Consider the following 72,089-nt stretch of genomic DNA (forward strand, 5'->3'; position numbering starts at 1 on the left):
GGGTTACAGAATTCGCCTAGAATATAGAAACAGGATACATGATATGACTGTGGCAATGTTGTTATAGTTCGTTCAGCTCTGCATCGCGAATGATATTCAAGAACGTAGCTCAGTTAATTTTTATGTGTGCCTCTCAAAATGTTGCTAAAGATAACCGAATTCGTTTCGGGCACAAACGATTTCAGCACCATTTTGTTCGATATATCAAGAGAAAGGGTGGTCTGTATATATGTCAGCCATGTTGACCCTGAAATTATATAAGAGTTTATTTGTGATAAGGGACGAAGTAGTTATGGGCGCCGTTGCATGATATAAGGGTAGACAAACATGTTCTACCCATTATACAAATAATATTACAGACGTATATTAAGTAACATTATAATTAGTTTTAAAGAAATCGTAATGGCGCAGACGAGGCTTGAATAAGGTAATTTGATTTACATTTCAAGACGTTGATATAAACATTCACTCAACTACGGACTCGGATATCATTCATGATGCTTCACTGAACGAAAACTAATACAATTTGCATTTGACCAATATTTTGACTATTTCGATATTTTCAAAGTAATCAGTCTTCAGACACCAATAATTCTAAGGCCTATACCGTTTCAGATGCAAAGTGTTCTCTGCATTTCACTTGTATCTGTACAACGTAATATGTCCTCAAAGCTTCTGGGACAGATTCTGAGTGTACTCCTATCATTTGTCAATTTACAGGAATGTCTTCCGACCATTTGAACATTTTCAAACTAATGAGCATTTTATTGCATTCAGATACCAATGTTTAAAATAAACTTGTCGTAAAGGATGCAATATTTCTTTAAGTAAAAAGTAAATTCGAATACCTTACAAACTTGAAACATTTTTGCTATTAATACGAAATTGTTACACACAAGTTCTAGTGAATGCATATCCTACTTTCAAACGGTTTTCAAAATAGTGAAATAAATTTATGAAAATCAAAGTGCTGCGTCTCACTTATAATAAAATGTTTATTACTGGTAAAAAAATATATCAGTTCTAAACATTAAACTAGATATAATGGCAACACTGCTAGAGCCCAAAGCTTAGAGTGGTTTTAAGTAGCGAAAGATACAAGTTTGAACATGCAAAAAATCTAGTCAGCGGAAACTGATTTACAAAAATCCTAATTCCAGTATAAAAAAAACTCATTTTGGACCAATAATTAATTTAATAGATGAGAATTTATCATTGAGGTTATAATTTTTGGTTTAGGGCCTCTGATCTCTAACACGAAATTTAATGTTAAAATGTCTATATGTTTAACAGCTGAGCTCTCTATGCTCTCTAGCTGAAAATTTTATTTCTGCACTTATTAACCAATACGACGTTTCAAGTGACCAACACTTAGTTGTCTACTGTCCATCACACTGTTACCTATTATCAAAGATTCCATGACATAAAAATCAACAATCCGTTCTGAGTGACCGACCTACACCTCATTATTTGCCATCCAGTATCCAAAAACCCACTACTCAATACGCCGCTGGAGCAGCCAATACCATACACTACCTATTTAATGCATTGTTCAAGCTATAAAACAAGTAGTATATACCATCTCTCAAGAGGCTAAAATGCACAAAAAGAACGAAGTCACACACACACACACACACACACACACACACATATATATATATATATATATATATATATATATATATATATATATATATATATATATATATATATATATATATATATATATAATATGCCCCACCAACAAGGTGGGAGTGGTTTGGGTTTGTTCGATTTCCATTTAAATTTTATATCCAAACTATGTGTTTCAAATTTCATTTTCTTTGCATTTTCATTTCAATCTTTCAATTTTAAATAGCATTTTTCGAATTTCATTTGTTACAATTTCCCTTCTCAAATTTAATGTGTAAATTTAGTTTTTAAATATTTGTTTTTCATATTTCATTTTTCATTTTCGTTTTCAAATTTCGTTTTCAAATTTTATTTTTCAAATCTTCATTTTTAATTTGTATGCATCATTTTGTGCGATTTCATCTCCTTCATTTAAACAATACAACTATCTTTATAGTTGGTTTGTGATTTCAGACATTACATAGGTCATCTTTGGCTGTGCGTATTCCCCATATTTGATGGTATAGATGGTTCTAAAAAGTTGTGACTTTGAGCACCCATTTAACGTGTATGAAAAGTATAAATTGCCTTGTGTTGTCGATCCAAGTTCAAGACAGAGTAGGTGTGTTACGTGATTTATCCAAACAACAGTTGTTACAACCCTATCTTTACCTCTTTTTGTGATAATGACTTGCAACACTTAACATTTTCCAAAGTCGAAATGTCTACAAGCAATAGACAACTATGTGACTTTAGTTTTGAAACTTGCACAGACTCTCCATATGATATGTGTCAGGAGAAAAATGTCAATCTGATAGTTGGCACTATCCAATGCACGCATACTTGCAACTTTACCAGAAATATTAAGATTTTCTTACAAACTCCCAAATTTACTGGTTTGAAAACAACAAACTGGTATAACATTTGACTCTCTCTATCTATGAAAGCGTGTGCATGTCAAAATACCTAAGTGAGAAACATTTTGCCAGTTTCAAAACGTGTAACAATAATATTACAGTTTAGTATTTATTGGAGCAAGAGGAAATGTTTCAGTACACAACACAAGATTGCAAATTCACACTCTATCCTGTCTGTCCTGCATGGCAAAACGTTAAAGCATAGGCATTATCTTGCACATTGCCTTAGAACAAAACTATGCGTCACTCAATGTAAACGAATTTTTTCTTCTACCGCCATAGCCTCGAATCGGTTTCAGTTGATATTCACCAAGTGAAATGTTCAGACGTGTTTTTCTGCACCTTACCACTATTCGCTTTACAAAAAATAAAACTAACGCAAAAACAATCACACAGTTTGTGATCTATGGAACTTGTGTCATATTGTTGCAAAATACATCACGGAATGTTTGATTGTAATATTTTGTGAGAACTTTACATCAACATTTTCGAAACAAAGACTGCAAAGAGTATCATAAGCTTGCAAGCGGAAATGGCTGCAGTCAAAGAAGACGTTGAAGAATCGCTTATGCATCTTCCACAAGAAAAACCACATGAATATGAATCAAAGTTAAAGGAACCAAAAGGTAAACAAAAATTTAAACAACCAGCACGGTATGAAATCTATAATCTATGATGATCCAATACAATTTACCCCTTTTCGTACGTAATGAAAGATAACTAACTTCCTACACGATTTACCCAAATTTGTACCTAATCAGAGATAACTGTGTACATGTTGGAAAATAAACTAGCAGCGAGTAAAGGTTGTAGATACATTGAATAGCACTGTCCTGGATGGGTAAACAAACAGTGGACCGAACAAAGCAGATTAGCAGTAGAGATCTTATATGGCCGGACTTTGAAAAACTTGTTAACATCTATCGATTGATAGGTGCAGCAAAAGACTACCTCATATGTAGATATTTTAAGCAAACTTTTATAGAGGCTATATATCAAATATATATTCAAACACCTAAACAGGTATCTGCGCCTGTTATGGAACCACCAAAAGACACGCCTTTACCCAATTAAAAGACATAATGAAATGGTAAGAAGACGATTTCTCAAGGTATGAAAATTTCAAAAGACGTTAACAACAAGAAAAAGAAGGAAAGGGCCTTGGTATACTGTATGACACTAACGACCTTGCTGATTGATTAGAAATACTTGTGCGATCAATTCGTGCGGGCAACAACGCAGCTGAAGTCATCAGTGAAACTACTTCTATTTGTCAGCGGTTGCTCGATAACTATCTTACGGACATAAATACATAGCGTGCGGTTTGATACATGGACATTGTGAATATACTCATGATATATACAACACGTATGATGAATTCTCACAATATGAATGAATACTTACAACTGGACTATATATTCCTCTTTTTGTCAGTACAAAATCTTGCAACAGAAACTATACCGCACTGTGTAGTATTGCTGTGGGAAAATATTAATACAGAGCCTTTTTGATATAGTTTATATAGAATCAGTACATTCATTATTTGATTCACTAAGCACACAGTGTTGGTACTGATCGCTACAATGCTTACCTGCATAACTACACTCATCTGCTTGATATTTATTTCTACAATCATATCACAATGGTGTGAAAGGCTGATGTTTTGTCCCCACTCATGCATTTGGGGCACTTTCAGACGGACGAGACTCCACCCCCGATGACTGGATCCCTCATGGTACGTGTGTATTGGATGCTTGCATACCCATGGAAAAAATTGAACGTGATCAACATGCAACTGTCAATAATATCTAAATTGTCATGGGGGAGGGTAGATGTGAGAACGGAGTGAAGATCCACAAAGAAGGCCAGTAGGACAAAACACCCACTCCATCACCACTCCTACATCACGATACAATATAACATACTTAGGTAACATTTAGTACCTTATATAAAAATGATCTTTCAACGTTATAATAACCAATGTATCTTACCCTTGGGTGGATACGTCATACACTCGTGTACGATATTATGACACCTGTGCAGTTAGTGGAGCATCAAATGGGCAACATCTGTACTCATTTCATCATTAACAGAAATTGTATTCAGAGATCTAAAGACGCCAAGATAGCGCACAATATACGGGTAGAGCTATTTTAATTTTGTGTCTTAAGCATGGTCCTCGTATATTTAATCGATTTTTACTTTTTACCCAATTTCATCTTTTCAACCATAAATAAATAACGGGTTGCATAGACACCACGTTTGGGCACTTTGTTAATACCTTATCTGTGATATATAATAATAACAAACCAGTTTTTATGACAGTTATTTGCAGATTATGACAATTGTATAGGGTCAATGACACTTGTTATCTGTTTGTCAACATAGAATTTTATGACCAATTTTGTTACCTCTCATAATGTTCACAAAACTGCACGTGACAAGACACATTTAATTTAATTTTTGGGTATGCTTTTATAAATAACATAATTTGAAGCTGCTAAAATAAAAGAAATTAATGAGATGATGCATACCACAATATTGCCTGTCTTCAATAAACCCTGAAAGTATAAGACATGCCATATATTGAGTTCAAATACATAGAATGTTCAATCGTTTAAAAGGTAAGTTCTGGTTCATCACTACCATAAATTCAACGTGAAAACAAACATCTCTTAAAAAGTTCCTTTTGGTAGTTAAATGATAGATACGTTTGCTATATCAAAAGCCTCCAATAATTTGTGTCTTTTAATGAATTGCTACATAGAATACCCATGGCAATCTACACATGTTTAAAAGTGAAGTTTTACATGTTGTCGAGATAATTTCCCCTCGGTTCACTATTGTGTGCCAGTATAACGCCAGTCGAAATTGATTATCACTTCAAGAAGACAAAATGGCCGAACAAGACGAATCGTTAAGCGTGAAGGAGAAACTAAATTTTTTATCTGTTCATCAGTCCTTTGGAGCTGTTGCAAAACACCTTCATCAGTATGTGGATAAAAAAACTTAGGGAGTTTCACCATAAAATCAGTTCCCTGTGTATCACATTTGAGACATGCCAACAACAATGCAGTAAACCTGGAAATGGGACTGTCAGGTGAGACTTGTATAACAATTTACGTTCGTTATTTTTGTTAAACCCTAGATTAACAACATATGACCCACCACAAGTTTTAAAATATTTCATAGGACAATCGTGTGGGGATATGAATACTATAACAGTAATATTTTTAAGTGAGAGGCAAAAAAAGAATATTCTTTCTACAGATATATGATTATTGCATGGCATGCATATTAAAACTGTCAAGACTCGTGAAACTTATATCTAGCACCCTGAATATCAGCGTTATCTGTTATCTCCAGGTTGGTGGTTGAACAGAATAAAAGTTAATATCACCATGAAACACTGTGTCTAGAAAACTACAACCCTACTTTTCTTTCAGACTGATATATATATATATATATATATATATATATATATATATATATATATAAACCAATCCAGTAGAAACCAATTGAAATCATATCTCAGACTATTCATTACAATGATATATAGTTTCTCACGATTAAAATTCACATAATAGAAAGTCATGAACGGAAACCACAAACTAGTTGCAATGCAAGAACCCACACTTATGCTAGACTCCAACTAAACTGAACCATCAATAAACGGAAAGCAATATGAAATTGCACACATTCGTTTTAATTATGCCAATATCCATTTGCAAATAGGAACAATAGACTATAATTTCATAACAAAGTACAAAGTAAACCATTTATTAAAAAGATTGTAAGTTTGACAGAAATAAATATCATAAGCAGTAATATGTGCCTCTTGGGACCCATGTTCAATAAAGTCAGAAAAGTATATGCCCAAACAAGAATTTAACATGGGAAAGACACTATATACCCAAATGAAAATATAACTTTGATGGTAAAATGAAACCTTGATAGATGTGGTTGACCTACGTTGAGTAAAAGTGTATTGGTCCAAAACGGGAATTTAACATGGGGATGACGCTATATACCAAAACGTGAATTTAGCATCGAGGGTAAATGGTAACATTATTTGAAGTGGATGATCTACACACGGTAAAAGTGTACAGACCCACACATGAACTTAACATGACAATGGCACTATATACCCAAACAAGAATTTGGCATGGTATTGACACCCTGAACCAAATTACACCGCATGTTGTGCTAAGCACTCAGTTGTCTACTGTATTAAACCCCACATCATGCCATCAACACACCGTGTGACCAATACCCTACATATACTATCTAACACCAATACCTATTATTCATATTTAATGGATGTGTCACCAACTTTGCATTTGCATAAATGATGTTATTAATAACTCTAATCAATAGAACCAACACAAAATAGCACCAAAATGATCGTGACTAACAATAGTATTAAAATTTATAATCGTCAGGACTTTAGTGGAGACTACAAAAGATCCAGAACATTAGATTAAAACGGTCGAGAATAAAAGTAATCATAATATAACTAAAAATGAAGTGTTGGATAGTATATGTCTGGTTTTGTCCGTACACACATTGTGTTGATGGCATGATATGTGGTGTTGATAGTAGATGACTGATAGTTGGTTACTAAACACGGCTAGTTGGATAGTTGTCTTGTGTTTAACGCCATGTTCAGCGCATGAGAGTCTATACATGGCGCCAGTATAACTGGTGGAGTTAGAACCCAGTGTAACCTCGGTAAAAAAAACACACCGACTCAGAGGATGCTTCTAGTAAGCTTTCTCATATATCCACATTGGCCAAAACTGAGACTCGAACCCAAGCAGGCAGTGATAAGATGGCAGTGATCGGCAAATGGAGTCTTGGAGATCACTTGGTAACCCGTGGCACCTGGAGAGTTGGATGGTATATGTGGTGTACTGGTCAGCACACGCTTGGTGTTGATAGTTTAATGTGGAGTGTTGGACAGTAGATGACTGAGAAATGGTCATTACACATGGAGTGTTGGAGTATATGTGGAATATTGGTCACTGAACAAGGAGTGTTGATGGTACAGTGTGGAGTGCTGGAAAGTAGATGACCTGGTGATGGTCACTTCACGTACTGTGTTTGATATTATATGAGCGTAATGGATAGTAGGTGACATAGCTTTGTCTAAACAGACTGTCACTTGGGTCTCGTTTAGGCCTATAGGGCTATTCCTGCATCAATGTAAAATTCACGTTTAAGTATATAGCATCATTTCTATTGAGGTTTAACCGGTCTTTTAATATGTTATATACCATATGACTTGATGATTGTTATCGTCACGCATGAGAGTATATCTCAATAAATAGTAACAAAATAATCGTCAGACAATTGAAGCAATTCAAATAATTGTAAAGGCGTATGCATAAGAAAATATGAACAATGGGGCAGAACTTGTCATTATGAATACCATAAATCAAATTTATTGGTGTTACATATTGGTGCAGGCCCTCGACCATGTCTCAATGCGGCAATGGAGTCAAATCACATAATCAACTTTGCCGACCATGTGATTTTGTTCGTGAGTATTATGGTGCACGCCTTCAAAACTGGAACATGGTGTTGTATAATTACATAATGATGTTTACACCGTTCCAAAACCATTTGCAGTTTTTAATCCCGGTAGGAAAATAGTATTAATGAAATTATCAATTATAGAAATATTTTTCCCCTGACGTAGAGAAACACGCTGAACGTAATTCAACTCACACAACTTGCGGAACAGCGTGGACTACAAATACTAAGACGTATGCAAAAAGCCTATATACTTGTGTCATTGGATCCATAATTCCATATTTAGAGAACAATTCCAAGCCATATGCGAAAAGACCACATACTTAAATTATTGAGATTTGAAAATGAACTTCGCCAATTGTGCTTCGTCTATTCCCTGATCAACTACAAACGTCTGTAAATGTGACGTGCACTCATTCAACACGTGAGTGTAATCCACGAATACCAATCGGTGCACGAAAAGCTGACATACTTGCATTAATAGGTATTACAGCTGTGGATGAGAAAAATTGTATGGATCTGAGAACAAAGTCCACAAGCGAATTTGAGAAAAAGATTTCTTTCAACTCATTACTAATTCTTTATTTGGAAATACAAAAGAGAATTTACCAACGCGAATTCGAGTTGCCCTTGTTTGTGATAATGAACAAGGTAAGCTTCCAATGCTTATTGCTGATGTTGGACTTATTGCCGTTCATAGTATAAAAAACAAACATCAGGTTGACAAGAACTATGTTCATCAATAATTGAATGTCAAAGATGCTCATGTATGAGTTTTATTACAAAATCAAACCGTTTTACCATCGTGTCTAAATGGTTTATACAGACACCGACTCGCTGCTGATACATATAACCGCCGATGATGTTTATTCAGATATCGCATCAGCTCACTCACGAGCGAATTTGATAACATAGATTATTGAAAAGAACAACCGTTTTTAGCAGAGCTAACAAAAATGTTATTGGCAAATTCAAAGACGACTGCTTGGGAAAACCGATCAAAGGATATGTGGAACCTCGACCTAAACTATACTCGGGATCGTGGAGAAAGGTGTTTTACAGGTTATTGTACAAAACGATCCTAGGCATGCAATGCATGTGGAATGTATTGCAGAGTGTATACTGATATACCAAAGTGAGTTTGTCACCACATGATACCAAGCGATGAATATTTTCTGAAGGCATTACCACTTTACCAATTTGGTCATCATGCGATTGTGTGATCAATGCACGTTATGGTAACAAAATATGTCTTGGTCATAATTCAGTATTTGCTGGAGCGACTTTCATTTCCTCGGCTTGATGGATTTACCGCTCTTTCATTGATGGGCGGCAAATCATCGCATCAATTATGTTTGAAGCTGTAAATGAATCAATGAATCAAACATGGTCAGTAGCGCAACGTTGACCGCCTTCTAACTCTTCTGGTGCATACAAATAACGGACAGCATTATTTCGAAGTGGTTCTAACGATGGTGCTTTTAAAATCATTTTCTGGGTAATAGTGACAGTCTTTTGTCGAATCGCATTAGTTGGTTTACATCCAATTATACGCGTGATTTCATTATTTATTGCATGTATAATTGATGGAAATCAAGTTACCCATGCACAAAAGCGCTGTGATGTGCTAGCCCACCGAGTCCGAGATCGCTGTGATATCTGAGGTCGTATTAATAATTTTTGTGCGTATTGATGTGAGAAACACATTTCTGTTAGTACGCGATTAAATCGTTCCGCACTAGTTTGTTCACAATATATGTGTTGACATGCCAACATGAACTTTCAATTGATATTTTACCAATATTGACGCAACAGATCCGAGACGTCCTTCACCTGGACCGACATTTAACAATCTTGGTCATGTTAATAGTCCTGGTAAATAAATACGTTTAAGAGCATCGACGACATTTGCAGAATCTTTAGATGTTAACGTTCAGGTTCTTTACATCTGCTTATCACACCAACAATGATTAACGCGTATTTGTATAGTCTTCCAAGCACACGATGAGGTGGAAGAAGTAAGAGATAGACTTGGTGAACCTCATTAGGTTTTCGAATATGAAAAAAACCACGTGAAATATTTCTTGCGCAGATTGATAAATTTTCTTTAACGATTGTTTGGCCAACCATCCACGAGCGGTAACACGCGTGATCTATCCCTTTGCTAATTTTTTCAACAGCAGCTTCACCACTTCCAATAGCCGCGATAACTGTACTATACCTTGGATAAAATTAGCTACGAAATCATTTTATCACTATATTTTACCTTTAGTGGCCACCAAGTGAAATATTTGCTTTCATGCCACCTTTGATATCGTTTGATGTATTATAAGCAAGGTCATACAAGTAACATGTAGCATCAACAAAATTAGTTGGTGCTTTGCCATACTTTGGTTGGTTGTTAGAGCTAAGTTGTCCTGTTTCAGGGCCAAACTAATTGTATGCAGATATATGTTTATTTTAACTATCTTTACTCCATGGTATTCCTGGTAATTTTCTTAATACAGCAGCGACATCAATGCTTACGTTTTGTTTTCAAACCGGAACTTTCAGAGATACCGGTGGACCCGGAATTGGGAAAGCATTGCCGTCAGCTTGCAAACGTAAACGTCCTTACTCCACAACGAACATAAATTCCAGTGATTGCTTTTGAACCATTACGTGTTTCAATGCAACATCGCACATAATACGAAACCATTATTGTATTATGCAACAATTGTACTATTCAGTGGAGGCACGAAAAAGCAAATTCAACGTGACTGATTTGTTTGAAAGTAGCACCTGCGCCACCTGAACATAGTTCTGATGAATCCCATTCCGTGTTCACAAACTCGGTTTACACATTCGTCATTTATCCTGCTGGATAAAAACAACTGAATTGCTATTAAATATGATGTTAAGATGGTTAATATGGGATCTGATGATCCACCGTGTTATGCTGCTCTCAAATATTTAAAGAAAGTGCTGACTGGCAAATATTCCACAAGAAGCCTTTGTCGTACCCTATTTATTGCTTTTCCACAATCGGTGAAGCACTTACCACTGATAATTTAGATGCAACCGAAAATAATCTGTACATATACGCAGAGCTGATGTTTTAAAATAAATCTAATCCGCAAGAATATTTTCAGGAGGTCGATGCAAAAACACCGATGTTATCTATTTAACTCAACGATATGCATATTTGCCTGAAGTGATTCGTATCATTGACACTCATGGTCTTGCAAACATTTATAGCACTTGGTGTGCCGCCGATTACTCTTGGGTTGAAATTCTTGATTTCGTTTTTACACTATTGATTTATTGACCAAAACAAAACATATCTTGCGGGTTTAGACACTAACAAGATTCACACAAACGTTTCTCACACAAAACGGATTTATTTCCAGTATCCCTAATCGATAACTACATTGATAAAATTGGAAATGCGAAATATGTCTCTTAGTTCTACCTTTTAAAATGATTCGGGCAAATTTCACCCATGGAAAGAGGAAAAGAAATTTCGACATTAGGAACTCAAGATGGACTTTATCAATATAAACTGATGCCATTCGGAATGGAAACGTCTCCATCAACGTTCCAGTGTTTAATAAACATATTACCATGAGGTCTAGATAACTGTGTCACGTATATCGATGACGTCATCATCTACAACGATACCATGAAAGATCGCTTGGAAATTATTAGTAAATTTTTGATGAATCAGTGATGCAGAACTGACGCTTAATATAGGTACAAGTGAGTTTTGGCACTTGTATCAAATTGTGAGACAAGGTCAAGTTAAACCTGCAGAAGTCAAGATCAATGCTATTTCTGAATTGCCAATGGCGATTTGTAAAAAGTATTTGATGCGATATTTGGGTACGGATGGACACTGTGGGAAATTCTGTTCCAATTTTTCACAATAACAGAACCTCTGTCCAATTTGTTTAGCAATAAATCCAGGTTTAATGGTATGGGAAGTGTCCGGAATCTTTAGACAAATTAAAGGCTGTACATAAAAGCGCATTAATTCTTTAAGCATAAAGTTTCAACCAATTATTTAAAATGCCTGTTGATGTATGTGATGTAGTGGTCGCTGGAATATTGATTCAAGAATCTTCTATTTTCCTAAGGAACGAAACAAACACATGAGAAATAATTACACAATCAAGAAGGAATTTCTGGTTTAGATATTGGCTTTGCAACATTTTGAAGTGTATCTTAGTTCAGCCTCTTCTCCTATTGTAGGATTTAATGATCACAATCCCAGTACTTTCAGTAACAAAATGAAAAACAACAATCAGAGAGTGTTGAGCCGGAGCTTAATTCTGCAAGAATACAACATTGACATTAAACACGTGAAAAGAAAAGATAATGTGATTGCAGTTGCACTCACTCTCACGTGCATAAATTACTTTATCACTATTTACGTGTATTTTGTGCTGTGTGACACAAAGCTGAGTGACATGAACAACGCTGATTTCAATGTAAATTTAATCATGATAGTATCATCTGCATATTTGGTAAATGGGTAAAAGAAGGTTTTCCTGTATAAATCTTTCTGTTTCTTTATGAGGGGATGTGTGTTGTATATCTATTTTGTATGCTTATAGTTTGTCCGTGATTATAGCGTTTACTTTAAGATATAGGTCATTAATAAATAGCACGTTTACATAGTTACCCATGTCCATCATTGTAAGTTGTAACTAAGATGTTTGCATAGCACATGAGCATGGAACTCTCAAGGCTCAGTCTTATTTACAATTAGACTGGAATATTCTACTGAAATCACGCACGCATAGATAAGTTGTGATGTGTATAAATAGCGATTCGATAAGCAAATAACTCGTTCCTATTTGAAGTCAGTATGTGGGAATCCATTATCAGAATTTATGGTTGTGTTATTTCAAAATATTGATTGGAATTACTAATGTGCTCACTGACTATGGATTAACACATTACTTTGGAACTATTGTGAAGTGATTCAAATACATTCTTGATTGCATCATTGTGTTAAGCAGGGCATTCAAGACTATTGGAATTTATTTGGAACGTTCTATATTTTCGGAACCTTCTATATTTGTGGAATTGTGATAGAACATTTAGGATTATTTGGGATTTAATTCACAATACTGTACTTGTATTTATAATTTCATTTTGTGTACTGTAGGGAAATAAATAATCTGTTGATTTAATGTAATTGTTGGTTTCACTTCTTTCTTTTACATATTTTAAGACCCAGTGTCGTAACAATTTGATTTGGGGTGATTTGTCAACATACAAACGGGTCATATAATTTCAATCCTTAATAGAGGAGAAAAGGCATCTGGTTGTGTGGAGACATGACTAACAACATGTATTTAGCAGTTGAGGTTATTCATTATAATCATGTTAGCATATTAACACTTACTCAAACTATGCCTAAGTATTAGTTGATGAATTATTTAAGTGTTTAAACGAGTGGATGAAGATAGTCTGAAACATAGGTTCCTTGTGATTTATGTGGAAAAATTAAAAAAAGAAATTGTGAAATTTCAATTCACTTTGTTTTGCAATTCTTAAGGTTCCTAATATTTTAATTTCACATATTTGAGAAATCGAAATCGAAACCAGAAAGCTTTCAAAATGGCATCTAAAGTGGAGAACTGATTTTAAATCCTACCCTAGAAAGGTTTAGAGTCCTTGAAAAAGGATGAACTGCTCAGCTTGAGCGACATTATCATATTTCGAAGGTGAAGGTTTCTTTAACAAAGCAAGAAATAAAACTATTTTGGTCAAACTTTTGGTGGAAAGATATTTTTGTACAAAAGTACTTTGGGTCTGATTAGCAAGTCTCAATCTAGTTGTAATATGAAAGTAATAAAATTTAAATTAAAACAAAAGATAAAAATATAGTAAAACAAAAGCTTAGGCTTCGGAACTAGAAAGAATAGGGACAAATGCAACTACAGAAATAAAAAAATTTCATTTGCAGAAAGAGGTACTAATTACTGTGATCCTTCTTTGACTATTTATTCTCTTTATTCTAATCAGGATGACAAACGACAATCACTCATTTTCAAACAGAATAAGATCCCGAGATCTCCTGTTAATTTCAGCTAGCTATTAGTGAAACTGAAGCCACAAAATTACCTGTGTGCTATTTTGTTAAACATGGGGATCATATGTGGAAATAGAGACCAACTGAGGTACGTGATGGTGACGAGTCGTCAGTGAGATATCAAATTGTTGTTCCTAAGTCGCATTGACAGGAGATTCATAGTCTAGCCCATGAAACTTCTTTAGCTGGACATTTAAGGGTCAGTAAGACCGGTAAGACCTCAGAAGATCATGAATAACTTCTATTGGCCAAAATTTAAAATAGATGTTTGTAAATGCTGTAGATCTTATCACACTTGTCAAATGGTAGGAAAACCCAGTCAGAAGATGCCAAAAGCTCATCTGTAAACCTAATACCGCATTTGATGAACCATTTGGCAGAATAAAGGTCGACAGAAACGGTCCCTTACATAAAACTAACCCAAAAATTAAATTAATTTATGAGAGAAATACATGAGAAATGTGTCTTCAGCCTTATAAAGTTAGAAAGAAAGTAAGAGACTTAAATTACATCATTAATACTCCATGGTGTTAATGTTAAAGGAGTATGTTCATAGAGATAGCCCTGTTAATAACGCAGTCAGTTTAGTTGTACCTGTGACTAATCTTCGGAATTCAGAATATTGAGTAATTGGACCAGAAACGTCACATCTACAGCCACAAGAAAGTATGAATTAAACAGCTATTATTTGAATATGAACACTTGTTTCCAGATGTTCTAACACGAACAAATCAAATATACCGTGACGATGAAATTGTAGATTCCATACCTGTGAAATAGCATCCGTGCAGGATGAACCCTTCCAAACAGGAATGTTTGAAGAGAGAAAATAAGTATTTGCCGGAGAATGATTTCAAAAAACCAAGTAAAAGTTAGTGGAGTTCTTGTTTCGAAACCATATACTTTCTGCATTCGCACCGCCTTCAGAAAAGTGAACAGGATGATCAAAAGTGATTATTTTCCATTGGAAAAAATCGATGACTGAATTGACAAAATTTGAAATTCAAAATGTGTCACTAAGTTTGAAAGGACTCTGCCAAATTCCACTCAGGGAAAGGACAAAGAAAGTTTCGGCATTCGTAAGTCAAGATAGACTTTATCAATATAAAGTGATTTCGTTTGGGATGAAAGGTTCTCCTTGCACTTTCCAATGTTTAATGGACATGATTACATCTGGTCTAAGTAATTGATACGCTTACATCGATGATGTCATCATCTACAACAACACTTGGAAACCATCCAGAAATTCATTGATAGACTCAATGATGCAAATTTGAGAATTAATTTATGCAATAGTGAGTTTTGCCGTGCTTGTCTTGCATTTCTATGACATATTGTGGGACAGTGTCAAGTTAAACCTGCAGATGTTAAGATTAAGGCTATCTCTAAATTCCCTGGGTCTATGAGTCGAAAGCAGCTGATATTTTTGGGTATGGCTTAACATTGCCAGAAATTGTGCTCCAATTGTTTCATAACTGCTGAACCCCTGACTAATTTGTTGCGTAAGAAAATCAAGTTAATGCCATACTTAAGAGCGCGCCAGTTCTTTCAGCTATAAATCTCAATCAATTAAAATGTTTGTAAATGTATGTGATTATGAGGCTGGTAGCTATTGATTCATGAAGACAAAATGTTTTTGATCATCCAGTGTTATTTTTCGAAAAAAATTAATAAGCTCCAGAGAAATTATTCTACAATCGAGAAGGTATGTTTGGCTTTGATAATGACTTTACAACATTTTGAGGTGTATATTAGTTCGGCTCCTTCTCCGATTATTGTATTGAGTAACTGCATTCTCCTTATTTTCATTGACAAGATGGAAAACAAAAATCAGAGATCATTAAAGTGGAGTTTGATGTTGCAGAAATACAATATAGACATCAGACACGAGGAAAATGTAATCTAATTACAGATGCACTATCATGAAGTATTATATTGCTTCATGTATATTTTGTGTCATCAATAAGACTTCATCTTATGTTTTTTAAACACATGCATACTTGACTAATAGTTAAAATAAAGCTTTAGTGTATAAATGTTTCTTTTTCTTTATGTGTAATGGATATTTAATTTGCATTATTTGTTGTCTTTTCTTTATTATGTGTTATATACATTTGCCTTTAATACTTTAGTTCATGTTGTATCTGACCGGCAACATTTATTTTGTAAACAACATTATACATAGCTAATATTTCTCTACTAGTGTGGATTAAATATTAACGTAAACATGGTTACCTGAATTTGAGTTAAAAGCTGCAGTCTTGATTCTTATCTCAGACTGTTCTAGAATGGAAAATTCCCTTAAGTGACAGAGTATTTTCAGAAAATGGTAATTGTGACCTAGGTCAAGTAGAGGGATATATAGTCTAGTTTACCTAAGTATTATTCATTCATGCCTTAACATCTGAATCAGAATCAATCTTATAGTTGTCTACCGTTTTTCATTTGGATGGGTTTATTTGTTCAAAGTATTGTACATATACAAATAATAGTCCTCGACTGGAACGTTAATTTGGAACTATCGTGAATTAGGACCAGAACATTTTGGATTATGTTATTGTGATACATCGAAATACTCTAGCACATCGCCACATTCCAGGTCACTGGCATATTAGAACTTATCTGAATAACCCTGGAACTCATTATGAACTTTATACATCTGGACTTGTAATTGAACTTTTAGAACTATTTGGGATTAGTTCACAATATGTTAAGTTTTTTTTTCTCTTTTTAAAATTTTTATTTTGTATTCTAGAGACAAAAGTATTGTTTCAATTTACAAAACTCGTTCGGTTGTGCTCCTTTCGTTTGCTTGGTTTAAGGTCATTTCTTCGTAACAATATTTTTTAAAATCTTGACCTTCCAACTCTCCTTAACATAGCTATGTGCTAGTTGGTATTCACATACATTATTAATTAATCAGATCCTGCTTTAATTTATTTACAGCTGGTGTGACACGTGCAAGGAATAGAGAAAACATCTTACCAAAATCTTAACACATAGAGAAATGAAAATCCTTTGGGATAAAATGCATTCATGGGAATGGCCAGATAACTACCTTGAGATTGGAAAAGTTTATTGTCCATGGAATATCTGCGAAAACTGGAAGACAAACGATGTGAATGATCTGCCTATGTATGTGGGAATCATCGAAAGATGCCAAATATTTCCTACGTCAAAGTCTTTTTCAGAAAAGATTAAGAAAATTAAGGATTCTAGAAATAAAATAGCACACAGGCAGTCACAGCGATTATCCGATATTGAAAGAGACAGAATTTTCAAAATGTTGGAAGAGTTTATATCTGCAGATGAAATTGCCACGTAAGTGAATAGTCAATCCTTATTAAAAGAATTACAAGATATCAAGGACAACAAAGAATTTGCAATAACGACAAATATGTTACCAATGATTCGAAATATTGAACAAACACAATCCTGGATTCGAAATATTGAATCACGGGTTCAGAATATTGAAAAACAAACCGTATTACTCAACCAAACTAAAGAATCACTAAGTCAAGATACCGAAAATGTGACAGAAGAACATGTGAAAGATTTCCAAAATCCAGATATGAGACCGGAAGTAGAAATCGCAAATTCCATCAATCCTAATAGAAAATATAAATGGTCCAGTATGCTTATACTGTTCATTGTCCTAACGTTATTTTGGAAAGAAATCGGTATAGAATCTGATTTGGGTGAGTATAAATATTCTAGCAGATTGAAAGTTTCCGGGATGATTCAAGCACATCTATGTCTATATATCTCTCGATCTGTCTGGACTAATGGCAAGTTTTCTATTAAACCTTCTCTGCATCTACTGTCTAGCTATTTTATTTGGTCGAGGTTTATTGGTTCAACGTCAAAAGTATTTAGCTTTTCTAAATAAGATAATAGCTGAAAAGACAACATATTTCTCACTAACTATTGTTTCAGTTTTACACCAATATTAGGTTGTTCGTTTGAAATCTAAGCTGGATACATTTTAACCTTTGGAATTTACAAGCGGTATTTCATTTTAAAACATGCTAGGCAACATATTTTCTTAAGGAATACCTCTTGGATAGATCATATATATGATAGAAGCGTGTTTTGCTGATCTTACCACAAATGTTGTCTGTGCCATACAGTAACAAATATACACAGTGCAAAAGGACCTGTAGAAAATTTTTCCGAACACTTTCATTCCAGTACATAGGCTAATAAGGGTAAATTGTTAGTAGTGTAGTGGGGCACGTAGGCCTCAATGGAAAATCCAGTCAAACAGGTGTCCCGGCACTATACCCTCAAGTTTTAAAGCCTCACGTAGATTTCTATGTTAGGAAAAAGAATCCCAACACTATAGCCTCAAACTGAAATTGAACATGGGCCTGTTTAGACTCAAATGGAATTGACCTCAGTTTGCGGAACACTGGCAACAGTGTTGCAAGTGGCTGAACTCAAGTGAGCGGAACACTGGCAACAATGATGCAAGTGGCTGACCTAAATAAAAGCTACCCTAGGTAGAACAAAATACAGTAGAGACATAGGCCTATATAACACATAGAATTAGATTGATTAACGTCAATCTATTATACCAACAACTATACAGCCATATAAAAACATTTTAGGCAAGAAAGCAAATCTTTTCGAGGCACATGAGTGTTTCTTAAAAATGGTCTTTGAGATTCTTGTATTTTCATAAAACCCCCAAAGATACTATCCACGCAAACGTACGCGAACGCATACAAACACAACATCTTCTACCCAAACAAACGTACGTGAATGCATACAAACCTCAAATCTGCTGTCCACACAAACGTACGCGAATGCATACGATCCCCAAATATACTATCCACACACGGGAATAGGAAAAAACAAGCCCAAAATATACTATCCATATAGAGGGAAGAGGGAAAAAAATATACTATCCACTCAATCGTACGCGAACGCATACAACCCCTAATATTCATCCACACACGGGAAAAACAATATACTATCCACACAAAGGGAAGAAGAAAAAACCAAATATACTATCCACACAAACGTATGCGAACGCATACAAACACAGACTTTGCAATACACACAAACTTTCGCGAACCCATACACACAAACACACACGCACAGAGTGAAGAAGAAAAAACAAACCCCAAATATACTATCCACACAAATGTACGCGAACGCATACAAACCCCAAATATACTATCCACACACGGGAATTTAAAAAAACAAACACAATATCTATTATCCACGCAAACGTACGCGAACGCATACAAACACAATATCTGCTATCCACATAAGCGTACGCGCGCGCGCATACAAACCACAAAATCTGCTATCCACACAAACGTACGCGATCTCATACAAACACAAATATACACACACACACACACAAGCACATCCCAGAGGGAAGAAGAAAAACAAACTCAAAATATACTATCCACACACGGGAAGAAGAAAACAACAAATACATATATACTATCCACACAATTTACGCACACGCATACAAATCACAAATGTACTATCTACACACGGGAAGAAGAAAAAAAAACAAACCCAAATATACTATCCACACAAACGTACGTGAACGCTTACAAACACAATATCTACTATCCACGCAAACGTGCCCAAAAGCATACAAACACAATGTCTACTATCCACATAAACATACGCGCACACATACAAACCCCAAAATCTACTATCCACACAAACGTACACGATCGCATACAAACACAAATACACACACATACACATCACAGACAGAAGAAGAAAAATAAACCCAAAATATACTATCCACACAGAGGGAACAGGAAAAATACCAAAATATAGTATCCACACAGAGGAAAGACAAAAAAAATATAATATCCACACAAACGTACGCGAATGTTTACGAACTCTAAATATACTATCCACACAAATGTACGCGAACGCATACAAACACAATTTCTGCTGCCCACACAAACGTACACGAACGCATTCAAACACACAAATACACACACACCACAGAGGGAAGAAGAAAAAGCAACGCTCAAATTTACTATCTACACAAACATAACGCGAACACATACAAACACAAAAATACACACACGCCACAGAGGGAAGAAGAAAAACCAAACACCAAATATAGTATCCACACACGGGAAGAAGAAAACTAAACAATTATACTTTCCACACAAACGTATGCGAACGCAGACAAACACACTCTACCATCCACACAGAAGTGAAGGGTAAAAAAAAATATCTACTATCAAAAATACCTCAATATTTACTATAAATAAATCACTATCTACTATCCACACAAACGTACGCGCACGCATATAAACTCACACTCTACTATCCAGACAAAAGTCCAAGAACGCATACAAATCCCTAATATACTATCCACATAAACGTACGCGAACGCATACAAACACACAAATATACACACACCCACCACAGAGGGAAGAAGAAAAAACAATGGCCTAAATATCTGGGAGGACCTAGCCCCGAAGAATTAGCCAGAGCCGGATTTTTATACTTGGGTGAAGGGGATAAAGTCAGTTGCGTCAGTCACAGTGTCACTTCATGAGTAGGGGTAGAAAGATTCGGCTTACCTGGAACATGGTCGATGGTCTCCGCATTGTCACTACCCACTTTTAGTGGGACGACCTCAGTAATCTCTGGATGGATACTTTACAAGAGAACATTTATGGTTTACCTGTGTAGTTGAGAGAACGCATTTGCCGAGAGTTGATCAAAATACAAGTGAAATGCAAACTCAAAATTATTTCTCCATTTTTGAACTATGCTCTTTTCCAAAGTAAACGAAGTTTGATTATGGGAGGACACTAAGAGGCTGTAAGAATATTGCACACTCTCCCTAGGACCCTTTGTTACCAAAAACTTGTTGCACACTGACTTGTTTATTTTCCACTTTGATCGTTTTGATGTGTATTTTATCGCTGCACTCAACCATTTGTCCTTCAGGTATTTTTGTCTTTCGTGTTGTTTCATTTTAAACACGTGTCCTGAAAAAGGTATACAAACTCTTGTCGTGTTTGTCTTCGTGTCAAAAGTGACATACCCTGCAATATGGCTACATATGCTCTCTCTGTTACCTCTTCCTCCACTTTCAAAGTCATTGACGAACACTTAGATCGTGCAAGTTGGGAGGCCTTTTATCTTCGCCATCCCTTTAACTTGTTAATTGCCTGACTTAGCGATTCAGGCAAAACCGAATTTGTCAAACGTTTGATCGAACATAAAAATCATTTGATCTATCGTCCACCTAAACGGATCGTGTATTGTTATAAAGAGTGGCAATCGGCGTAAAGTCTCTTCCGATAAAATCTAGGCGATTGTATCGTGTTTGTGGAAGGCATTTCTGGCGAAGACGACGGGATCGTGTCTGACTCCAGTCAAACCCGTCTGGTCGTCTTCGACGACATGTTAGGAGAATTCGAAGAAGAAATTAAACTCTGGTTTACGCGCAAAGGAAATAATCTTAATGCCAAAGTCATTTACATCACCCAAAATTTGTTTCAACAAAGTAAACCCATCGCACTGTCAGTCTCAATGGTCTTGTGTAAAAAAAACTTAGAGATAAATCGCAAGTGCAGGTCTTAGCCAAACAGTTAGGAACGACTTGGCTGACTCATGCGTATGACGAGGCCACTCAAACCCCGTACGCTTATTTAATCGTGGATTTAAAACCTACTACCCCCGATAATTTGCGATTTCGTACCCATTTGTTTCACCACTGGTGCGAAGACGGAGGGCCTGTCGTGTACACATCCTCTTATTCGACTTAACAATAAAAAAAAGAAAATCTATTAAAACCTCTGACATTTTGGGTCTGTTTCATGCAGCGTCAACATGACGTACCTTCAGTCTCATCTTCACGTCAAACTGATTCGTGCCTTGTACGGCATCAGTCGCGATAAAAGTCCAAACATACGTGCTCCTGTCTTATAATTCAGTCTCAAAGAAGTCTTACGATGGTTTAAGGTGACAACACGTCAAATGCTGCAATCATTCACATTTCACGTAAAACCAAAATGCTTTTTTAAGAGAAACAAAGTAGCCTTGACGCAACCGGCCGATCCACGCATCAACACTCAAACCAAAAAGTAAATCATTTTGAGACCTGGAGGTAGCGGTTTTCTAGCATGTGTCATCATTCTTTCCCTCTTAAAATGGGATCTCAATGTCCCCAAAGTCCTCCTCAAGAAAAATCCACTCACATGAAAGCCAAACGGACACAGAAGAAGAAAAAGAGCAGTGTCACAGCAACAGAAAAAGAAAAGCCTACAGAAGATAAAAAACCACAGAAAAGACCCAGAAAACAACTTCTTTCCGTTAGAAGCCACGACCTACAGCGACGGTGACAGTGTCTCTAGTAGCCTCATGTTCTTCCACTTCTCGGTTGCTAGTGATGCCGGCCAAGCCCAATTTTGAAACCCGTTCTTCCTCATTGGATGAAACAATGGAAACCCGAATCTCCAAGAAATTCTCCTCCAGCGGTGACACCGTCCTCCTCTTTATCTGCAGTAGCAGCTGCTCACAAAGTACCTGCTTCTAGAATCAAAGTCCAAGAGTGGTCGGACATCTTAAAGGGCTTATTGGATTTGTCCAAGCAAGATTGTCCCGATTTAGTCCGTTTTGAACCCCTCCACGACATGAGATGCCTGTCATCAAGTTGATACAGCGTAGCGACAATCAATGGCGACGCATTCAAGTATAAAAAGGACCAGCGGTAAAGGCTGGAGATAAGCGATTTTGTCATCCTGAACGCCCAAAGATGTCCCCTAATAGAAGTTCACACCACTCTCTGGCTAGAAAAGGAAAGAAAACGAAAGGACCATCTCCTCGTTTAGCCAAAAATTGGGACATGTTTTCTGTCCTGTACAAAGCTCCTTCAACCATGCGTAAACAACTCATTCAAACAGCCTCCAAAGCCGTCTTCTATACCGTGTGTGAATGTTGCCTGAACGTCTTGAAATACACGATAGCTTAGTCTCCACATCAGAAAGAATGCTTAGCCAAGCATCGACACGTTCTTCGCCAAAAGGTCCAAAAGAAAATATCCATCCGTTAGAAGAAGAAGATGGAGGAATTTTACCCATGTTGTTAGGACCCTTGCTGAAAGGAATATTGGGAACAATGCTGGGAGGGATCATGGGAGCAAGATAAAAAAAAAGGACCAAGAAGATGAAAGGGACCTCTGGAGTCCAAAGATCTCAGACGTGACCATTGACATCCGATGTAAGGACGAAAACTGGATCTAGTGCCTTACAAATAATGGATGGAATACCATCGTTTGCAATACGAACTGACCCCGCATTTGCCTCCCAATCCTAGTATGACCGAGATGTCCCAGTTACAACACGAATTGCAGTCGTTAATAGATCGCAACGATTTGTCCGAAACAGATAAATCGCAAAGGTACGGTCAACTGTTGACCCCTTACCCCACTCGCCAACGAGAAAAACTTAAATCTTGGGTTTAAAGGATGATGTCTACTCTTCCTTCGACAGAAGTGAAAAAGAAAGAAGAGAAACCAGAAGGGAAAAAGAAAGTAAGACCAAATCCATCCCACTACCACCTCCACCACTGCCACCACTACTCTCGACTTTTACTCCCGTTGCACATCGGAAACGTAGAGCCGTTTCCAAACCTCCATTTCGCCCATCCAAAATAGCATCAGCGAAGAGTGGGTGCCTTATTACAAAATGGAGAAAGTGTTAGCCAGCATTTGCTACGATACAGCCCATCTTTCGGGTTACAGAGGATTTCAGAAATTGTATCGTGCTGCCAAAACTCTTCTGAAAAGTCTCCGTTTACCTCAAGTGCAACGATGGTTACAACAAGAAACAACGTACACTTTACACAAACCCACTCGACGAAACTTTTCCTGAAGTCTCACCTGAGTGGAGGGCATCAATCATCACTGGCAAGCCGATTTAGCCGATGTCTCCCATTTGGCCACCTACAATCACGGCTACAAATATTTGTTTTGTGTTATCGACGTCTTTCCAAATTTGCATGGGTCGTGCCATTGACTTCCAAATCTAGCAGTTAGTGCGAGCCCTTAAACTGGTGTTGAATCAAAGTGGTCGTCATCCTGTTCGATAGCAAACCGGCAAAGGCACAGAATTTCTGAACAAACTTTCCAAAAAGAATTAAAAAGACGAGACATTCATTTTTTCACCACCGAGAATCCCAAAACTAAAGCCAGCATCGTGGAACGTTTTCAACGTACTTGAAAGAACGCATGTGGAAAGGTTTTACGCATTAACACACTCTCAAGTACATCGACGTCTTACCGCACCTAGTATTAGCGTACAACCAATCTTATCATCGAAGCATCGGATGTGTCCCCCAAGAAGTGAATCCCGACAACGAACTGTCCCCAAGAAAGGTGTAGTGTTCGACAAAGGTTACTTACCCAACTGGACCACCGAATTGTTACATGTCACTGGATGAGTGCGTGGCCGTCATCCTGACCTCTATAAATTCGAGGACATGAACAGGGAAGTTTTAAAAGGAACGTTTTACTTGCTTGAGTTACAACGCGTAACGAAAAAGGGAAGACAAAGTGTATGACATCGAAAGCATTCTCGAACGAAGAACCCGTAAAGTGGGGAAACGACGTGTTAAAGAAGTCATTTTACTGAGCAATTACATCAGTTACCTTCTCCCCAATCCTTCCCTGAAATACTCATCAAACAGGAACAACGGGAGTCTTGTGTCCAATGTAAGTCACCACTCCAACAATAACCACAACAGCAATTTTCTTTTAGACACTCCTCTGAGTTCGAGTGACCACTTAGACAGAGCAGAACTCTGGAATTATGAACAACAACCAATTTTACTTCACGTTACCCAGTGACAGTTCCATGGAGGTGTTTCGCAACAATACCTTGTGTTGTTACACGGCCAAATTACCTCAGGCCATGCAATTAGATCAGGAAGCCCATTGGGAAGTGGCTTTGGTGGAAATGATTTACCCTACACAAATCAAAAACATCATTGAAAATTAAAATACTTTCCAGGTCGAAATCCTGAACGTCCAATTGCAAGAAGAAATGAATAAAATCGGGTTTTCAGGCTATACAAGGTCAGCAGGCAATTCATCATTCAGAATCAACACAATGAAAATTTTGTCAGGCTATTATTTTAGCGGTGAACATTTGGTGTACACAATTTCTGAGAGGTTCGTGGCAGCGTTTAGCAAAGCCATGAACATAGTCAAATAAGTGTTAAGATTGAGTACCATAAAGTGGCTCGTCGCCTACTGATGAAATTTCAGGATACCGAAACGTTGTCCATCAGGTTTAGTGGTAGTTTGTTTGAAATATTTGGTGGACATCCACAGATGGTAGCAGAGAATCTGAGCCCGAAGATCATCAGTAATATGGATTTTTACAGGGTTTTTTGGATCCCCTTTAGAACTGAATTAAGGACTCAATCTGATCTTTGTGTATTCCGATGTGGTGGAGTACAACGTAGTGAGACACACCTACGTACCGTTACTATGTGTCATTCTTTGTGAAGTGGATTCTACCACGACCAATGACCAGGAAGATGGAAATACCTATCACGTTCACCGCGAATTGTACATCCTCACTATTTACCCGTCAGTAAGTCCTATTTTGACACTGTCTACATTGCTATAAAAGGAGATCTGGGACAAAATATTTCATTATCCAAAGGAAAAGTCACGGTGTAATTCCATTTGTGAAAACGATTCTCTAACGAGTTGTAAGTCATGTATAAAGTGTACCGAGGAGTCGCTCGACAGCGAGGACATGGTTTACTAGATATGCTGAAATCGGCCTTTCTTTCCGTAGCCCCGGTTTTGAAACCGATGGTGACAAGTGGATTGCACGCTTGGAGAGATGCCTTTTTGACGCACGGCAAAGAATTTCTCCAAAATGTCATCATCGACAATCAAAACCCCAAAGAAGCTTTATTGAGAGCAGACAAAAATGTCTTTCTTCAAACGGGCAAAGACATTTTGGGCCGACGAGAAACTCCTATAAATGCCATGGATGTTGCCGAGTCAGGCATTCCTGCTTCCCTGACGCCACAGCAAATACAAGGCCGAAAGAGACGACGAAGACACCCTTACAGAGAACATCACACCACTAGATCTAGAAAGACCAAGAAAAGAAGAACCGGTTGAGACTTAGATGTTTTTGAAAGAAATTGCTGACATTAACTCGTCGTGCATACCCTGACGGGCGAAAACGAGGTTAATCTAATCAGTCAGTCAGTCAGTCTGACCATCCATTGTTGACTCGTTCACCTATGAAGATGCCTCATAATTTAGCTAAACTAAACGAAGCCTACGTGCATTTGCATCGTGTCAGGCAAAGTCTGTTACCCACACCTGAAGAGATAGAGAATGTCAGGATGCTGAAAGTGGCCTAAGAGTTGATAGAAGAGGTCTTCAGAGAGGAAATTAAGAAGAAGAAAGAAGAATGGACAGATTTCAGAAGCAGAGAACGTGGCAGCATCAACAGCACGAACCAGACAGAGGTTTTGGCAACTGCCGTGTGGACAGGAAAAAGTTCTCCTTCTCTTTCCGAAGAAGCAGACCCTATCCTGTGGGAACACCTGCCGACAGACGGGGACGAAATCTTAGACGGTAAAAGATTGCCATCATTCCCCGTCCACAAAAACAGCCCTTTTCAGGGCTACCCAAATATTCTAGAAAAGAGACTATTTAAATTGCCAATTGGTATGAGTGTGGAGTAGTGTGACTATAAACACTCACCGCTTTCCTGGTATATATGTGTGTGTGTGTGTGTGTGTTTGTGTGTATTTATGTATTTGCATGCGTTCGCGTACGTTTGTGTAGTGTTTTTCCCTTCCCTTCTTTGTGGATAGTAGAATATGTGTTTGTATGAGTTCGTGTAGGTTTGTAAGGATAGTAGATATTGGGATTTATGATAGTAAATATCGCGGTATTTTATAGTAGGTATTGGGTTTTTCCCCTTTCCTTCTGTGTGGATATTAGAGTGTGCGTTTGTGTGCGTTCGCGTACGTTGTGTGGATAGTATATTTGTGGTTTGTATGCGTTCGCGTACGTTTGTGTGGATGGTAGAGTGTGTATTGTATGCATTCGCGTACGTTTGTGAGGATAATATATTTGGGGTTTGTATGCCCTTGGTACGTTTGTATGGATAGTACATTTTTTTGCTATTCCCTCTGTGTGTATGGTATATTTGGGGTTTGTTTTTTCTTCTTCCCTCTGTGGTGTGTGTGTGTGTGTGTGTGTGTGTTTGTATGTGTTCGCGTACGTTTGTGTGGATAGCAGATATTATGTTTGTCTGTGTTCGCGTACGTTTGTGTGGATGATATATTTGGGAATTGATTTATTTTCTCTTCCCTCTGTGTGGATAGTAGGCAATGTTTTTTTTTCTCTTCCCGTTTTTGGATAGTATATTTGGGGTTTATATGCTTTTGCGTACGTTTGTGTGGATAGTAGATATTGTGTTTGTATGCGTTCGCGTACGTTTGTGTGCATAGTACATTTGTTTTTTCCCCATTCCCTCTGTGTGGATATCATATGGGGTTTGTTTTTTCTTCTACCCTTTGTGGTGTGTGTGTTTGTATTTGTGTGTTTGCGATCGCGTACGTTTGTGTGGATGGTAGATATTGTGTTTGTATGTGTTTCGTACGTTTGTGTGAATAGTATATTTGGAGTTTTTTATGCGTTCGGGTACGTTTGTGTGGATAGCATATTTAGGGTTTTTTTCTTCTTTTTCTCTTCCTTCTGTGTGGATAGTATATTTTGGGTTTTTCCCTCTTCCCTCTGTGTGCATAATATATTCTGTGTTTGTTTTTTCTTCTTCCCTCTGTTTGTGTGTGTGTGTGTGTGTGTGTGTGTGTGTGTGTTTGTGTGTTTGTATGCTTTCGTGTACGTTTGTGTGGATAGTAGATTTTGGGGTCTGTATGCGTTCGCGTACGTTTGTGTGGCTAGTAGATCTTGTGTTTGTATGTGTCCACGTACGTTTGTGTGGATAGTATATTTGTTTTTTTTTCTTCCCGTGTTTGGATTGTAAATTTGGGGTCTGTATCCGTTCGCGTACGTTTTTGTAGATAGTATAATTGGGGTTTGTTTTCTTTCCTCTGTGTTTTTTTCTTCTTCCCTCTGTGGTGTGTGTGTGTGTGTGTTTATCCGTTCACGTACGTTTGTGAGGATAGTAGATATTGTGTTTGTATTTTCTCCTTCCCGTGTGTGGATAGTATATTTGGGGGTTGTATGCGTCCGCGCGTACGTTTGTGTCGATAGTATATTTGGGGTTTGTTTTTCTTCTTCCCTTTGTGGTGTGTGTATGTGTGTGAGTGTTCGGATGCGTTCGCGTACGTTTGCGGATATATTAGAGTGTGTGTTTGTATGAGTTGCCGTCCGTTTTTGAGGATAGTGTATTGTGGGGTCCTCTTCCCTCTGTGTGGTTAGTATATTTGGGGTTTTTATGCGTTCGCGAACATTTGTGTGGATAGTAGATATTGTGTTTTTATGCGTTCGCTTACGTTTGTGTGGATAGTATATTCGTTTTTTTCTCCCTCTTCCGTCTGTGTGGATAATATATTTTGGGTTTGTTTTCTTTCCTCTTCCCGTGTGTGGATAGTATATTTGGGCTTTTTATGCGTTCGCGTACGTTTGTGTGGATATTAGATATTGTGTTTGTATGCGTTCGCGTACGTTTGTATGGATAGTATATTTGGGGTTTTTTCTTCCCTCTTCCGTCTGTGTGTATAATATATTTTGGGCTTGCTTTCTTTTCTCTTCCCGTGTGTGGATGGTATATTTGGGGTTTGCATGCGTTCACGTACGTTTGTGTGGATATTAGATATTTTGTTTGCATGCGTTCTCGTACGTTTGTGTGGATAGTACATTTGGATTTTGTAAGAGTTTGCGTACGTTTGTGTCAATAGTATATATTGTGTTTATAGCGTTCGCGTACGTTTGTGTGGATAGTATATGTTGGGTTTGTATGAAAATAGAAGAATCCCAAAGGCCCTTTATAAGGACCACTCATATGCCTCGAAAAGTTTTGCCTTTTTGCCTAAATTATTTTTAGTCTGCTGTATAGTTGTTTGTGTGATAGATTGATGTTCATCGATCTATGTCTATGTGTTATATATTAATACTTAATAATTTTCTACTTTTTCAAAGATTTAGTTAGATGATTTCAATTATTGAAAGTTACGGGGAAAAAGCATCATTCATTGAACTAGAGGCTGTCTTAAATATACATTCTTTCCTTATTGTCTGAAACCGTGGCACTTGTACCAGGACAAACCAGATCACAAAACGAGTTACATGATTATTATTATCTGTTAAGTTTCACGCGTTGTTTTAATAACTTTTTTAATTTATGATGACCGTTTCTGTTTCCTCCGTAATGTTCATCCATTTTCTCAACTGTTTGTCAGATGCTTAATAGTAGTTGGTGGTGAATCTATTTCCGCACCGGACACAATAGTTCAGTTAGTCTTCGTTGCATCTTCCTTTTATAATTGAAAAAAAGAAAAGATAAACTTGAGACTTTATTAGGCCGAAATGATTCGCTAGCTTTCTCAAAGGTATTCAATATTGAAATCTTTCAAGCATTATATGGCAATTATTGTGTATACATACATCTGAAATATGTGCATGAGAGGCTCATGTAAACAAAAACAGAAATTGTTTCGATTCTGTATAAGCAGAATCAATAACATTCGCTGTACGTTTGATAAACAAAAATGTTTCGAATACTGCATTTCCAATAGGAGCTTAGGTAATGATTTAGTATTGCATTCCATTTGTTTGAGCACTTATGCAATGTGTGTTATACTTCATTGAACTTACCGTATATTATATATACCCATAGGATCAAAACTACTACATATGTATAAATAAAAAAAATCTCTCTTCATTAAAATGTTACCAATATTTCACTTCTTTTGTCTCGCCATATATATATATATATATATATATATATATATATATATATATATATATATATATATATATATATACATGTGTGTGTGTGTGTGTGTGTGTGTTTTAGGTTGTTTGTCGGAAGAGTTTTCTCATCCTATTCGACCAGAACTATGCATGTCTCATTATATACATGAGCACAAGAAACTTGTTGGAAGACAATGGCTTTTACAGAACATTTATGTAGCAATTTTGAAAGAAGACTTCTATCATACTGGTGTATTGCTCGTTGCAGATATGGGGTTCGGAAAGTCTGCTTTGGTTTCTCACATAGTGTGTGCTGATTCTAATTAACCTGGAGCCTCACGGAGAGCTAAGCTTCTTGCGTATTATATCTGCAGATTTGATGCATTTAATACAAAAAGAGCAGATCTTTTTATTAGAAGGCTTGCGGGAATGATTGCGAATTCAATACCCCAGTTTGGCTCAGCACTCGAAACTGAGTATGGAGTTCTCAGCTACTTGAATTCAACAAAATGTAATTACGATCCGGTTGGATGCATGGACCAGAGCATAGTTTATCCATTATCAAAGATAGAGTCGAACATTGCTACAAAACAGAGAATGATTATACTGGTTGATGGTTTAGATGAATGTGAAGACACAGAAAGTACTAGAAATGAAATACTTAGTGTTTTAGAGCGAACGGCTTCCAGATTTCCTGCTTGGATTAAATTTATTTGTACAACCAAAAATATCCCAAGTATTGTAAGCAAAATAGGAGATTTCCTTGTCATTCAGGCAAGAGCAAACGATTCCCGAAATGTGAAAGACATTTACGATTTCATAGATAAGTATTTGGAGGAAGATCAGACAAATGTCCAAAAATTATTCGAAGCATGGATATTCGATGAAAAGATGGATGTTATTAATAAACTAGTTATCATGAGCGCTGGAAACTTTTTGTATGTTCACCATGCTATGAGATACTTGAAATTGAAGGATATTTTGAGCAAGGAAAATATACCTAATTCGTTGGATAAGATATATAGCTTAATTTTGAGCGTATTTATGGTACAACGCAAGATCGTTTTCAGTGGGCCGAAAAGGTCTTGGAAATACTAAGTGCATCAAAATCACCAATGAAAAAGGAAAACATTTTCAAAATAATAAAGTTTGAGTACAAAAGTCTTAGCAGATATATGTATGACGTAGAAATGCATTCCCTAATGCATTTTGTGACAACTACGGCAGATGAATGTGTTTTTTACGCACATTTCAATATATCAATATATCATTGGCTGACAGATATCAGGAAAACAGGGACATTATTTTTTATCGACAAAGAGAAAGGACATTATCTCATAGCGAGGTACTTGTTCAGTATTGTAAAGGAAGAGAACAATAACAGCAGCACGCATATTATAGTCCTTGCAGTCCATGTGTCTGAATCAAAATCAGACGATCTGATCGTATACTTTAAATCTTTGCCACCTAAACTATTTAGCAACAAGTCCCATTCAACTTCATTGCTTCACAAAATAGCTAGCAAAGTAAATGCGTTCCCTGCAACGTCAGCATGTACTGGGTGAGTGTGAATGAGAACAGACTACATGCCGAAAATTTAACAGTTGATTTTCCGAAAGATTATTTTGGTATAATAACGTTCGCGCCCAAAAGGAAGCCATTTGATGACTGGTGGACAATATCATGCGAAACAGCACTTCATGCAGCATCAAGATTGGGTTTCACTGATATCGTGAAACTGCTTACAGCTCATGAACAAAATGCAATATCATGTCGAGATGGAGCAGGAAGGACTCCTTTTCTTTCATCCATAATATATAACAGAACAGAAGCTACAAGCATTCTATATCCTTCGGTAAACTTATCCGAAAAATGCCTGGAAAGAGGCTTTACAGATGATGAAATTATGCAATTAAGTAGATTAGAGATTCAGAAGCTTTCGGAGGGGAAATGTCCAAATGGTTTAACTGTGATGCATCTCATATCAAGATATGGGTTGGATAATCTAGCACGTAATTCTCTTTTCCATGCTTTGAATTGGGAAGAAAAAAGACAACGAAGGGAACCGGCCAATTCATCAGGTTGCATGTCACTCTGGTATAGAAATGATTAAGACCCTTTCTAACGTTTTGCATGTGGATTTGTTTTCTCGCACACCTAATGGATCAACTGCGTTTCATCTCGCGGCTTTATGTCGCCCAATCAATTTACTCTGGCTGCATGACAAAAATGCTGGACCTCTGCCTCAACTGTACGACGCTGTGAACCGTAGCATTTTACAATATATGTATATTTCCCCGTTGCCTAGTGTTTCAGTCGATGGTATCCAACGGGATATGGATAATGCAGTATTGATGGAACGCCTCTTTTCAGCAGAAGATATTACCCATGTGGATAACAATAATACTAACATTCTTCATTCTATGATTGGCAATGGATACTTTTTATCAATGATTAGCGTGTACATAAACTATAAAGATAAATTTATGCGCTTAATCATGCAAAATAACAATTTGAAAAGGACTCCATTAGAAGAAGCATTTTATAATCTATCTAATGATAATTGTCTGATTAAAAAACCGCATAGCAGTTTGATTGATGAATTGTTACTGAATCCAGTTCGTAACGTTAGCGAGATTTATTATTTGACTAATTTATCACCAATTGAACAAACAATTTTATATTTTGTACGCATTATTAGTGAGCACACCGAATACTATAAATTCTTTGGAAAGTATGTGCACGATGCAATAAAAAAATCTAATGTTCATATGATACGCACGTTCTTATTGTATATGAAAGCACACCACGTTCTCTACTACAGAGGTTACTCCCCTTTACATACTTTCATGTCGATATTAGCAATCCATTCATGGCGGAAATATTCTTTTCTAATTCTTCGGAGATTATTAAGTGTGGATTGCCGCTTGAAAAGTCGCCTCTTCATCAAATTTCATTGAATAAAAACAATTCATTCTGGTTTGTTGATTCAGTGAAAATGCAGGAATTATTAAAAGGTCTAACACCAGCGTATTTGGATGAATGTTATGATGCTGCAGGATATAATATATTTCACAGGGCCGTTGAAGGGGGAAATTATGAGCTTGTTAAATACTTCACTGACCAAGGACTCATAGTCACCGACAATAAAAAACACATTTTAGATTACATCATGCTTGGAGCTATGGCTACATTTTCCTTTTATAAACCAGTCTTGCATTACTATCTTCAGATGTCTCATGGATCGAAACAGTGGAATTATGCTACGCAAAATATAGATATGAAAACTAATTATGACTCGACATTGTTTCTGCTTCTTAGAAAATTCAAAGAGGGTGGTCATCTGACACACAATTATATTTGTAATACTTCATCTGCCACACTATCAATAGTTCATCTAGCTGCTGCTAATGGATTAAAAAAAAGTTTGGATTACATCAGCAACAACTGGGGTAAGCATGCGTTGCTGTGCAGAAATATTCACCTAATATCTCCTTTGTACTTAGCACACGTTTTTCACCAACATGAAACTATACAATATTTCGAAATGCAGAAAGTCTCACTACATTTTCCCAATCTTCGAACTGAAATGTTTTTAGCAGTGATTTTATTTCACGATATAGGTAAAATAAAGTATGAAAACATATATTGCCTTAAGGTGATGCTGCGGTACTATAGGCAAATGATTTTTCATATAATTTTTATGCACTTTTCAAGGCGTCAAGGTATTTAAAACGTTTGCAGTGTTCCAAATTGTTGCCATTCAGTACTCTTTATCTGAAATCCCTTCAAGAAGCCTATTCACAGCTATTCGTGCAATTATTGAATTTCTTTAGTCGATTGCAAAAGCTAAAACGAGATGTCAGCGACTTCACATATGTTAGAAAGTTACAAATCATTACTAACTTAGCTTATAAGACATATAAAAAACATTTTGTTCCGTTGAATAAGCTCGCATTTTCTGATATTTTTAAGAATGAAATAATATGTTATAAAGAATCAAAATTCATGTCTGACTGGCTTTTCAGTCACCTTTTATCCATTAGACCAAGGCTTCAAACGTTTGATCGTTTTTCTCTTCATGTTGAAATTTTCTCTTCAATAATTGATCACAGCTCACAGAGCAATTTTACATACCTGAACATTTTAACTCAAATAGGTGGTTATCGTGAAATGGAAACGAATGAAGACCTATTAACATTAGACATTCCTACAATGACAAAACAAGAAAAAAGAACATTAATCTTCCCAATACCAAAAGTAAAGCCTGAGGAGCTTAAAACTCTAAAGATCTTTTCAAATTTATCTGATGTACAGTAAATATAAACTATATCAAGCAATCTGTTTATTATTTCTCAGATGTGGGTTTTTCAGTATTTATTTTGGCAGAACTGTAAATATATTTCAGATTAAATCGTCTTAAACCTTCTGCATCTATCAGAATTTTCTGTCATGATAGGAATATCTTTTCTTGGTAGATGGGCATGTACATCAAAGTAGTTGGACTAATAACAATATTTTTAAAAATTTCCTATAATCATACATTTATCAATATTTACTACTTCGATGTTCACATGTTTTTGCATGACGTTTTGTGCTCGGTTCCAGGTTTTCATTTCGGAAGAGTAAGCTAAGCATATAAAACACGACAATGCTTGTTGGTATAGAATAAAATTTAGTACATACACCGCAACCATCAATATAGATATATCCGTGTTGCTACATATTTGCAAATTTTCAATTTCAAGACAAATCAAATATTTAATTTTCTTAACTACTGCAATTCTTACTCAAATATTTTATAATGAAAACTATACATTATGCAAAATTTCTTACATTTGTGAAAGGATTGTGGGGGGCGATGCAGTCAAGTGCCTATAAAAAAAGATACAACTTTTATTTAAACTATGCTTCCTTTGAAGAATAAAAAACCAATTAAAATAAAAAATTGTTTTGTATTAGGTAGCTTCAGACTAGCTTACATTATAATCTTACTTCGAACAGTCACCCGATTGTTCATTCTTAAGCGTTCCTTATGGACACATTCTTATCAATCTAGTATTCATCTAATTAGTTTTATTCGGAGTCTGAAATTTTTCAAAAGTTGTCATTCTCTACGTTTTAAAGTTTAAACAAAATATATTCATGTTATTTTGATACATATATAATTAATAAACTTCATCTGCACACGAAACAGAAATTAATAATATAATACAACTTATTTTGAGCGACATAGATAATTAGATTCTAATTCAACTGCGGTTTACATTTTTCATCTATTGTACAACATACTGCAATACATCTTGAAATCCTTGGAAACGTTTATTTTTATTGTACGTGCATTATTGGGCTTGACGTAAATTTGTATTTTTTTATTTATTTACTTATTTTATTTATTTATTTTATATACTTTTTTATTTATTAGCCTGGGTTGATTGAGTAATTGATAGTATTCTTCTGAATGTATGCTATATATTGTCTCGTGTAAAATCCATATCAGTTATTTTTGACAATAGTTAAAGGAATTAGATTTTCCAGATGAAATTTAAATGTGCCCAGTTCGTACTTATTTTCTTCACCTGGAGCCCAATAATGGGTTAACTCTCCTTGGGCAATTAACAATGTAACTATGCAAGCAGCAGTTGTGAACATCGGTGATAATTAATAGCGGCAAAGAACGATTGCAATAATATTGCCTCCACTAGTACCTATATTGAGAGATAAATTCGCCCATATACTTATAGCTGTGTAAGTATGGTTAAACTTGGTGACTTGAGAGATACAATGTGGTATAGAAAGACATGTAAGACCAGTATCCAGTATCTAGGTAAATTTTGTCACGAAAATGACAGTCTGATTTTGTACACGTGCCATGGAGTCATTCATTATATTTCGAATTTCTTCACAATTTCACCCCTCCACCACACCACCGCAAAAACTAAAGCTCGCCTGTCAATTTCTCTCTATTTGCTAGATCACATGACGTCATTTATTTACTTCTATACTGTGAATCATAGATTACATCATAAAGGGCCTTTTCTTGTGGGTACGATCATAACTATCACAAATCTAAGAAGTAATATATACATGTAATGTGTTGTAACTGTGTTTTGCTCTTTTCAATCGTTTTAATATGCATTAAAGGTGTATTATGCAAAGACAGAAGCTGACCATTTTTCACATCCTTGAAGGCAGTTTTCATACGTTATCATTGTTTAGTAACATAACTTGTCATTTGTGCCATCCCGTGGGCAGTATACATATGCTTTACGCTATTTATTGTGCTTTGCTTACTAACAAAGAATATATATATATATATATATATATATATATATATATATATATATATATATATATATATATATATATAAGGAATTATTTACAATAAGATACTGTTGTTTAAATTGGCATTTATTCTTTGTCTATACTTAGTTGTAAATAAAGAAGGTTTTTGCTACTTGTGAATAATATTTGTATACTACGAAATGTTTTAGAACCAACATTGGATGCCAATTAATATGTTTATAACCAAATACAAGACGCGGTGCTTTAAAGTAGTATAGCACACGAACGTTTTATAATGCAAGACAATGCCATTCTTTTTCCAGTTTGAGGTGACGAGTCATAAATATTCAAAAAAAACCACAAAAAATTGTTAACAGTAAGTTTTAGTTGTATGTAAAAGAGGCCACAGGTGGCCGAGTGGTCGAAGACGTTTTCCTTTACAAATCACTCACATATCACATCGGTCCTCTATAGTACGAGTCTCTGGCTCTACCAACATGGCTGTGTGAAAATGCTTGCAAGTAGCTTCCCATGGATCGGAGGTTCTTCCCGGGGTTTTCCAGGATTCTTCTTCAGCCAGATATACTTAACGCTATGTTTAGCCTATCATGCGCTGAAAAATGACGTTCAACACACACAACAACAACAAAAATCTTCTGCTGAAAAATGGTATTAAACCCACAATGAAAAAATGTAGATACAATAGGTATTTTAACATAAAATATACATTGCCAAAAAAAACTGTAGTTTCGAAACATACTTGAATATTGACTTCTATGTCCAAATATGAAGAATTAGGCTTCCCACGAAAACTAATAAATGTGTAAATATAATCGTAAGGAATATAAAATAAATGCTTTCTATAAAAAAGGTTAGAAAATGCCACCGTAATTAAATTCCTAGCCAATTAAACTCAAAGATTCATTAACAAGATTTGGTCCGTTTATAAATTTGAAACGATGTTATTTGCTGCCTTGCCGTAAGACGTCCGGTTTTGAATGTTATTTTTTAATCTCAAAAGAAAAATAAAACAAAAAGACACCCTTGAAATGTCTTAAACCAAAAATGAAAGTGAAATTGTAGCTAGTCCTGTAGAAATTGAGTATGTATTATACTTTGCATGCGTTTTTGTATTGTGCTTTCTTTTCTTCCTTTACTATTTTTGCTACATCTAGAAGTAAAAATTATTATTGCAACAATTCAGTGCTGGTTAGGTAAATATTGGCATAACAGTGGCTGCATGCCATCAGTTCTGTATTCTGAATTATCCTATATTTTGTTTTACATTAATTTTATTTACATCGTAAGGTTCTTTGTAATATCAAGTTATGTCTGAATAGATTTTTAATCTACACCGATTACATCCACTTCGTTAGTTAATATGAAGTGCTATTACATAATTCGTATGTTTTGTTGTCGACACTAATATGGATACGTCAATTAGTACAAATGAGTTTTTGTCAGATGTATACTGGATACGGTTCATTTGAGGTGAAACAGTTACTTGTCGAAAATGTTTAATGCAACTTTTGCAATGCAATAACCTTGTATATATTTCAGAATAATTTCATAACTAACCTAAAGTATTTAGTAAAGGTGCATCGTACACGTGTGTTGACTATGAAACCCCTGAATTTAAGTGGGTAGATCAATATTTCAGGAAGGGTACATTGCACAACTTTTCAGCAGTGTTGACAATTAAATCCTTACCTATTTTTCAAACTTTCACGCCTGTTTTTGAACTAAATCGAATAAGATCATACGTTATGAGACTTTGTATATGATGATGTGGCCCACGTGTAAACTCAACGAGTAAACGGTCTGAACACTCCCCGGATGCAAACAGTAGAATTTATGCATTTCTCGTAACTGTTTTTCTCACCGTTAAATCGTTGTCAAACAGTATAGTGTACTGCATTGGTTCAACTAGAAAACAAAGCTCATCTTCAAGAGTACATAAAATAAACGTAGCTTGTGCTTTCAGGTGTACCTGATTACTTCCAAAACCAATTACTAAGATTTTTAAAAACTTTTTGTTTGTCCCACGTTACTTGTATTTAATACTGAACAAGGAGAAATATAATCTGATTCAAAATTTCAAATGTTGCAAATTTTACAATCAAACATACCCCGAAGAATGTCCACAAACTGGGAAAACAACTTTTCACCGAAGCTGAACGACTGAAGAAAGTGAGTTTATTATTACAAAGGAGTTCTACCTAAGAACCATGGGATTATTCCATCATATTTGCGTCTTATTATGATTTCATCGTCAAATTTGATAATAGTCTTTCAACAGAGTTCGTATAGTTGAGACTGAAAATTCTATAATGATTAACGGATAAACGAAACAGTTTTGTTATTGTTCCTGAGGAACATGATGCAATTTTTACGTTAATTTAAATATTTAGATTAGTTAAAGTTTGTAAACAACATATGTATTTATGTTATGTTCATGTCTTTAGTTGAATGAATCCCAAAAACGTGGATACACCTACCAGTTTATAATAGGTGGTCCATGATGAAACTGTGACCAGACTCTTTACCAGAAAGATTCAAAGCTAGTGTATTACTACTGTGTTAAATATTGCGTTATAGAATTATTCAATACTATTGTTCGCATTACATTTATGGAAATATGCGCTTTTTATGACGATAGTGTACACAAGAAACTTCAAAACAATTACGTAATAGCTGAGGGTGAGTGACGCTGAAATGGACAGGAAAACTGGAATTGATTAATCCGGATGAAACAGCCCTTACTGCAAATAAACTGCCAGTTTATTTTAAATAAAAAAAAAACATCGATCACTCTGCTTTTCTGGAAACGTATGATAATTAGTAACATTCTTCCTGAGTGAAAAGGAAATGAATGTGCAAACATTAAATAAACGTATTTTACATCAGTATTTTATAAATTATGTTGTTCAGACGTGATGGAATTCGAGTAGTCAAGTCTAATACAAACAGTACTCTAAAATAAAACCCGCAATTTCTTAAACACACAGGTCTTATGTAGTGTTTCTGTTCTGCATTTATATTGTTGAGAAGATAACAGGAAGAGTACTAGTTATGAACCACACAAACAAAATTGTCAAATATGGCGACATAAAAGATCATGGCACTGACTAGATTCCACAATATATGTGTACTGATTTCATACTCTACACCCTCTGTTAAATTACGCATAGGAAATCCAAATAGCTATTCCATGTGAAACTTCCAATAGGGTGAGGGCCTGATAACGATGTACCCATATTATTCAAATGTAACAGGATAAAACCGGTTAGTACCGCATAATATAATGCTTAGCGACGATGGAGTAAGCAGGGTTAGACACAATGGTTTCTGGCACACCATTAGTCTAACGCATTACCGCAATCGAAAAACTCACTTCCTCTAATCTGGCCGGCCCTGAGAGTAAGGATTAGATTATTCTGGGGTCGAAACAGCTCTATGGCAGTGATATATTCTGAATTCTGAATCAGTATGAGCTGTGAAAAACCTTATGTAACGCATCTCAGCCTCCGAATTTAATGTTTCCTTAACCTTGGTTTTAATGGGATTTGTTTGAACAGTATTTATTATAGAGAACATTTCAATGTATGGCTTATAACAATACAATAATTGGGGATTCAGTAGCTTGTTGAAAAATGTCTCCCATATTACAGTGAATTATCTTATTGTATGTTTAACACCACACGATATGATATTCATGACGGCCAGTATAAATACTGGAGGAGGAACCTGGAGAAAAAAAAATCCGGTAAGAACCACCGACCCACGGAAAGCTACTGGCAAGCTTCTTCACATAGCCACAATGGTCGAGTCGGAGACTCGAACATAGGCGGACAAATTTAAAATGACAGTGATCGATAAATACGAAAGTCTTAGACCAATCGGAGACCCCCACCAAAATTTTAACAATTAGTGATTGTCTACCGAATTAAAGTCGATACATCATACACAAATTATAAATATATACATTATTAAGTATAGTATATGTAGTTATCTCAGAGATTATGTAATAGTAGGAAAAGACGGATCACACGTTTGTGGTTGAGTCATGTGAATTAATATCAAGAATGTTTTGATAATTTTATGAAGATTTGCGTATTAATTTCATCAGAGTAAATAGGTTTGCCGGATACTAATGTCTTAACTGCGAGTCGGGACGGTAATGAAAAGATAATACAAAGTTGTATAATTTTGACATTTTACTAGAAAGTGTTCATCTATATCTGCTTGTACGCATATGCAGTACCCAATGTTAGAGTTATGATTTATGAATAAATCGTTAATCAAGCTACTGCATTTGGTTCTCAACTGCTTTTTGATGAACTTGATGCCACCCCACCCCCCGATCACCAGCATATTAATACGAATCAATTTTATACGATACGTTTTCAGATCTTGAATGGCTTAATTAAGTATTATTCCAATCTATTACAACTTCAACGCTTTGTGAAAGACAGAAATGATTTTTGATACAGTGTCATTATGCACAAAGGGGGTCGAATAATATTCGATGGTTGAGGGATGTATATGCAATAATTAATAAAAATAGGTTGAATTATATCATACAAATACTTTAGCAGCAGAGAGGGTGAACAGACCATAAAATTCCGACAAAACAAATAAAACAAACAAATAAATCATCTCTTAGAAAGGTCAAGATTTTACAAATGAACTTTTCCTTGAGATGTTTTATTTCTGTAATGGACGATTATACTAATAAAACCTCAGTTCGAAATAGTAGCTGAAAAAATAAAGTACTCTACGTGTTTATTTATTTCTTGTTTATTTTTTTGACGACCAACGTTGGTAGGTACCCTCTCTGCTGCTGTTCTTCTGCTGATATTAATTAAATTATTATGTTATAATAAAATGATACATCCAGAATCTCATACTGCAAGAACAGCACGAGAACGATTAGAAACAATTAAAAAATTTCTTCCTGTCAGAGACTCATTTAGAAAAAATTTGCAAGCGCAGCAAGAAGCAAAAGTTGAGTATGAAGAGGACACTAAAAAACTGTTTAAGCCCGTCACTGCAGCTACTGAGAAAGTTGCAACTGTCATCAAAGAAGATCTTCTTCCGGTATCAGAAAAAATAGCAAGAAGAACTAAACAGGCAAAGAAGATTTTACGAGACCTTCCAACTGACATAGCTGCGGCTCAACCTCCACCTGTTGGTGAGGAAATACTTGAAGGTATTGGAGAACTTCGTACTGAAGTCGCCGATGTGAGAAAAAAACTTGCATCTAAATCCAAATCAGGAGGAGAGAGCTTAAAATTAATTGCAAGATTTAACGAAGGAGTTGTTGAGGAAATTAGAAATATTGAAAGAGAGAAATTACCCGAGATGATATCAAAAAATATATCTAATAAATCTAATTTTTTAAAACCCTCTTATGGAAAAACAAATGATGATGATTTCATTAAATGGATATATCGCGTATATTACAATAAAAAACAAGCTAGAGGTCAAGAATTTAAAAGATTTAATGAAGAAGTAAATAGACTTAGAGGGAGACGGGAACAACTAGGACAAGGAGAGTCCTCCCAGTATCAGCTTCCTCCACCTCTGCAACAAATAGAACAACAACAATCTTCTTCACCGCAGCAAAGGTTGAAGTCGGAAATTAAAAAGGCTAAAGAGTCACTTAAATCATACTCCTCGAAGAAAATTTCTTCACCTTTACATAAAATTTCTGCACCGGATGTAACATTTACACCGACAGATTCACCACATGGATTTCGAGAAGGTGACTCACCCCCGGCCACCACTGAAGTACTTACTCCGGTAATGCAACCACCAGTATTTAAAACACCTCAAGATGAACCTAAAACAGGATCTGGTTTATGTCCTGATAATATCATCAATGACGTGTCACGGTTAGAAGTTCTCATAGGAGGAAAACGTGCCAGAAATAATTCACCAGAAATAACCAATGAAGCAGCTGATATTTGTCGGCGACTATTTCAAGGTGGTATCATGGATATTGGCGTTTACCGAGAACTTATCGATGAGCTCGTTGATGACTAGTTGTTAGATAAATGGTAAATAAAATAAGATGATTGTGCATAATAATCATCGTAAACCCACACAGGTCAGAGCGGTAAACTCACGATTACCAATCTATAGAGCTACTTACGGAGATGGACTTGGTGATGTTATTCAGGGATTATTTACAAGGATAGCTCCAAAAGTAGCACCTGTTGCAAAACAATTATCGATGAAGGCTATTGATATTGTTCGTGATAAAGCTCCTGGTGCAATTGTCAATGTTGCTGGTAAGGCGTTCTCGGCGATCAAAGAAAGACTAGCACGATTATTGCGACGAAAACAACAACCACCAGTGAAACTGGCAAGTACTGAGGTGATGCCCGCAGATGTCAGTAAAATAATAAATCAAGCTGCAAATCAAAAACTAGCAGCGTTAGCAGATCAAGGACTCGGTGAATCTGGAAATAATATCTCAAGTTTGATATCCGGAAGTGGAACTTCCCGAGGTGGAATTTCCCGAACGCGGTAATCAACGTGTTAGACGAAAAATAATTATAATAAAATGTTCAAGCGCGTATCCGACATAGCATTTGACATGGAAGCACCCGTCCTTAAGGATGAATCGGTACGTGATTATCAGTTTTATTTTTATGACGCACGAATGCCAGATCAACGTGGAAGAATTGAACTACAAGTTCATGACACAAGTAGATACTTTTTACCCGCTGATGCTTTTCTTGAGGTAGAAGGTAGAATTGTAAGAACAAACGATGCTAATTACGCAGATGCAATAAAAGTTGGTTTTGTCAACAACGGGATCATGTCACTGTTTGATAGCGCCACTTACATGATCGATGGAAAAAATATTGAATCAATTCAGAAAGATGTAGACGTTGCTACAACAATAATAGGATTAGCAAGATATTCTGATGATTATACAAGATCAGCAGGTCCTACAATGATGTTTGTGAAAGATAATACCGGTCACCCTGAAAGCGATCCGTATAATATAAGACGACCAAGAAACAATGCCAATAACGCTGATGCTGATGTGGCGCCAGTGGTTCATGGTTCTAATGAAAATTTCAACTTGGGATTTGCAGCGCGTAAAAATATGTTGCTAGGAGCCGATAGAAGATTTTCATGTACAATTCCACTATCGCATATTTTTGGATTTTGTAGGAATGTTAGAAAGGTTATTTTTGGAGCTAGACACACGGTTGTTCTTGTGAGAAAAGGTGATGATAATGATGCTCTGTGGAGACTCGCTGGTGATGCTGGTAAAGTAGTATTATCGAAACTTTCACTGTGGATGCCGGTAATGACTCCAACGATCGCAGAAGAACAAAAGTTGATTTCTTTCATGGACACTGGTGGTAAGTTCTTGTTGTCATGGTTAACAACAAGCACGGATAGCATGCAAACTAACGTTAACGGTCAGTTTACATGGCATATAGCAGGGTGTTTCTGCACCACGACATATTTTTATTGCTTTTCAGAACTATGATCGATTAGGTAATCAAGAACGTACTCACATGATATTTGACAAACTAGGTATTACGGATATTTCCTTACGGATAAACGGGCAACAAGAACCAACAGAGAGCATACAACTAAATTATGAACAGAATCGTATAGGACGTGCATATCATCGTTTAATATCATTTATGGGACGTGATCAAAATGTTGATACTGGGTTGCAAATATCACAACATGATTTCAGAACTTTATATCCGATTTATTATTTTTCATTAGAACATTTTGATCTATCAAAACAATCTGTCGTTGATATACATCTCAAAGCAACATTAAATACCGGTGGTGTTGATTACAGAGCGATCGCGGTCATATTTAGCGATAAAGCCATGTTACTTGAAGGTGGTAGTGGTCGAATGAGGGTCGTTGATGCACCGGTGGAAAATCTTTAATCGTGTTATTTAGAAAAATATTATTTATATAAAAATGTCGTACAGTCATGTTAATGTTACTCTGACCCCCGGTCAGGTAAAAAAGCTTCAATCAAAAACCGCCAACAAATGCGGAACTAAAATATCACTAAAACGAGATCGTATTAGTGGTGGTCCAAACAAATTATCGCTGACAAATAATCAGATTAAACATTTCAATAAGGCCCTAGAATCAAAAACTGGAGTTCAATTCCATCTCTCCCCGAGCGCCATCAAAGACATGGTTAAAACAGGTGGTATATTTCCACTTCTCGCGGCCATTCCGGCATTAATAGCTGCAGCTGCTCCAGCCGTAGCAAAAGCGGCCGCGTTAGGTGCTGTTGGAACAGCCGCTGGAATGGCACTAAAGAAAGCAACAGGGCAAGGATACAAAAAAAAGGGGCGCGGCTTAAGATTGCCAGGATCTCGTTGGAGGAGAGGCCTAAGGCTTCCAGGATCACTTCGTTAGACGTTCCAGCATCAAATTTTGATTTACTTAATGCCGCTAAAAAATTAAAAATATCCGCCTTTAGAGGTGTTTTTATGCGAGATCAATTACCGAAACAACCAAACAAACTAGAAACAGGTATTATTAATCTCGATGAACGTTCTGGACCTGGTACTCATTGGGTATCATACGCGGTTGACCCGCGTGGAATTGTTTATTTTGATTCGTACGGGTTAGCTCCACCTGTTGAATTTATCAAGTATGTCGCACCACTCCACGCAACAACCAGAGCTTCCAAAGTTTGGTATTCAACGCTACCCACACAAACAATGACAGATCCGCCAATATGCGGCCGTGAAGTAATTAATGTACTCGACGCTATATCAAAATCATCCAGGCCGCCACATAAAGTCGTGCACGATTATACAAGCAACCGATTTGTTGCGCGTAAAGCATTTTAAACAACGGGTCTTATTATAATGGTTGACATTTACGGAAGATCTTCTACTAGTAAGAAAATAAAATCCGACGTTGATCTGTCGAAGTATGCGACCAAGGATGACCTTGCTGATATCATGAACCTGACTGGAGTTGACCCAGATGAAGTTGTTATTTTTCAAGATCGATATGGTAAACTAAAAACCAGCAATATCAAATGGAATGATATAGTCCGGCGAGTACTCGGTGCGGTTACGGATAATATTCCCGTGTTTACTGACGGTGGTAGAATCAGAGATTCAAGTATGTCACTTAAAACCATCAGAGATGAAATTGCAAAAAGTGTTGCTAATCGCGTGAGAAACACCGGTGACACAATGACAGGTGAACTTAGCATGAACGGGAACAAAATAGTAGCTGTAACAGCTCCAAAATCTGACAACGACGTCGCAAACAAACTATACGTCGACGACGTGGATGGAAAACTATCCACGCTGCGGGCCGAATATGATGTTCACGTAACCGGTTTTACAAGGCTTCGAAGAAATTTTCAGAAAACCGATGATGCCATAAATAAGTTCTTTGGAACTCCTTCCGTCATTGACATGAAACTCGTTGATATCAAAACTGACCTAGACACGATCAAACAAACACAGCAAGACATCGTAGCGGGAATTCCTGAGATTGTCAACAAAACAAATTTGATTAAAATTTCAGCTGGAATAACTCCCGGGCATATCACAAACATCGTATGCACGGTATCATCGGGATTTTCAACATGGTCGCAGCAAAATAATACTATCAAATATACCGCAACAGTCACTGGCGTGTACAGGTTGTCCGTGTTCAGTGCTGCAAAATTTGAAATATTTACAACGTTTCCATGGCGTCATTCCACCGACAGGTTTTCCGGGGTTGTATCTGTTGTATTAAATAACGGAACCGAAGAAATATTTATTCTGGAAGCAGCTGATAAGAAATTAACCGCAACATCCTTCTGGTGGTGTTTGGAATTTGTAGCTGAAACACCTCAATTGGTTACTGCATAAAAATATATATGGACGGTGCACAATACAGGTACAATCAAGCACGTGAATGGCAGGCGGCGCTAAAAGATCAAGTTGATCAATATACAGTAAAAGTAAAAAAATATCGACGACGATTGGTTATCGTTGATGTGATTGTTTATTCAGTATCCGCTGTTGTTGCTGGAACCGGTGTAATATTATCAGCGTTGACAACGATGGCACCAGTAGCTGTAACTATTTGTATTTCAGCAGCAACAACTATTGCAGGTGTGCTTAATATCATCACAAAAAAAAATATGTACTTGTACGAACGAAAAATTATCCGATTACAAAATAAAATTACATACAGCGACGGTAGCATACTCGAAATTATCCTCGTTGTTATCAGCGAGTCTCAGTGATGGAATTATATCTGATTTCGAGTTTTCAATGATAACCAAAATATACGACGAAGGTATCGGTATTAAAGATACAAGTATCAATAATGACAGAATTACTCCAGCAGATCGTGACCAACACAACTCCGCCAAAGATAACGACGATCTCGGTAAGTTCAATTAATCCTGAATTTAGTGTTAATTTTCCTACTGCAATTCCAGTAAAAGAAATAGCACTAGCGCAATTACGGGTATATTACAGCTGGCCAAATATAATATCAAAATCATTTAATGGTACACCAGCAAATAATTCGCTCGTATTTGCTAACAAGAACAAACCCGATGGAACACCTGACTGGGTTGTTGTTGGAATACCAACCGGCAGTTACGAGATTGAAGAGATCAGTGAGGAATTTGCGCGTAGAATAAAATCAATAACGGGAAAAGAATCAAAAATATCAATTAATGTTCATGAACCCACCCTGTCCTCGACGATTGAAATAAACTCGCCTGATTATGCCGTTGATATTTATCAGTCCACGATAAGATCCGTACTAGGTTGGCCTGAAATTCCCCCGGTGTATGAAGGATCACCAGAACCGAAAAAGTCTGATTATGTCACGGATAGGCAATCATATCATGAAATTAATCCATCATACGGGGAAAAACTACGTATTTTTAAAAATAAATTAATGTTTAGCCATTTTATCTTTCACGACGATATTGAGGCATGGATTTTTGTAAGTCGGGAGGGGGAAACAGGACATGTTTTTGGTCTTCATCGAGGTGATATTATTGAATATTTTCAGGAAATCAATCAAGAATGCAAAAAAACAACTAGATCAACTCAATCAATATTTTAACGAACATATTTTTGACATATCAGCGTCATCGCGTGAAAAAATCATCACGCGTGTGGAAATATTAAATCAGCTTATATCAGATATGGAATATTTTAATAACCGAATAGTTCAAGCGATGGTTAGTTTAGAATCATTTAAAAAATTTGATGCATATAAATGGTTAGAAAAATATAAATTAACAGAAGCCGATGTACCAAATTTTAAATTTCCCGGGTATAGTGTAACTGAGTTAAAAAAATCTGTCAGTGATGTCATTGATGAGTTTTTTCCTAAAATACTCCATGCATGGAGAAAACTAGTACCATATCCAACCGTTCTTAGATATGATAATGATCCACACGGCGGCGGAAGACACATATCTCCGGGAATCGTTAATATAACACCGACGGTCGCGGTCAATCTGGTTTGTGACGTAATCGATGGCAGCTATCAAACAGATCTCGGAAGATCAAATCAGGCTCAACAAGGATACATCCTGTACACGTTCACACCACAAGTTCCCCCTGGAAGTTTAATCGTGCAAGAACCAACTAATCCTGTGTATTTACGGTGTCACAATAATATGTTAACACGAATCAATTTTAAACTCACAGACCACCTTAATCGCTTAATTGACATACGTGAAGAAGAACTTGTAATAAATCTGTATGTAAAGTCGTAAGACTTTTGTCGTAAGACTTTTGTCGTAGATCTTTATGTAATGGAGGGTTTACCAACTCACCCATCAGAGTTATAAATAAATAATAATTCAGAAATAAAATAATAATTCAGAAATAAATAATTTGTAAAATTAAGAAATTTGTACAATTTTATGTTTTTGATGGGGTAAATGGTACTCAAATTTAGAAATTTGTACAATTTTGTAAATTTGATGGGGTAAATGGTAGTCAAATTAAGAAATTTGTACAATTTTATGTTTTTGATGGGGTAAATGGTAGTCAAAATTAAGAAATTTGTACAATTTTGTTAAATTTCAGTAAAAATAAATAAATTAATTCAGAAATAAATAAATAATAATTCAGAAATAAAATAATAATTCAGAAATAAATAATTTGTAAAATTAAGAAATTTGTACAATTTTATGCTTTTGATGGGGTAAATGGTAGTCAAAATTAAGAAATTTGTACAATTTTATGTTTTTGATGGGGTAAATGGTAGTCAAATTAAGAAATTTGTACAATTTTATGTTTTTGATGGGGTAAATGGTAGTCAAAATTAAGAAATTTGTACAATTTTGTTAAATTTCAGTAAAAAAAAACAAATTAATTCAGTAAATAAATAAATTAATTCAGAAATAAATAATAAATAAGAATCTTTGATTCTAAGTACCAAGTAGCCCATCAAAATTGCAAATTGCATAAATAAGAATCTTTGATTCTAAATCTTTGATTCTAAGTACCAACTAACCCATCAAATTCAGAAATAATATTTCTGATCAAAGATCTCAGTCATCTTCATCGGAATTACTACTCTGGATCGTTTCACCAGTAACGAAGTTACTCTCTAACATAATTTTTCTTAATAGTCTTATACGAGTACTAATCGTTTTCTTTGCCTCGTACTCGTGGGATAATAACGATTTAATTCTTTCTACGGCGGCAGAGAGAGGAACGAACTCCTTCACATGATCATCTTCTACGGTAGCTAGCGACTGAAACATTGCCGCCTGAATCCGTTTCATGAGCCTGTATTCAGATGATAGTGTGTGTGTCCCCTGGGTTTTACGTTCTTGTAAAATCTCAAAGTCAGAAACTATTTTTTCAGGATTAAGTTCATCAGATATATTAATTCCATCTTTTTTCAATTTTTTAATAGCAACAATTACATCATTGATATTTTCATGGTTCATTATATAATATATAAATCTTTAAAATAAAAAAAACTATCCCTAGAACACCTATCGAGTTCGTCGGGATGTTTCAGGGACAGCACAAACATATAACTTAACTAAGGACAGTACAAACATATACGCTCAGCAAAATCCCACCCACAATAATTAATCCAGTGGGTGATACGAAAATATGTATCAACCACAAGTCAATATTGTGGATGAATTTTGCTGAGCGGGGGGGGGGGGGTTGCGGTTCCCCCCACTATTATAAAAATCGCAATTATGCGTACACCACCGACAAATTGTCAGCCATGGGGGTTTGATCCTGGACCGCGAGCGTCACAGTCCAATACCATACTGATTGAGCTATCAAACCTTGTTACGAACATATGTTTTGGAAGTTAATATATAGTTAGCTATATAGCTAAGGAACCAATATTTACACTAAACAGCAGTTTCTGAATAATAACAGTTTCTGTATTTATAACAGTTTCTAAATAATAACAGTTTCTGAATATAAAACAGCGTTTTTCCTAAGCAGACTGAGAATCAATAATAACAGTTTCTGAATATAAAACAGCGGTTTTCCTAAGCAGACTGAGAATCAATAATAACAGTGGCATGAACACACACCTGCAGATCGATTACCATGACAACGGTTTCTGTTCTACACACAGCTTCCTACGGATCAATAACATTGTCATGATCTCTCGTAATGTTGTATGATGGGGAAATATTTAAAAACCATAAATAATACTTCTACGAGTAATTAATTACGATGTAATTAATTACGATGTAATTAGTTAAACTGACTAATTACGATCATAAAAAACCAAAAATCTACGAAGAAAACTATATATTACAAAGTAATCTCCCTTTTATATAATCAAAATTCAGTAGTGTATGGAGGACCTACTGTGAAATAAATTAAAAAAATTAATTCTATGTGGTGATGATAGTTAATAATGTGGTGATGATAGTTATTGATACTGAAAGATGATTTTCTGCTTATATTTTTTCGAGAAAGTAGATCTGGTTATATTTTCTGCGACGTATTTTACCACACGCGAGTTAATATCAAAATATGTCGCAGCCGCGTTCATAGACTGAAATATAATTTCTTTGCCAGTTTCTATGTTTGTGGAAATTACCGCCCTCTTTCCGATTGTCTTACATCTTCCTGTATTACCACGTGTATTATTCTCGCTGTATGTGACAACACGAAGGTTGGATAAATTATTGTTTTGAGTATCCCCGTCAATATGATCAATAACAAGACCGTCATTGATCATCCCATTATGACATTCATACGTAAATCTATGACATAGATAATGTTTCTTTCCCCCCTCGCATGTGAACCTTAGATAACCATGATTATTAATACAACCAACTGGTTTTTTTAACCTACAGTGTCTGATGATACCATTAATATTTGATTCATAGTTTGTTATGACAGGATGTGGGACAAATATATTTTGCTCCATTATAATAATGTTATACGTTTAAATCATTGTTTGTCTGAAATCTTGATATATAATCCCTCACGGATTTTATAGCGTTTTCACCGCTATTATTTTTTTTGTCATAATATCTTTTAAGTTCTCTGAACCGTTTTCCGCCGCACTTTCCACATAATTCTGTTTTTCCTCGCACTCCAATACCACACCGTAGACATGGTATTGGTCCTAGACTTCCTCGTCGTATGTTTTGTGAGTGTATCCAACAAAATTCCTTTCTACAGGATTTGTTGCATCGATTTACTGAGCCGATCATCAACCATCTACATTGAGACATTGTATATATATATATATATATATAATTTTCTTTATTTAAATATTTGTTTTAATTATATGAACGAGTTTGAGAGATTATCCCAAACTAGGCCTGTTAAATATAAATTCAACCTTGACAGATTATCTTCTGACTTGCCAGTGCGAGATTTGGTTGATCCGAAAAATAAAAGTTTGATCTCGAAAATTCACGACGCCAAGAAAGAATTTTACACGGATGGTGCATCTCATACATGGTCAACGTTCAAGATCATACGCCTTGACGGAGTCAAGGAAGCTGTCACGGACGCCACAATGAACTACAAGCGAGCGGCAACTATCATTAACTACATCGCTGAATACGAGGGCAATCAAAAATATTTCTTCAGAGTAAAATTTATTGTATTAACAGAAACAGGTAGTTGGATTATCCGTGACAAATATGATCCTGTCCTTGGCAATAATAAAACTATCATATTAAGTAAAAATTCCAGACCGGGTCTACTGACGGGTATTGACAAACCGTATTATGAACGAGCGTATCCTGTAACGGCGGTTATTTATGGAATCTATGAGATAAATAAAAAACCCAACGTTGATAAACTAGCGCCGATGAAATTTTCAAGGTTAAATTGTGTAGCCGAACGAATAATAGAACACTTTACAAACGCGATGCGTGGAAATGGATGAACTGATTTAAGGCGTGAAAAAATAAACTCGTGGGCTAATTCAGTTAAGGATACCGGTGCTACAATAAAAGATGTTGCTGAGTTAGGAAAAATATTAAAATTTCCAATAACTGTGGCGACAATAACGGGAGAAGTACTGTACCAATCGAAATATAAATCGAAAGGAGCTCCAATAAATATTATCGATCATAACGCGCACGCATGGACTAACGCAGTAACAATATTTCCACGTGATCGAACTGTTAGATTTTATCCCACAGATATGGGGGCAGATATGTTTGATTTTATTAAAGAAATAAGTAAAACCGATCCTGTATCGGTATGGTTATTTAAAAGTAATGAAGAAGGTGAATTTGATCAGTTTGTCAAACCGAACGGTGAAATATATCGCACAGAATCCCTCCATGACGAGATGAAAAATCTTGCGACGTTTTTACAGTGCAAGCACGCGGAAAATACTGACAAATTACTAACTAATTGTTTTACCGTTCCATCTGTTGCGGCTCATTTCGCCAGAGAACGAAATTCATGGAAACCAACACGATTTGATTTACTCGAGGACGTACGCGCAAGTTGCGTCGAATATGGACATGGCGGATTATGGAATACCAAATACAATTACAATGATGTTATTTCGGTTGATATGGTTGCATGTTATCCAGGAAGTTTTCTGGGATACGGAGATTGTTCTACGTACTTTGAAAGATTTGGTCACCCAACAAATGAGATGACGCGAGTGGCAATTAATGGACCATTACCTGATTTTGATCTGACTGGATTCGCCTGTATTGAGTCGTTCGAGTTTAACGAAAATCTTCACAAGATTTGTTATGTTTGGTTTGGTAGACATTTTTGTGAAAAACGTTGGGCACCTATAGTTTTGTTACGATATATGCTAGATTGTGCGATACTGACATCGTTGGTGGTCAGTGAGGCAATTATATCATATCATGCACAGACCAAAGTTTGGTTGCCCATGTCAGATTCTGAAGTTATTAGCGAGTTTAAGGATGATATTCCTAATAAACTCAAAACCGCAAAAGATCTCGGTAGAAAAATTATAGGTAAATTTACTCAAGGTGGTGCATATGATTATAAAAGACATCACGCACGATTAATTCTAGATGATGCCGAGTACGATTTTATAATCGCTGATACAACGGCGAAAAATATATTTGTCAATCGAGAGAGTGTTTATTTATCCGACGGAACAAAATTAGGTACGATCGTTAGTTACATAAATGACGTATCCCCGCAATATACTCATCTAAGATCTTCCATGTTGGCTTATGTTTCTATAAATTTATTATCGATGATTAATAGATTTCCTGAGACCGCAGTCAGAGTCGCAACGGACTCATTTTATATTTCAAGTAAATATTTAGAACCTGTTATGAAATTTACAAGTAATGATGAACGATGGGGTTCGTGGAGAATAAAAAAGGAACTATTACACAATTACACAGAATCAGCAGATGTTCCAATGAGAGATTTTTATCGTGAGGGTAATAAAATATCAGAAATGTCGAAGGCACCATCGTTGAGTGATCCAATAACTAGATATAAGACAGTATATCTCAATGGACCAGGTGGATGCGGCAAAACAACTCGAACGATTAATGTTTTTAGAAATTCAGATATAATCGTGCTGACACCCACACATAGACTTGCACGTGAGATGAAACAGCGGCAAGTACAATCGTGTACGTATCATAGTTTCTTTCGGTGGCGCGGAGATACATGGACTCCTGAACGGATGGGAGAAAAATATATACCTAAAATAATTATTTGGGACGAGATATGTACGGTGTCATTGGATACATTAAAAATGTTTCTTGATTGGTTGTTGACGAAAAATACCGCCATAATAATGTATGGCGATCATGGTCAACCGCCGCCCTTTGTTGGACCATCTCCACATGATTGGTTAAAAAATTTCGTTGATTATTACGAAGAAATAGATGATGATCATAGAGCTCTTGATGCAAATTTAAAGGACTTTAAAAAATTAATCAGATTACAATCAAACAAAATTCAGTGTGAAATAATACGTGGAGTGATCTCAGAGACATCAATGAGTGATTTTTTGAATTTATGGAGACCCACCGATTTGATCGTAGCAAGTAGAAAAATAATCAGAGACGCTTTACAACAACAGTTATTTCAACTACATAAAGAAAAACACTCAGAATTACCCGTACCGTTGTGTTATAGACCATCAGATACACGAAAACAGAATATTAATGTTGATATTCCAGGACCCTTGACAGAGTCAAGGAAACAGAATCTCGTATTAAATGATATTGTCGCCGTTGATATCAGTGTGGTCGAAGATGCATTACGCGCTGACAAATCTCCATGGGTGTTGGGATACGCCATGACGATCCACTCGTCTCAGGGATTAACTATTTCTGATACACGAGTCTGGATTGTAGACGATCGTATCGAGTGGTCAAATTTAGTTTATTTAGCGGTATCGAGGGTCAGAAAAATATCTCAATTACGTAGAATTATAATTCCTGAAATCGTTGATAAATTTAACATCATCGATGATGATATAATAAGAAAAAAATTAATCGGATACAAACAATCTGATAAAAAAAATAAACGCGACTTTGATCTTGATGTTGAATTTATTATTGAGTTAAAACAGCAGCAGAATAATCATTGCACCAGTTGTAATTGTATAATGTTATGGCGATATTCGAGTAATGATTCAAGACAATTCACCGTAGATAGAAAAGATAATAGTCGCGGTCATACACGAGAAAATACCATGTTAACCTGTCTTGAGTGTAATCGACGTCGGGGTGCAGGCACCCTTGGAGCTAGTGCTAGTTAAGTGATCGAAATCACCGGAGTGATTTTGGTGGTAGTTTTGTATCCGCGGGAATTATTTGTAGTTGTTCACGTGTAAATCCACGTTGAGGAGCGGCCGAATCTAATCTGTAGATTGCAGGTCTGGAAACGCCTACGTTTCTTCCAGTGGATCTTGTCACGGTAGATATTTTGTGTGTGGTAACACTCCAAATAGGATCAGTTGCTCTCGCTTTACCACCTTCAAGTTCACCAGGCTCATATAAATATCTGACTGTGACATCACCTAATATTTTTTGTTTTCCAACATCTTTTCGTTGTGTTGGTATATTTTTTTTTGTGACCGCGTTAATGGGTTTCATGTTGGTTGTTCGTGTGATCTCATTATTTAATGCAGCTATCACGCCTGGTAATCTTGCAACCCATTCGCGAGATCTTTTATCCTGAATAAATTCCCTCGCGTATTGATATCCAAATAACCGTTCAGCAAGTGTTCGATTAAATCGCTCAACAATTGCTTGATCACGGTGAATTGCAGTATGACCTCGTCGTATTTTGTTATTATGTTGTTTCATCAGCGATGATACTGGACCAAGAAATTCCTTACCAGGATCAACCTGTAGTAGCTGTGGCCATCGCAGACCACCTTGTGGTCCACCACCTCGTTGATAAATTCGTTCAAACGCATCGGCTACTTCAGATGATGTTTTCGCTGATAGCGGCTCTGCTTCTTTATATCTACTTGCAACATCAACTACGGTTAGCGCGTACTTGTACGTTTTTCCACGTACAGTATCATGCGGTAAAAACAGAATATCAGCTTGATGAACTTCATTAGGAACACTGACATCGAAATACGCGTACTGAATTTGTTTAGGACGTGGTAGATAAATTTGCCATATTGCCTGCCTGGACAACCACGCTTTAGCAGTAGAATGTTTAACCGCCGCTGCATCAGCGAGTTTACCAATTGCTGCTTTGCCTCTCCAGTATCCTCTCGGTGAATAATAAATTGATTCCATTATTAATTACCAGCCCCAATCGCTAATTTACCTTTCATCGAGGATCTTACTAACCAGTTAGCTAATGATTCTCTAATATTTTTATTTTTTTATAGAATTTAATGAATGAATTAATTTTACATCTGCAATATGCCTATCTTGTAGATTTTGACTTTTATAAGCTACATCATGAGCATGACAAGCTCGATCAATAGCGTTTACTGGTTCCTCGCCTGGTTTTGGTTGATCTTGATCATCGAGCCTGATATCAAGTCTGGTACCAGGACCGCAATAATTATATCCCGGTAGATGTTTTTCCCCACTGTATTTAGCCCATGGAGCACCTGGAAACTTTGACATCAAATTAGCAATATCACCACCGCGTTTATTAGGTAAAAACGAAAATTTCTTTCTACCGCATATAGAACATTTTCCACCGTACGCTATTTTTTTGTTTTTTGTTATAACTGTAGCTAAATCAGTAGTTGGAGTTTTAACTCTACAGCGTAAACAATATAAATTCATGTTATAATATATATGGATATAATTGATTTCTCAGCAACTCGGCAACGAGAGCCAGTTAAGCATCATCCTGCGCTACCGAACTCCATCAGAATGATTATCATAGGACCATCTGGATCGGGTAAGACGCAATTATTACTTAATCTGATAATGAGATGGTTGAAATGGGATAAATTATATTTAGTAGCACCATCCGTTGATGATCAGCGATGTTATGATGTACTTAAAGATTTCAATGAAAACGCGCGATTACTGGATGAAGATAATGATGTTATAGAGTTTATAACCGATATTGATGAAGCACCATCCGTAGATTCCATAGACGGATTTATTAATAATTTAGTTGTATACGACGATGTGATGCTAGATAAACAATCAAATCCAGCCAGAATATTTTCCCGAGGTAGACATAAAAATACAGACGTGATCTATGTTACTCAACGATATACACAAATTCCGAAGGTGATCAGAGACAACTGCAACATTTTAGTTGTGTTTAATGGCGTAGACACACACACGTTGCGAAATATTCATCAAACTTGGTGTGGTGGTGACATGGATATAATTAAATTCAAAAATTTCTTCTCACGAGCGCAAGCTACCCCACATGGATTTATAACAATAAATTTACATGATCCAAGAACAAGATATCGTGTGGGTCTTGATAAAATATTTGGGTAACAGGGGTGATGATAAAATTAAATTAAGTTAAACAGATATCATTAATATAATGAACAACTGTGCGTGGTTACGTCAAGGAACAACAGATAAATGTAATAAAAAATGTCGTGGAGAATATTGCAAGAAACATAATTATCTTATAAAGAAAAATCCTCATGCTGGTCCACGAAGTTGTGTTGGATGTAACAACGGTGTTAGAGGATTATATCAGATTTGCAAAAATTGCGGTGGAGATCGATATCGAAGTTTGATGAACTATTACAGAAAAAGAAAGAACATAAATCCAAAAATAGAAAAACCACCATCAGAACTTGAATATTACTTGAAACATAGAACAAATAAAGATGAAACAGATGAAGATGAAACAGATGAGGAAAAACGACAGCGAGAACGTGTTGAAAAATATTCATCAAACTTGGTATGGTGGTAAATTAATAGCAGCAGAGAGGGTGCCTACCAACGTTGGTCGTCAAAAAAATAAACAAGAAATAAATAAACACGTAGAGTACTTTATTTTTTCAGCTACTATTTCGAACTGAGGTTTTATTAGTATAATCGTCCATTACAGAAATAAAACATCTCAAGGAAAAGTTCATTTGTAAAATCTTGACCTTTCTACGAGATGATTTATTTGTTTGTTTTATTTGTTTTGTCGGAATTTTATGGTCTGTTCACCCTCTCTGCTGCTACTTTGGAGCAAAAACCATGACACATTTAAAACAACTGAATTAATGTATGCCTATAACGTCGACAATACAAGCTATCTCACCCGGTTTCCTCGTATAATAATGTTCGAGCCCCACTCTTTGTACCAACTGTTACTATTATCATAACCTAAGAAAAAGTTCTAGTGACTCAATTACTTACATAATACAATTATTCCAGAGACAATCAACATACTCAAATAAGGGAAGTATGCCACATTTATAAACCCTTTCCAATGACAAGCGATCCAATCTATATTTCAGATTATTCAAAGTATTAACTAGTCAGAGGCCTTTTCAGACAAATGCTAGACAAGTACGTACCAAGCGACATCGCTAGACAATATACGACCTAAATGCATACGTTTGAATACTTCTTAAATACAAAACAAAAAAAGAGTTATATAGGGCGATAGTTTGAAACATTTGTTCTACGTCCCTTTTTATATACTGGGACCACTATTCCGAATTTGCAATAAGCTGAATATATTGAAATATTTGGGGGAAAAAATGAGAGACTTAATTGAACGTGCAACTTTTTTAAGCTGCTCGGCATGTTTACTCTTTGGGATCTGAGTGCATGTGTACGGAAACATATAAATAACCATTTAAGGTTCTTGCTTTGTGCACTAAACATAGATGACCTTCGGGTCAATATATCGTTACGGCAGCATTATTCTCTAAGAGAGTACTGGTTATGAAGGGCGTGACGCTGTCACCGCCACCTCATATATCTCACCCAAACCCAACGTTCCAGTAAGTCTTATAACATTGGTATATTAATGGATATCGTTAAATAAGTTAAAATAATCAGAAATTGTGTACACCTTATTTAAATTATCCTTTGTTATTGCTTGATGAAAACCATTTATAATGGGGGCTTCATTTCAGTACATGTTCTACTTCTTTGTTTCATGCAGTCTTGCTAAAATATACTTCAGTATAAGGTGTCCTCGCTTACTTTAGGATCCCTTTCATGACAGTCTTGTTGAAATATACCTCAGTATAGGTGGACTCGTTTATATCAGGGTCACGTTTATGCTATTATTAAACTAAACCATGTTGGTCATTGAGATGAAAAATGGGATTTGAAGTTATTAGCTGGAAAACCATACGAGGAACGTTTTCCTAAATCTAGCATAAAAAGAGACTGTCCTTCCTCGTTTATGCAAAAGCGACTGCATAAGATTTTCTTAGTAATGCATCAGCTGTAAAAACAGCCGATAAGCCCACAAAGATGTGTAATCCAAAAATCCACCCCATCCCACCCCGAATATTGTCTATAACGTTTACGAATAGAAAAGCTTCAGTGAAAATATTGAAAGGCTATCCATATTTACATCCAAATATCTGTAAAAAATGTAAGATGTCTACATTTATTAGTTGTTACTTAATTATGCTAACAACATATTAACCCGAGAAGTCTAAGTAAACAAAATGAAAAATTAACCGATTGAAAACATTAAAAAAATTAAAATGGCATCAAATTATATTCACATCCAATAAAATTTCGTAGGTTTTAGTTAAGTTTTTGTTTCGGGACAGACGGGCGAGCGAACGGACAGTCATACGGACGTACATACAGACGGACGAATAGAAGAAAAACAAGATGCCCTCATCACATTTAGATTGTGGGCACAAGAGAGAATACGAAATTGCCTCAGCCATTTAAATCCACTAACTGCCGCAATACACTCAGGATTGAGACAAAAACATACACACCATAGCGTAACGAATCATTTTGATTACCAACTATATTCGCTGATAAATTCGGGACTAACTGAAAACAATATAGAAACTGACCTACCGATTCGTGATGTGACGGCAGATCTGGGTCCATGCAGTTTATAGTTGGAACCGATTCATAAGCGAGTAAATGGTATTAAACTCCAAACATTTCTTAATGTAAGTAAAAACTTCATCAATTATATTAAATCTGGAGGAAAAAGTATGATTTTAAATAAAAGAAAGTGTATGAAAGAACATTCATAAGAAGTACGAATTGTACGCAAGTGTATTCGATAGTATTATATACATATGTGTGCATCTACAGTATGTTTACCTGTGCATCTACAATATGCGGACCTGTGCATCTATAGATATTGACCTGTTCATCTACAGTACTGTACGTTGACCTGTTCATCTACAGCATTGTACGTTGACCTGTGCATCTACAGTACGTTGACCTGTGCATCTACAGTACGTTGACCTGTGCATCCACAGTATGTTGACCTGTGTATCTACAGTATGTTGACCTGTGTATATACAGTACGTTGACCTGTACATCCACCGTATGTTGACCTGTGCATCTACAGTATGTTGACCTGTGTATCTACAGTACTTTGACCTGTGCATCTACAGTATGTTGACCTTTGCATCTACAGTATGTTGACTTGTGTATCTACAGTATGTTGACCTGTTCATCTACTGTACGTTGACCTGTGCATCTACAGTACGTTGACCTGTGCATCCACAGTATGCTGACCTGTGTATCTACAGTATGTTGACCTGTGTATCTACAGTACGTTGACCTGTACATCCACCGTATGTTGACCTGTGCATCTACAGTATGTTGACCTGTGTATCTACAGTACTTTGACCTGTGCATCCACAGTATGTTGACCTTTGCATCTACAGTATGTTGACTTGTGTATCTACAGTATGTTGACCTGTTCATCTACAGTACGTTGACCTGTGCATCCACAGTATGTTGACCTGTGCATCTACAGTATGTTGACCTGTTCATTTACAGTATGTTGACCTGTGTATCTACAATATGTTAACCTGTTCATCTACAGTATGTTGACCTGTGCATCTATAGTATTTTGACTTGTGCATCTACAGTATGTTGACCTGATCATCTACAGTATGTTGACCTGTTCATCCACAGTATGTTGACCTGTGCATGTACAGGATGTTGACCTGTGTCTCTACAGTATGTTGACCTGTGCATCTACAGTACGGTGAACTGTGCATATACAGTGTGTTGACAGGTGCATCCACCGTATTTTGACCTGTGCATCTACATTATGTTGACCTGTGCATTTACAGTATGTTGACCTATTAAGTGTTATAAACTAATGTGTCTTACTCTCATATGGATTTGCCCCAGTACACGCTGTATTCGTTTGAAGTTATGTCCTTTACCACATATCGGACATGTTGAGGGATAGTTTTTGTTTCAAGTTTAGATTATATCAGGACCTATCAAATTACATCATTCCTGTCAGGCGTGGTAAATGTATGTTGACATTCCTTTGCTTGACTCAAAGGTTAAAATGTGAAAAAGGTTATCAATAAGCACATCTTTTCAGAGCCAATAGAGGTTAGGTCACATAAAATGCAGCTTAACAAAAACGATAAAACAGTTTTTGTTTTCTTGCAATATTAGTTTCAGGGTCTTTCAATTAGATAGCTCCGAATATCTATGAGACATTTGGCACAAAAAACGTGTCAAACACCTGTATGAGCTAAGTTTGAACACCTATCTGGGAATACCCATTAAAGCGATTCAGAATAAATAAGTTTGTGTTTCAGTCCTTACCAGTTTACAAATTTTGATTTGAAAGGTTACATTTTTTAAGTGCTTCAGTAAATATCCACTTGTGGTTATGAGTGAGAAATTCTATGTTCAAAGATGTAAAATAGGTTGCCAAGGACTAATTAAAGTTTAGATAGATCATTTTTGAACAATACTACCACTCACAGGAAAAAAAATAATAAAATAGTAATAGTCTTGTGTTACGTGTTTAGGCTCGAATAAACAGTAACACGTGAAAGAGTGAAAACAACAAGCTTTGAAAAATTTAACAAATTATTTATTTCCCTAGAAAAATACTGTAAAAATGAAGGGAAAAAAAGACTTTCGGTTTGAATCAAATCCACAAATAATCCAAGATTAATCCACGAATAAAAGTTTAGAAGTCCTAATAATCAAATGTTCTAATGATTTCAAGTTCGAGTCCCGACGAAGAATCCAAGATGGAAGGCGATGACTTATACTGTATCCTGTATAGTGTGGTTGTCTACAGTTCCTTGTAGAAACACAAACAATAATCCAGTGTTCAAAATCCGAATAGATTTTTTAAGAAATGTTTTTGTCCAAGAATTCTGTTTGAGCACTCAAAATACTTCCAGAGAAACGAATTACTCTTTTAGAATCTAAATAATTCGAATATACATTAAAACGTAATTCCCAAAATGACAACAAAAGAAACACCTTTACGTCCTATTGTATAGAAGCCCGACTGAGATTATTTCTCTAAAACAATGGTTTAAAACTTGAATATTGCGCAAAACAGATTCCCGGATAATGGTCACGTGATCATGTTTACATATTTAAAAAAGTCATGTAACCCCTTTATGCCCTTGATAAGATCCAATCATTTTAATCCGTGAATAAAATTAATAAAAAAAACTTATTTACGTCACTAAAATATATTTACAAGTTGAGGATCACGTATCTAACACAGCCTTATTTTGCCCACAATAAAAATAATTTAAAAAAAAAAACTTGTTCACGTGACTTACTAATTTTGAGTTAAGGACGGGAACCAGGTCAGCCTTAAGTGTTTACAAAATGAACAGTCAAGGTCAAACTATTTTCTGAAGAAAAAAATCCAATTCACCTAAACAATATTATATTATAATAGCATGTACAATAAAAATAAATTTTTAAAGCTGACAAACAAAAATAAAATTAAAATAAATATGAATTAAATTAGATATACGTAACAATATACATTACTTAAGTATGAAATGTAGAAAATTATTGGCGAAATAATTTACATATGTTTTCATTCCTATATTTTCACATGTGAAGTATGCGTGATCTTATTGCGCTGAAGAGTGAATTTAATTTCTAAGCAAGTTTGGTATATACTAAAAAGAGAAACTTCTTTTTCTGCATATATGCCCGAAATATATCATCTCATGGTACCAAAAATAATCTACGTTAACGAATTAACATTTTAAAGATAAGAATGTGCCAACCCTATTTAAAAATAAGACAAAATGTAACATTAAAAAATCTCCAGTTTACAGCAGATTTCTTGACACGCACCGATTTGCTACAACCATAAAGGTCACGTTTAATATTAATAATAAACATTGTTTCCTTTCATTCTAGAAGATAATGTAATTCTCAGCGAATATCTGATAAAGGCATGTATTCATTTCTTCCAATACAGCTATATGACCAAGAAGATATGGAAAATAGCTGTTACTGAGAAAATGGACGATCCTCCTGATGAAATCGTCAGTCTGGTTCGTCTTTGGCATTGAAGCCATTGGTCCATTACACCTACTGCCGGGAAAACAATACAAGAATTTCGAAGACCAAAGTTACATTGTAATCATCTTGAAGAAAAACTTTATAATGCAATATGAACTGCATTGGACTAATCCTGGAAAGCACACCATAACGATGAAACATGGCAGGTCTTTGTTCCAATAACCGTTCTCATACGTCTGTGAAAAAAATCTAAGAAGCAGTGATGTCAAGAAAAGAATTTCAAAATAGTAAACTAAATATGTACATTTTGTAATGTAATGAAACTTTAAAAAAAAAACTTTGATGCAATGCTTGGCACAGTGAATATTTGAAAGGAATTACGGCTCAGGACCATATACAGGATATATTAAAGCAAGGGAACTGTCTTGAACAAGTACCAAACCATAATTGCAGAGCGCCTGGGAAGTCCGAAATTATTTCAAAATCAAATAAAATGTTTCCCTCTGAACAATTTACACTACACACACACACGCACGCACGCACGCACGCACGCACACACACAGATATATATATATATATATATATATATATATATATATATATATATATATATATATATATATATATATATATATATATATATATATATATATATAAGATCAAGACATAATTTGTTGAACTGAAGTGTTCAGAAGTGAAACGAACCGGTACAGGAGTGGGGAAACTATTTTAGAGGAGACCGTTCTACTTTTATCCGGAAGTAGTGGAATGGTCCTTATGATTAGTATTTTATTCTCAGGTCAAGACAAGAATACAGTCAATTTAAAAATATTTCACTCTACTCAGGACCATAAAACCTAGAAAATGCCATTGACGATACTTTCCATGTAGGATATTGTGTCGAGGTTGAATTTCCCACGACTACTCAATCTGACATAATTGGTATTTCTGGCTCAATACCCATGAATGTATTCCCATTCAATTTTTAAAACAATTTTCCTCTCAATTTGGTTGTGATACAAGAGTTAGATTTATGCAGCATTTGGTATTGATTTAAAGGTATTTGTTTATTCTTTAGAATATGAGTATTATGGTGTGGTTGTCTGTGTGTATTTTGGGTAATTTTTCTTGTCAATGTACACATGCAATACCTCTGTACCCCCCCCCCCCCCGCCATAAATAAATAAATAAATTAAAAAAAGCAAAACTAAAATTTAATATAAAAAACGAAAACAAATTGTCAGGTAAAACCCTTATTCAGGCTGCAAAAGTGGTGATGATTTACACGGTACGTTGGCATAGAACTCAGAAAATGTGATATAAGGACACCTCGGAAAGGCTGATAAAGACTCCAAAAGTTGGGTCATTTGCATGTGTTTCACGATTAGAAAACCGGAAGTATTAAAACACGAACACGTTTAAAGTCTCTGGAAACTTTCTAAGTGAAGAATACCAAGCACGCAAATGCAATTTCGCATCAACAATCTGTTGAAGAAACCTGGAATTTTTACTGCGACCACTTCGTCAGTTTTCATAGTGGAAGAGAGCAAAGAGTCAGAGAAACTGACAATCTGTCAGAATTGTTGCGCGAGAAGTCTCCATTTTCTGGCCTAACATTGCTTATACACTTTACCATGATTGATTATGTTCTTGGTTAACATACGTATCTTTTCCACATAGTTTTCTCTGTTTAGTATGCTGGCAGAGTATGCTTTGTTGTAACACTGTGTGTGTTCGTATAGAGAACTTGTAAACGATATAATAGAAAGGAGTTAATGCCGTAACACCTTGTACGTACCCAGCTTAATGCTTTCTTTTGTGGTTTTCTGCTCGTGTTTGTCATTGCACTGTGTTTTGACCTTATGGCTTCGGACAGGCTTGTGGGTGTTGTAGGGTCTTGTTGTTGTTGGTGCCTACATTTATAAAGTTACGAGTGGCTAGGGGCGCTTGATGGACTGCCGCTTGAGGGAGCGATATTTTGTTTGTTTTGTTTTACTTGACTAAGAGTGTGTTAGGTTAGTTGACTCTAGTGGCGTTTGTCGGGGATGGGTAGGGGGAGGTGTGGGCTCTTCTAATTCGAACTTTCTGGTCTGGGGGCGCCAAATTAGTCATGGTTTGTGGTTTTCCGCCGCGCTTGTCCGGTATTGTGGGATCTCAATGCGATTTGTGGTGGCCGAAGTTGGCACATAAACTGTACGTACGTGCATTGGTGAAGCACCATCTTCTATTATAGTTTATAACGGGCTTTCTCAAAATTGATAACTGAATTTTGTCATTGTTTTTGTAGTTTATATTGATGCAAATGTCAATTGACAATCAGCCGTAGCACTATGTATGTTGTAGTGTAATCCTTTAAACAATATTTTTACAATAGTTGTTAATATTAAAATCTTGGTCTTGGACTGATCACTCTATGGCACAGAAATTTTATTAATTGACTGTTAAATCATTCAGACTAAATTAGAAAAATAAAACAAAAACCAGCCAAAACTAATAAACAAAAATGATAATAATAAAATGTAAAATGCTGGTACATTTGTGTAGAACATTTTGTTAATTTGCTAATTATTTCATTTGCTGATCTGAAATTTATTATTAATGATAGAGATTTCATAGATATAATACTGTGAGAAATTAGAGAAACAAACCCCTCAGATCTTACGTAGTATGATTTGGAAACAGAACAGGCAGAACAGGCAGCAAATTGAATTCCGTTCTGAACATAACATTAATCGGGACTGCAGTGAATCTTTTTCTTATGAGTTAAATATTTTAACCAAATTATAGAACATCCCAATTCGTAACCGTTTCACCAAAATAAGAGAAATCAAGAATTTGCTTTGATAAGGGAATAAGGGTGTTAAATGTGTTGTTGTTAATGTGTTGCTGTTAGGCCCAACAAGATTTTGCATTCTCTCATTTCTAAACATTTTGTAAAATATTGTTTTCCATGTGAGAAAACTAAGTGGAATAAGTATTTTCTCATCTCTATGCGCTTGACACAGTTTACCCATGTGAGAAAGCCATGTTGAGATAATATAGCCTTTCTTATGCATCGGTGTAGGATATAAAAATTCCACCGAGGGTCATAATTTTGCGCCCGAGGGTGGAATGTCAAGACAGTATATTGTGAATAGTGGTTTAACTGTCAAATAGCAAAACAGCCATGGAAACATTTACTCACCTTTCACTAAAGTGGAAAAGGATGGATTTACATGAAAATTTAACTGTAAATGATAAGCCACATTTAAACGCATTTTAATGGTCTAAGGATTGTGGTTAAGAGGGCTACTTAAAAGCATGCCACGGGCCACGGGCCACGGGCCGCAATCTGCTGATGCTGCTGTTTTGGAGTGTAACACTCTTTCGCAGTGCAAGATAGACGATACAAGGTGGCCAGTATAACTGGTGGAGGAAGAACCCGGGAAAACCCCAGTAAGAGCCAACGACCCACTAGAAGCTACTGACACATACCCACATTGGCCGAGCCTGGGACTCGAACCCACTCGGGCAGAGGTAAAATGGCAGTAATTGGTAAACGGGATCGCCCGGCTACGTATTCTTATTTCCAGTAGCTGGCTGTGCTGAGATTTCCTCGTTTCTCGTGAATATGTATATACCTGATTAAACAATCACTGCCATTTATATCGTTTGAATTTCGCTTGCTTCATTTGTGTCTGTTTGGGGTTGTGTTTTTTAATTAAACTTGTCTGTTTTGTTTGTGCCTCGTTTGTTTTGAGTATTGTTCTTATTATTTTAAATACCGACATGATGGATTATATTGTCCGTATTCTGCTCATAAAATTCGTCTGCTTTAATTCTTTTTAAGTCTTCGATTTTCTTTACTTATCTCGATATGTCTCACTCATCAATTAGACTCTACGACCGCATTCCTAATTTATGGCAAGACCCCTTGACCACATTACTAATTAAGGGCTGTTCATAACCTCTAATCACTATGGTGTTCATGCTGTAATCCGAAAGATTAATACCCAGTAATGAAGGTCCCCAAAAAAATTCGTAATCTAATTCTTTAATATGATGGTCAAGTTTTACACTGTACACAATGTGGTGTCTATTTCAATGGAACACGTACAGAATTTGACATTTCATGCATCTACTCATGGGCGCCCGCAGCATAGGCCAAATGGCGGGTCACGTCACACACACACACACACACACACACACACACTATTTCGACAAGTTTAATCATGCACATGAAGCTGAAAATATGTCACAAGATTCTGTTCAAAACGCGTAGTAAATGTTAGCTTTAATTTCAGACTGCTTACTCAGTATACTAACTACGCAACTAACTCTCCCGGCCGTGACTGACTGCCGCCCGCCCCCCCCCCTTTAAAAATTCCTGCGGGTGCCCATGTATCTACTACTATATACGTATGTTGTTCGGTACCATTGTACTGTAGTAGAATGCAATTCCTTAACTGTCATAATGGAGACCAAGAAAAATTCCAGAGAAAATACAAGGTAACAATTTCCTTCTTATAGACAAAACTAAGCTCACGTCTTATTAATTGTATGCCGCTACTGCCATTACTACTGCTACTACTACTGCTACTACCAGGGCCTTAGAAAGCGATCACGGGCCCTGGGGTAAGAAACATCCGGGCCTCTTCTAGTTTTGTTCAGACAAAAAAAAATCTTTTATAAAATTAAAAATGTCATAAAAATTTTTTAAGGGTTGTTCGGGCCCTGGCCCCGGGGATATATTTCCCCGCTGCCCCCCTCCCCCGCCCTCTTTGTGGGCCCTGTCTGCTACTACTACTACTACTTATGTAACCACTACTGCTACTACTACTACTACTACTACTACTACAACGGTTACTCATACTACTACAACTGCTGCTGCTGGTATTACTACTAGTGCTGCTTTTAATGTATCTAATCCCACTATTATTCATTTATTGTGCTAGTTTTCTTTTCCCTTGATGCATAACATTTATACCGTTAAATCTTTACTTTAGATCACAAGCCGAGCCAAACATTACAATGCTTAAATCGCATTGTCTATGAATTAACTATCAATAATTATTATTTATATTGCCTATGTATCAATGCAACCACATTATAAGATCATAAATAATTACCACTTTAAAAATAATTCTGTATTAGTTAACCATTTTAACTAATGATGTATGAATCATATCATGTGTTTTTTAATTGAAACTTACTTTTCGTATAGTTATATCTGAATGTCTAACATATTCAATAACTCAATTAGAACGTTTAGAATATTCAGAAGCTCAATCCGAACGATTAGCATAATCACTAGCTTAATCGGAACTGTTTAGTATATTCAATAACTCAGTCAGAACGTTTTGCATATTCAGTAGCTCAATCTGAACGTCTAGCATATTCAATAACTCTGTAAGAACTGTTTAGCATATTCAGTAACTTAATGAGAATATTTAGCACATTCAATAACTCAGTCTGAACGTTTAGCATATTCAATACCTAAATCAAAACATTTAGCATATTAAATAGCGTATCCTTAAATTAAACTTTTGCAAGAGTCTTTCTGTTGATTACAAAGTATATATACGTTGGGGATTTGGATCTTTGCAAAAATAGTCTTTGGGTCTATACTTAGGACAGCATTTCCCAAAATGTCTCAATCGACGCTTAAGATTTAGCCAAACAAACGCATATATCTGAATTTTATTTAATTATGAGCATAATCTTTTAATAATATGTCAATTTCTAAAGATGCGTATGGGATTTTGTTGATAAAAATATGTATGGCCACAGACGGAATGCTAAGGTTCAGAATTTGGTCTTTATGGAACATGAGCATGGACATCTCTTAAACCTTCATAGATATAACAATCTGAAAATATGAAGTCGTCCAAAACTTCACTCCTTTCAATGTCAATATAACGCTTTAAAAATGCAAGTATTTTCTGGATGTTCTTAAACTCCCAGCTCCAAAGATGTTGCCTTTCAGATTGACCAGGGTATGATATAACAAGTCAACCTACATCGATGTGTACTTTTCGAGCATTTTGGGAAACGCCCTCGTCTCTCCTGTTGTTCCTGCTTTAGTTGCTTCTGCTATCGCAACTACCACAGCAACTTCTGACAGTGCTTGTGACATTGTTTGTGACATTGCTAATACTGCTCTGCTGATGTAGCCAGTGGTTCTTCTTTTCCTACCTTCTTTTTTTGCTTTAGTATTAAAATTTCTTTCTACATTTTTCTTTACTTATTGTGTCTAAACGACAATTTTAACTCATTATTTGACTATATGGTGCGGGTAAAAGTAGTACCTCACTGCCTTTCTCAAGGACACACCTGGCAGTAGACCAAGGTTTGTCCTGGGCGGGTATCAGACTCTTGGATGACGAGTCCAATGCTCTGCCAGCTGAGCTACTTGGGCTCCCACATACCTACAACACCTCGTTTCGTATAAGTAAAGATGTGAGAAAGATATAAGAAGTATATGTTACACAAATTTTGCCACTTCACAAACAGGATTTATATACTCCAGATGGGCATTTTTATTTCCTTTAGTTTTCATTTCACCTGAGGTAGTGCTGTTTACAACACACACAGAGAGAGAGAGAGAGAGAGAGAGAGAGAGAGAGAGAGAGAGAGAGAAAACAAAGAAAAATACTTGAGTACTTTGAAAATGACAGACAGTTTGCCAACATTCACAATTCATTGACGTTATAGGAGTGTTCACGTAAAAACTCGCACCGTTGATGCACTCTTTTTGTGTACAATACAGTACTGTACTGCTTATCAGACATATTCAAAAATTTTGTTTCAAGTTGAGATTTTATCAGGGCATATCAAATTACGGCATTCTTTCCAGGCGTGACAAATCTAGTGTCCTAGCATTATTTTTGATTGAATCAAAGGTTAAAACGTAAGAAAGGCTATCATTAAGTACAGATTTTCAGAGCAAACAGAGGTTAGGTCACAGATAATGCAGATTAAGAAAACGATAAAAGCATATTCTTCTTGCAGTATTAGTTTCAGGGTCTTTCATTAGATGGCTCTGAATATCTACGAGATATCTGCCACACACCTGTATAAGATAAGTTTTAACACCTATTTAAAAATACGCCCTAAAAGCTAATCGGAATAAATAAGTTTGTGTTTCAATCCTGGACAATTTATGAATATACGCTTTGAAACGTGTGTACGGCTTAACAGTTAAATTTTGAAAGTGTTTCGGTAAATACCCACTTGTAGTGATAAGTGAGAATATATGTTCAAGCATATAAAACAGGTAGCTAAACACTAATTAAAGTTTAGAAATATAATTTTGTACAGTTATGCTAATACTGTCACTCATAAGAATTGAATAAAATATTCCTCGAGTCAGGATAAAGGTCATGTGTGTAGTAGGATAAGGATTTTCTTCTGGAAATTCTTTTTCCATAATGATAAGGGATGTGAGAAAAGCATCCATTAAATGAGTGAGAAAGATGACCTTTAATGGACATCATCATGGCTTTTACTCAAGTATGCACATTTCATTTGTAGAAGTTAGCAATATATCCACCAGTATAAAACTAACCTTATGATATTTTTATGTAATTTATATTGTGTACCTGACTTTTCTCATGATTTTGGTTGAGTGTTGTGAATGGAGTTAATGCCACCCTGACTTTTGTCATCACTATAAAAAAAAAGTAAACAAGATGTTTACCAGAATTTGAGTTCAAGAGTTAGTGGGATTTTCCATTGGAAATGTATGTTTTCCAGAGCATTCTGTTGCGCCATAGGTCAGATGAAAGTCGGTATATGTAGAGGAGTTTGTAAACAATTATTCAGTCCTGTTTTAAGATCAGTCTTTGGAATCATTTATAGCTTTGTTCAGATATAATTTGTGAGAAATTATTTATTTAAAGTATTCATTAAAGTAACAAGGTACACAGTACCTTTTTTGACTAAAACACTACTTTACGATTTTTGAGAACTGTTCTGCATTGTATCATTGTGGTAAATCAGGACATTCAATATTACGTGGAATTTATTCGAAAAATTCTCAGCTTTTGTATTTGTGATAGGACATTTAGAAATATTGTGATTTAATTCCTAATACTGTATGAGTCTCTTAAATTTCCCTTTGTAACTCAGAGAAATAAATTATTTGTTGATTTTACTAAACTTGCTGGTTTCGCTTATTTCTGTTTCATAGTTGAAGACCTAGAGTCCGAGCATTGATCAATTGATAAGGAATAAGAGGAAAATAACCAAAAATATCCTACTATGAGGGTCAGAATTTGTGGGCAGGAACTCGAAATAACCTTTTTCAGTCCAACAAATTCCGAACCTTGGATAGGATTTCCTTTTTCTTTACTAGGGAAAATGATGAATTATATTGCCTTATTCTGCTCTTAAATTTCCTCTCATTATTTCTTCTTAAATCTTCAACTGTCTTTTCTTTTCTTGATTTGTTTTTCTCTACAATAAGGCACACGGGCCGCATTAGTAATTAAGGATTGTTCATTACCCCTAATCGTTATACGTTTTACACTTAAATACGAAAGATTACTCAGTAATGAAGGTTCCAAGTTAAATTCGTAATCGATTTCCTTAATATAATAGATCAAGTCTGACACTGCCCAATATGGTAGTGATTTCAATGGAACACATACAGTAATTGACGTGTCATATGCCCACTACTATAAAGGAGACTACCTGTGTATTTGGTAGCATTATAGCATTATGGAATTCCTTAATTGTCATAATGGAGATAAAGAAAAATTCCATTGGGAATTCAAGGTAATAATTTCTTTCTCTTAAATATAACTAAACTAATTATCACTTTAAATATAATTTCGTATAATGTTGTTGTAATTAACACTTTGTAGCAAAAGATGTATAAAGTGTATCAATTTTATTTCATACTACGATTCATATACCAGAACTTTTAGTATATTCAATAGCTCATCCTTAAAGTCAACTGCTTTAAAAAGTTTGGGACGGAATAACAGAAGTCATTATATAGATCAGAACGTTTATATGCGTTGGCAATTGGATCTTTACAAAATAATATATCTCGTGTCCCAATAGAGACTTCAAAAGTTGTTCATATTTTCTATAATAATGTGGATTTGATGTGTGTCAATAAACGCCTAAGTTTGATTTTTATTTAATTCTGTGGAAGTAATTTATTTTAAATTTGATACTTATTGAGACTTAACTCGAAATGCTAGGGTTTTAAAATTTCGTCTCTGATACAAACTGTGCATGGGTATCTGCAGTACCTTTAGAGGTTTAACAGTTTGATAGCATCAACTCGTCCAAACAACCTGCAAAGAAACCATGCATGCAAGCACATGCACGAAGTAGAATTATGGTTGCCTAATGCGTGTAGAATTGTCATTATAATTGTAAGCTCGTGCT

The 72,089-nt window shown here is 35.9% G+C and overlaps 1 pseudogene; it reads left to right on the forward strand.

Moving 5' to 3' along the window:
* Positions 1-17,152: 17,152 nt before the first annotated feature.
* Positions 17,153-36,371, forward strand: LOC149789449 (uncharacterized; annotated as a pseudogene).
* The last annotated feature ends 35,718 nt before the right edge of the window (positions 36,372-72,089 follow it).

The sequence above is a fragment of the Sinohyriopsis cumingii genome, chromosome 11, assembly GCF_028554795.1.
Source record: "Sinohyriopsis cumingii isolate HCF-2022 chromosome 11, ASM2855479v2, whole genome shotgun sequence".
Classification (NCBI taxonomy): Eukaryota; Metazoa; Mollusca; class Bivalvia; order Unionida; family Unionidae; genus Sinohyriopsis; species Sinohyriopsis cumingii.